The sequence below is a fragment of the Lolium perenne genome, chromosome 1 (genome assembly GCF_019359855.2).
Source record: "Lolium perenne isolate Kyuss_39 chromosome 1, Kyuss_2.0, whole genome shotgun sequence".
NCBI classification, from domain to species: Eukaryota; Viridiplantae; Streptophyta; class Magnoliopsida; order Poales; family Poaceae; genus Lolium; species Lolium perenne.
Genome location: NC_067244.2, coordinates 196,538,039 through 196,610,127, shown reverse-complemented (window position 1 = coordinate 196,610,127; position 72,089 = coordinate 196,538,039). Strand labels below are relative to the sequence as shown.

The window sequence follows — 72,089 nt, the reverse complement described above, 5'->3', positions numbered from 1 at the left end:
CCTATATTGCAACCTATTGCTATTTTCATCATAATAAGAGCTCTACCCATGAAAAATACGCATATACATGAAAGTTATTAGTCCAAGTTCACTTCTCAATTTGGCCAAACAATGTAAAGATTCAATGCTAGTAACCTGTTGAATGGGAGAAGCCATGAGAAAATGGAATTACACAAGCGGAGAAATCATGTGACTTATTTGTTCACACAAGATATTAGACCTGCAATCAGGCCACCACTAAGACTGTAACTTCCAATATATTTATACTGACCAAAAATAGGGTTACAGGTAAAAAACGCAAGGGGGAAGATGTGCATCTTACATTACCAGAAGAAAAAAGAATCATATATGCCTGATTTATAGCCTCCGAATAATTCACAGTACATAGTAAATCCAAAAGTTGATTTGTCTAGTGCTGCACACTGTAGAGGTTCAAAAAATTCACCTTCCAACGAAAATCTTGGTATTTTACTTGCCACGAGTGAACCTAAATCTTCTAGCAACCAAACAGACGGGAGTGGGCTTGAGAAGACGTCCCTTCACCCATCATAAATATGTAGAGAGATATGTAGGTAAAAGGCACACGCTGCGGGCTCCTGTCACAACAAATGACACTGGCAGAGGTGGAACCATAATCAAATGGAGACCCGAAAACCTGACATATCTTTGTGTGCATATGCATCAATGCACGGAGGAAACTGACTTTCTGATGTGAAACTAAATAATAACTGGAGGATGTTGCACTCGACAACTGACCATAATACTGGTCATGCTGCAAGACCTTCATTGGATGAGTAAACAAATAATGCTGCTCTCTCCAAGTGGCACTACTGCTGAAACTATGTTCAGAGGCACATTCTTCGGTAATATAATGAAATTCTGGATGAACTCTAAATCAGGTCAATTGTGGAGCCGAAAGGCAACATAAACAGAGTAAATGACTAATAATACCTACATCAGATCAGCACAAGAAGTCAATGTAAATTTCACAACCAGCTTACTTGATAATGTAGTGAATAATAACAAATAAATAAATGACTGCTCCCAAACAAACTTTTCTTAAAATTTGGAGACCATTCCCATTTGAAATTTCTGAAGGCCAAACCGTAAATATTAACCACATGGCAAGTGGTTTAGCTGGTGAAGTGTTTGTCTTTATGACACATTAATAATAGGCATGGTAATATTATCTAGCAGGTAATGCTGAATGCAAAACAATGCATGAGTGACGAAATAAAAGTGGCATCTTAATATCCAAAGCAACCATTTGTGGGAGTGAAAGTAGGCTCAAGATGCTCATGTCCATGCCAACTGAATTATTACAGATACCTTGCTTTCACCCATGCTCAGTCTGTCCCAAAGAAATCCCAGCCTTGGCATCGAAGATGCTGGACCTGTGATTGGGAGAGTGAAAATTATATCATTATTAGCCAGAGATTGGAGAATTCCTGTCTCATATGCAATAAAGAGATTAAAGTCGTCGAAAAGAAAGCCATCTCTGGTCGAGGACATCCGTAAACATGCATTGTTGGGATCTTGGTGACCACCGTGAGCACGCTCGTAGGCATGGGTCACTACCGCCGCTCTTCGCCTTTTATTATATGGCATGGGGATTAAGAAATTTTACAATGAACACTACTATCTATAACTTTACATATATTGCTCTGGGTATAAATTGCTGCTCTTCCTCTGACACGAAAAGAATTGCAGATATAAATAGAGGAGAGGATGTGGAGGGAGATTTGTGGTTGATACTTTGCAGGACCTGGGAACAACAATGATCAGACCCCAAAAAAACACTGTTTTGCTCCCCACAAAATGACAAAATAATTGATACACACGCCATATAGACCAATCAGCGCAACAAGCTGGACCAAAATAATAATATAAAATGCATAAGACCAAAGAAAGGACTAACAAGGCAAGTATTGGATCATTCATTACCTTTCAATATTTGCCCACAACTTGATTCCTTCACAATTTATAGCAACCAGTAAACTGGCAGGTGTCAAAGTATGGCAACAATTTTCAATCTTGAAGGGATCGCCACTCTCAACAGATTCGACGCGAACACGTACAACCCGAGATCGCTCTACTTGATCACTCGTTGATCAATCCTTGATTTGACTACTTATTCTACAAGAATAAAGATGATTAGTGTCGTTATGGCACTCGACATTTGCCGCCAGTTCAGATAATGTCAGTAGTTCTGATGAATTCTATGTACCTTCAAATTAAGAATGAACTGAGGGGCAATGCTCTCATCGTTCTTCTGTTGTTTCCCCATTGCTACCTACAGTACCTAAATAAAAAAAAATCATAAATTAAGCATTCAAGTCGGGTAATGGGCTTATAAATTACCACTGCATCCCAATTCTCAACGAAAAAAATAGAATTTAGAAGCATATACCTACCTGGGCGCTGGCATCTTACAACTGACTGGTGGCATGCATGCAAGCAAGAAGTGGGGCGCTGGGTGGAGCACCAACAGCCCACGGTGTTGGATACCGGCCACCTCGGCATCTTGCATCCCGATGAGCTCGACAGTCTTGTCAGTAACCAGATCATTCTCACAGAAGATGCAGTCATTGTTGGTAATAACTGCAAACGGAAGAACAAATATTAGCCCAAGTTGCACAACAAAGCTCAACCTAAAAGGCAAACTGTATCCACCTCATATCCAATTCTTTATTAGACACTCAAGTTGTTATGAACAAATATGAAACTTCCTCGGTGTTAGACTGAATAAACAAGAATATTAACACTCAGAAATCAAACTAATCCTGTTCTGGTAAAAAAAAAAGTGAAATTATTACTCACCTCACACATGAAGAAGGAAGGAGAATCAACATGAGCCATGGAGATAGAAGAGAGATCAAGAGGATTATTTTTCAATAAAAATCCTTTAAGCACTCCAGCTCCACTGTATGAAGGGGCAATATTATTATTGTCCAATGTTGGGCAATGATCGAGATAATCCATCTGCATCAGAAAAGAAACAATAGCAAGGTCAAGTTTTGAATTACTGGTCCCAATATTTTCCAAATGTTTCAGTAAGAAGATTAATATTTTAAACAGAGAACATGAGCTCTTCTTTTTAGTTAGAAAAGGCATCATCCGTCCCAAACTTTCGCATGTCCTTTTGTTCAAAGCTCTTCTTTTTAGTAAGCAATGCACCACTGATCCTGAATCTGCACCTATCCTTTTGCATCTACGCCGACCACCAAGAAACAATATGAACAATAAACATTGAGAAAACAACATAACCTAAGAATATATCACGAATTCCATTTGTCGCCCAACTAAGAAGAGACAAGAGGGAGATGGTATACCTAGTGACAAGTTCGAGATGACAAGGTGTTGCTGGCAAGGTCGCCTAACTCTGGCCGAGGAAACCGAATTGCAAGAACGCCAAAAGGCCCCACCATCTTGCCATCGTGCACCGGTGGCGCGAGACATCTCGCTGATCTCCTCGCCACCCACATAAGTGACATGAGGAGATAATGGAGCACCAAGTCCTCATAATTAACCTATAGCAATCATGTAGAGTATTTTTTATTAGCAATATAACAACTATATCCAAAACTTCCTAATCCCCAAAACTGCACTTCTCATTTAGTATTTGCATCAGGCACCAAACAAGGATCTGAAGTGTAACATCAAAACACACTGACAGACCAACCAGGTATAACCAAATCTGTGATTGCACACAAAACCAAAGAGGAGACAAGAGGGATCTGGTATACCTGTAGATGGGTTCGAAATGTCAAGGTCGCCGTCAAGGATAACTTAGCCCAGGTCGAGGTAGGAGGACGAAGGATTGTGTGCCATGTACGTCCAGCCGCCGGCATCGCTGTCGGGGTGATAAAAATAGAAATCACAAACATTTAAGAAAAACTACAAATTTGAAAATAAACGATCCTATGTTCGGCTGCCACTGGCGGGGCCTCACACTCCTCTAAGCTAATGTATTTCTCCAAAGCACTTGCATGCTCAAGAGCATATCTGAAATTTCTACACTACTGGATGCATTCCTCTTATTTAGCAGCCACTTATAGTAAATAAGATAATACTTTACCTACCACGCAGCAGGGGCGAACAACTATCCCAAGCCCAATAAAAAACAAATCAAGCAAATTTGCACAAGTTGAACCGATCACATCAAGAAAGATTTGGATCTATGGAAGAAAAAGTAAATAAGAAAACCTAAATGGCAGATAGTAAACAGGGCCTGCTCAACATGATAATAGCTCAACTAAGATTAGTGCAATAGATAAGCTCCTTGCTGGGTTATTACCATTCACACATAAATGTAAACTTTGCACTTAAAAAAACAACGCTATGATATTCGCATCATAAAATGCAATTTCACTTCAACCTAAGCGATAATTTGCCCAATTGAATATACTACATTGAGTATTTAGGAGATAATAAGAAAATAAGAAAATAAATGTATCACATTTCTTCCTAGTTGTCTTGAGAATTATAATGTAGTGCAGGTTGTTGGGAGACAATATGACTGCTAATGAAAAAATAAACAATATCATATGGCATGATTGTTTTCTCCAACAGATGACTCCATCAATGTTTGATACATCATAAAACCATCATTCAGCAGAAACTAAAACCAAATTATCCTTTGCCACTTTATTGTTTGTCTGCAAAAGAAAGGGGGCAGGACACTTGAAGTAACTATCTGCCATCATCCAACAAAAAGCTGCACTATGTAACAAAATGATAAAAGCCGGGTAACTCTACGGATAGAAATAGAGGTTAATTAAAAACCTTGATGAAAGCTTCAATATAATTTTAGCATTGCTTTCTGCCACTTTTGTAGGTACAACCGCTGCAATCCCAAGCCTACACCGATGCATTAGTCCTAGACATAAAACGGCCAACAAATATTATGACTCTGAAATTTAAGAAGGGGACAAATAAAAAAAACATAATAAAAGCTTCATATCCACTTCATAGAGCTTCAACTCCTATAGCCACACACCCACACATTTGTTCCTATACAATCTGGAATTAACGTGACCAAAAGGTTGGCATTTGTTATACTTGACAGTGTTGCAGATAGCATAAACCTAAGAAATTTGTTACTTGTATGATGGACTACTACCAACTGAGAAGAGCATAATACACCAGAAAACACACATGAACACATGCTATCCATTTTATTTAGAGAAACCTTTTCTGTTGTGCTAACTACAACAGGGTTCAACATAAATAGATTTACCAAACTTCCTGCAAGCAATTCAAACAAGCACTCCACGAGTATATACCTCAGTCACTCCATAGGAACAGGCAAACACGAAAATCCTAATCATAAAAACCCGCCACCATTGACATGCTCGCTCAGGAAACTCTACACCACATTGCTTGTCAAACTGGAGAACACAATAAAATACAGGGTCAAAAAAATATCTCAATAGTCAAAGATTATGGAGTCACGATTACACCTGTAGAAAGCAAGGTTTAACAAAAGATTTTAGACTTGCATTACGTCATATACATCTTTCAATAACTATATGTTGACCATCAATGCTCTCTCAAGGGAGGACGGAAGACACTTCTGGTTATTTTCCTCTTACGTGAGTTGTCTCAACGTGTATTGCATTTGACTGGAATAAACATTGGCAGGCATGTTTATTAGTCAAAGAATCAAAACAACAAACTTAAGTAACTGGTCATTACCGCATTTATTCGTGTAAGCTGCACTCCTACAGCTTTAGGGCTTTAGTATCTCCTGCAGAGAATTTCAAGAGGATGATTTACACCATATTGTGCAGGAACAGATGTAAAAAAGAGAATCAACTGACTATGCATTTGGATTGCAGCAGACTAAAAATAGCAGTACAACAATCATTGAAATGACAAAAGAAATTGTGTAATTGTAGTGATTTATACATGATGAACTGTATCCACGGATGAAACGATGACTTCCTGTGAGCACTGAATATTGAGCTAACAATTATATATCACTTCACAAATAGTAGAAAACATAGCCTATCAGTAAACATATATTCTATCCATCTATAAGCACTGAAACCTCTCTAACCAATTGTAATTATAAACAACTCTCTTGAGCAATAGAAAGTACACATAGGAAAATCAAAGCAAGTAGTAACCAGTGCTTTAAAATATTGTTATTATCTTCTAGCTTCACATATCAAGTTACCTGAAATCAGATTGGCCCTCCTGGTCATCATTAGGAGTCACTTCTTTTGCGCCATCAGCAACAAATACAAACTGCTCACTGGCAGACTTCTCCATAGAGCACATCACCCAAAAAAAACTATTGATGAATATACCACTGCAAGTGAAAATTTTAGCTCAGTGCGCTTTCTTTCATTAAAATAGTTTTTATACATGTACACATATGATGCTAATGGACATATACTAAGTAAGCAGGAAAATCCACCCAACTTATAGGGGCAAATTTTCAAAGAGAAGGGAATTCCTTTTTAGATATAGCATGAGAAAACTTTCCCTGGTTTTGTTTGTTCAACATATGAAGATATTATGACAAAAAGAATAAAGAAGAAGTGAGCGGATCACATCAAGCAAACCTGGATAGATAGGGGGATTGGGAAAGCCTCACATCGGCAACTTGGCATCAGCCGTCCTCGTCGTCGCTGCAAGTACTATCAACAGTCAAGTGAGAAAGAAGGCATCACGAACCTTGTATAATTTTTGAACAATGGATGTAGACAAATGTTGAGGACCTAATATGCAGGTTATTTCTTCAAGCCTCATATCCTCACAATTAATCTGGCACAATCATATAGAGCTGTTCTTTTTACTAAGCTAACAACAAGCAGAAAATTAAACAACTAATCCATGTATCATTGGCCCCCATATTTTTACATCTCCGTTTGCTTCTTAACCTGCCAAACAATGATCCAAAACCTGTATACCCAAGGTAGCACATTGCACACCAAACCTAGCTAGCAATGTCACATAAAAATCAAAAAGGCAAGAAAGAGCTTGTATACCTAGGTAGTGCTGCAGATTGTGAGGTCATCCACAAGGAAGCTGGGACACAAGTCCACAAGCATTGTTGGGGATCTGGGTAACCACCACAAGCATGTTCGTCAGTGTGGCATCCTGCCCACCGATTACAACTCTTTGCTGCCCCAAGCCCTCGTCGTACTGTAAACAAATAGTGTGCGGTCGAGGTGAAGAGTTGCTGCAGCAACCATCTTGGAAGAGGAGGGAGGAGGAGGATGACTTCTCCTGGCGTGGAAGATGATCCATCCCTTTCTAGTCCCAACTGTGTGGGCACGAATCCACAGTTCATCTCTGCTCGCAGCAACGAGGATGGATGAAGAAGCAAACCTCAGGTTGGAGGAGGAGAAGGAGCAATCGCGCAGGAGAACTTATGATGGGGGGCTGAGGCGTTGAGGGTGCTGGAGGCCGTACCTTCCCCCGTCGTGGCCTTGTCTTCGGTCTTCCTCGGCTGGGAACACTCCCGGCTAGGGTTTCGTCGGAGGCCGCCGCCGAGCATACGTCGGCCATGGTGTGGAGGAGCCGCGACGGCGGCGTCGACCCGAGGCGGCGCCCGCCCACCTCCTCATCGCACGACGACGGACGCGACCGGCTGTCACCTGGAGGAGCCGCGGCGGCGACGACTGACGCGGCATCCACGCGGCGACACCCACGACCGGCCGTGACCGTCGCCTGCCGGTGCTCCAGCGTCCCGCGGCTGCTCCCGGGCCTGCGCTGCCGGCCGCCTCCGCGACGTGCTCTTGCAGAAGACTGGAGGAACGGGCGCGCCGCCACGGTTGGGGAGGAGAGACGAGGATTGGGGAGGAGAGGATGGACGGGGATTGGGGAGTGAATCGGGACTCGCGATCTAGGTTTTCACCATCCCGCGCGGCTCGAGACGGAAGGCGACGCCAACGAGCACCTGTGGATGTCTCTGACCGTCGGTCCTCGCAAGTAGCTGGCCCCATGCGTCATGGACTCTATGGAAAGCTGAATGAGTGAGAAAAAAATTTACCGATCGAACGGCTGTAGTGAAAAGTGGGATGTGGCTGGGTAAAACCAACGACCTAGATCAATGTGCCCCTCTCAGATGGCCTGGTTGGCCGAGTAGTCTTTGAACATTTATAGGAGAAACTAGATGACCGGTTGCGCTATCGCGCAAATGGCGGAGGCTAACCATAAGGTTTGGCTTATTTTAGTACCGGAGGTTCTAGCGGAGCTCTTCCGCCGAGTAAAGGGGGTATTAGGGTTAAATGGGCATCCAGTTTGAGCTATAGTAGTATCCGACGGGGTGTGTTGGAGCTCTTCTCTGGTTACTGCGTTTACTCACCATAAGTCTTGGTTTATTTCAATACCGGAGGCTCGGGAGCGCGAAGTGTAGCTCTTTCGACCGCCATCATCATCGCAGTAGCAAAGGGGGAGTATTAGGTGAAATGGCCATCCATGGTGAGCTATAGTAATATTCGGCGTGTTTCGTTGGAGGAAATGCCCTCAACGGCCCTTTTACTCTTGTTTGGCTACTCCGTTTGCTTCGGTTGAGTTATAATCGATGGGGTAGGCTGGAGAAAATGCCCTCGATCTCCCTTCCACTCTCCTTTGGATACTCCACTTGCTACCACTCGAGCGGTAACTGGGGAATATTATGGTTAATTGGCTGTGATTTCTTCTTCGGTCACTTGTACATTTGCCTCTTCCTCTTTCAACATGTTAGACACACTCGGGAAGCAGAGCATTGGAGCTACTCGTAGTTGAATTTGGTGTATTGCATAACAACTTCATTTTTTGGTCAATTGATTGCATAACAACTGAAGACTTTTATCAACTGATGGCAATGGAATATTAGAATCTCGTAGCTCTGTCTAAGTTTACCTATACAGGGCGTTTTAATAACTTTCAAATAAATTTTTGTTGGGAGTGGGCTTACCAGGACTAATACACGAAGGGTCGCGCAAATAAACGAGAATTAAATCGGAAATTAAAGCATAAGTTGTAGCTTATTATAGTATTAAAAATTAGCACGTAATTTAACTGCTTAAGTATCGGACGCTTGGAGCGGAGCTCTAACCCTCCCTCCGCCTAGTTGTGGATCCAGAACAAAAACATACCGGTGTCACTCCCTCAATCACTCATATTTTTTTGGAAAAATTTGCCACATGACACCATTATTTTTGGCGTTTTCTAAAACACACCGCTCGATTGTGTATTTGTCAGGTACCATTACAATTCGGTGGCATATTTGCTAAAAGGGAAAGCTTTGCACTTTGTCTTTAAAACCAGTCATCACAAGCTAAAGTGCAAAACTTTCCGTTTTCAGGCTGGTGGTGTGTTCTGGCAAATGTGACACAAAATTGTAATGATACCTGACAAAAACATAATCGGACGGTGTGTTTTAGCAAATGCCAGAAAATAACGTTGTTCTGTACCTATATTTAAAGGTGTCACACACTATAAATGGTTAAAATTTACCAAGGAATGGAAGTTCTACCCGGTGTCCTGTGGTAGCATAACGTAGGTCAAAGGGAGGGCAGCCGAGTTGGCTAGCTATCCAGGCTAAGCTCCATCGGCATCCAACAACGTGCATTGGAGAAAATGTCGGACAGCTCCTCCGCCCTCCTTTGGCTACTCCCTCTGCCTCCCATTCGACGTCTCCTTCCACCTCTTCTACGTCCTCCTCTTCTTCTTCCGACCCCTTAGACTCGCTTAGCATCATTGCCGCTGCTACAGGATCCTCAATCATATTTTGGTTAGTAGTTCAATTCGGATAACAATTGCGGTTAACCCGAGCAGGACAACAAACAAATGCAGAACAAATTGAAGCCCCCATGTTTCGGTAGGTCCCGTTGTGCCCCAAAGACAAGGATAAAAGTGAGACAGTATATGATTGAGATTTATTGGCTTTAAACTGTGAGGCTCATCAAGGTCTCCCTGAGGTACGCATAGCATAGATTCCAATATCTATAGATAGAAACACGTATTTTTTCATCTAAGTCTAATATTATCACAAGTATAGTAGGAAACATAGCTGGCAGAATTCATGCGTACATTACACATAATATATATTCCAACATCGATAGATAGAAACAAGTATTGTTTCATCTAAGTCTAATATTGAAATAGTTATATTACAGAACATAGCCGGTGGAATTCATGTGTACATTCTACAAAAATTTAACTATGTCCAATAACACCTGAAGCCAACAACACTGCATAAGACAGCATGGAATGGTTGAAGATCTCAGATAATTTCACAAATTTGCTAATCATGTGCTTCCAGATCACCACCTGTGCTATAGCATTTCATCAATGTAATAGCACAATTTCTCCTTGCTCTGGATCCATTTTGGTTTCACAAAACAATGGTGCTGCATACACGATAATAATCGCTACATCGCCGGTGTGTTCCCGAACAGCGATATATGTGAGCTGACTCCTAATATGTCCGTTCTCTTCTTGTATTTGCATTAACCAGCGGTAGTTCAAATCCTTGACCACCAAATTAGCTGCATTCTCCATGTATCTGCTATAGCAACGGTGTGTCCCGCAACGGTGATATCCATAGACTTGACTCCAGAAATAGTCATAGGAACAAGGGAACCTTGGCCGGTTGTTTCACGCAGCAGTATAGTACACACTTACAATGCAAACGGATGTAAAATTAGTAGCCTGTATAAGACACACTGCAAGCTCTGTTTGAATAAAATGTAACCACTATATAGTATTGATGGAAATGGTACACTTAGAAGTATGGTCTACCGATTCGAAACTTTTGCAATAATGAGTCGTATTTTATTCATCGGTTTCAGCAGCGTACCCAGGTAGGCAGCTAAAGTATCTGAACTGAACAGTTACTTTCATGCGGGAACACATGCACGCGATAACACAATCTTGAAATACTATTTTTTAAACAATTTGTGAAAGCCTCCACTTCTCATAATCACTGTATTTTATTTTGGAAACGAAAGCAACAAACATTTTAGCTTCAAAATGAACTCGTAAAAACCAAAGAAGGAACTGAAAACATAATAAGGTATCCACACTTTTGAAGGCAAAGCACATAAAAGAGAAACAATTACGAATCTCAAACCAAAGAAATTTAATCGATAATAGCGAGTTCACAAGCCCTGCTATTTTTCCAAACCTGTAGATGCTTTCAAAATACCTACATTTGAAATGGGGTAAGCCATGCTCTGCTACATGGCCCATGAACTAACAGTAACACTGTTGTTTTGTAAAGCTTACTCCCTTCATGAATGCTTTTTATTTGTATTCCGGAAAAAAGAGGAGTAATATTTGTCTGACCAAGATAAGCATAACCAAACTATCTGAATTTTTGAAGGAAAAATCCAAAGATGGGAAACAATTATGAATTTATTCACTAAAGTAAAATATAATAATGAGTTCACCATCTTCGCAATTTGTTGGAAACAGAGTAACGTAGCGCAATAAGTGACTTAAAATATTTATCTTCGAGAGCAGAATTAGGTATACTACATTTCAGGTCCCACCAACTACGTTAATAATGTATTGGTTTACAAATCCTGGTCAATTTTATAAAGAACAAAGTTTTTAACTTGTTGTTGCAAAAGAAACGATTAAAATAGCTTCCTGCCAAAACAGAAGAAACAGAAAGCATAAACAAACATCTGAACTTTTGAAGATAGAGCATAGTTTTGAAATAATAGCTTTCGAGCATCAAGAGTGTGAGCCGATATGGCGAAGCAAAGCAATATTGAGGACATCTGAGAACTAAAATAGAAACCAAGGAAGAAAGTATGCCACTTAATAACTGGTCTACCACAGTCTATGAAAACATGTCACGGACTTCCAGGCTGACCATTAGCATATTAAAAAAAAATCCCAGGCCCCGACATCAAAGATGCGACTTCTAACAAGAGAATACTAACCATCAACCAGATCAAGAAAAGTGATACAACCTGCCTTATGCATTGATTCACGATGTCCGTGCTTCTGTCATAATTGCCCATTCTCTTTTCTCTTTCATTTTTTCCTGTTTAACATAACCAGAGACATATCATGTGAAACATGTTACTATACCTTGATTGGCTTTTCAAGATACTGCAGCATAAGAAGATCAGAAATTATAGTAATATTCAGTTTCCCTTGGCAATTGTACGAGGTTATTTTATACACACGCAAAGCTGGCCATGTGTGACAAACATCTATATCCCGCAAACCAAAAATGAACTGGACCTTGGCTCCGACAGAACCAGTTTCATGATAAAACAATTAGTAAATGCTATCATTCAAATGGAGGAGATTGTAATTAACCACATGTACCATCCTCATTTTCAATCAATAAGTGAAGAAATTTTTTAGAGGTCAAATGCATCGCCACGCAAAGCTGGACATGTGTAAACAATTGAGTTTTTCATTTCTACCAGAATTAATTGTAGAGTGTTTGTGGTAAAAAAAAAAGCTGAGTGTTCCAGAAACTAACCACTCGTCTTCTTCCAGTGTCTACATAAACCTTGTTCCCGGCTAAAATGAAGGGGAGTTGCTTGGGATCTGATGAGCCAGCCTGAAAACAAAAATTAAAATTAGAACCAACCCGACTTTCTTGCCTCTAAATATGAAATATTGTATATCAGTGAGCACCAAACATGCGAAATATCAAATGCATAATATTTAATAACTAAGAGGGTTTGTCGCCCACTATAGAACTAAATTAGTCCTGTGACCAATCAGGTATTGTAAAATTGGCTGAGTTGCTGTTAGAACAATGTTAAGCACTTCTTTTTCCTGGATTATTTTTCTCGCGCATGTTCTGCAGCTGGAAAACCAAATGTACCATCAGTCTAGTCACAAAGCTATATCTATGGTACTAATTTGTTCAGCCTTGCAATGCGTACATTGAACCTGGAAGGGTCAAACACGGTTGGATGTTGTAGATGGTCAGATCATAGTGTATTGAGCTCGCGTCGACATTCACGTTCCAATCCTTATTCACATGTGGAATCCTGTTGTTACTTGTGTCCCTGTTAAATAGTAGCTTCCTACAAGGAGGAAGAATGAATCAGTAAAGTTTAGCTACCTGCAACCTGGCAGTCCATGAGCGCCACTCCTGGAAACAAATAATAATTTCTGGGGTGTTACGCTTCCTCCATGTGTGATAAAATAAAAACAGAGCGACAATGCTCGGAATTGATTCATATAATTAAAGCTGGCTGATCTTATCATATTTATTTTCTTTCTAAATAAAAACAGCAACTCAAGCTCTATAGTCCCCTTTTGTTCGCAGAAAAGCTAGTCAGGCAAAAGAAAAGTTAGTGATATATTCCCAAAACAGTAACCCAAGTAGTGCACAAAGTATATAATTGGGTATATAAATTGGTATGGTTAAATCTGGAAATGAACAAAGAATATAGTTGAGTTTCAGAGGGGTGCACGTGCTCTCACTTCACATGCCACAATAGATAAACATTTTTTTCTAGAAGGTATTAGAAGCCAAATATTCTATGAATAAAAAAATAAAGGTTAATCCAAATTTATGAGTATCCCGAAGGAGACAAGATGAACATTGTTAATATTTGGCTTAATTACTTGCAAATGCTTCCAAAATGAAAGTTGGAGAAGGGACCATAGCACATGCACCAGCAACGAATGCATTCCCTGGCCGAGTCCTCCTCAACCCAGGGGTCCTTGAATTCTCAAGATAGAGCTCTTCTATTCAGCAGCCGAAACGACACAGGGGTCAAGGCAATCTCAAGATCAATCACAGTCTGCCTTCTGTCACCGCCGTTGCAGGCCTACACCGACGCCTTGCTGCTAGACATAACATGAGCAATGGATATTATAACTATGAAATTTAAGAAGGGGGAGAAGAAAGATGCAAAACCACAAGAAAATGGCACTGGCCTAAATGATTAAGCACAAAGCTACAGATGTAGTAACCACCTTTTCTATAACAGGAGGATCACATGTAGGCCTTCTACTTAACAGTAGTTATTAAGAGTAGCCGTATAGTCTAAGCATACTAAGTACTTAAGGTGATCTGGGATCTGTTAATATTTTCTTTTATGCATTTGTAAGCAATTCATCAAGCACATGACGAGAAAAAAATTCAAATTTCTCACTCTGTCAAGAAAGTGAACAAATAGGTTACTCTTAACCATAAAAAGGACAAAAATTGTTGTCACTGCGAAATTTTAAAATAACCATACCTATTCAATGGAGCTGAAGAAATACTGCCAAAATATCCTTTTTTTTCTGTAACAATTGGATCTACCAAAATACCTATTCAAAGTGAGAGAGTTCATAACTCAGAATTGGAAATCATAAGCTTCCTGATGTTCTGAATAGCAGCTCTGTACTGTGTGAAAAAACTTACTACGCATGTCTCATATAGATAATCACAAGAGGTGAACCCACAAAAAGAATTGCCTCCAAAGTAGCAAAGACATCCATGGTATTCTGTTCGTCCACTAACATAATATACTTCACCAAGCTTAATGGAAAATCCAAGCTGCAAAATGACAAGATAAAGTTCAGTCATTAGTTGAGACAATCTTGACATGGCCAAAATTACATATTGCAGGGTCACTTACAACTCCTTTAGTTTAGACATACCCAACCGAACAAGCCACTTCCTATCCTCACTTCTTGTACCTACAGAAACAAGAATACACAGTGAAAAATACACAAAAAATGATCTAATGTAAAGAAAGAAAATCCAAAAGTAAATAATTGATATATTCTATCGTGTTCAGAGTCAACCAGCTGGACTAAGCACTGAATATAAGTAACGTCCAATAATCCTGATGGCGAAAAGAGACTGAAAAAAAGCTTCTACCATGTACTATTTAAAAGCTTCTACCATGTACTATTTTAGCTCATGGCTGGAAGTTTGTACACAAAATAATCTACAAGATTGACAAGCACCCAATCGCTAACAATATCAACATCTCCCTAATGAGTCCAACATCATAATGCATTTACAGCTCGGACACTTGCACAAATCGACAGCCGAACCTACTGCTCCCTGATACGTCTCCAACGTATCTATAATTTCCGATGTTCCATGCTTGTTTTATGACAATACCAACATATTTTGTTCACACTTTATATCATTTTTATGCGTTTTCCGGAACTAACCTATTAACGAGATGCCACAGTGCCAGTTGCTGTTTTCTGCTGTTTTTGGTTCCAGAAAGGCTGTTCGGGCAATATTCTCGGAATTGGACCAAATCAACGCCAAACCTCCTATTTTTCCCGGAAGGCTCCAGAACACCGAAGAAGAGTCGGAGAGGGGCCAGGGGGCCACCACACCACATGGCGGCGCGGGCCAGGCCTTGGCCGCGCCGGCCTAGGGTGTGGCGCCCCCAGGTGCCCCCCTGCGCCGCCTCTTCGCCTATAAAAGCCCTTTCGACCTAAAAACGCAGTACCAATTGACGAAACTCCAGAAAGACTCCAGGGGCGCCGCCGCCATCGCGAAACTCCAATTCGGGGGACAGAACTCTCTGTTCCGGCACCCTGCCGGACGGGGAATTGCCCCCGGAGCCATCTCCACCGCCGTCTTCACCGCCATCTTCACCGCCATCGCTGCCTCCATGATGAGGAGGGAGTAATTCACCCCCGAGGCTGAGGGCTCCGCTGTAGCTATGTGGTTCATCTCTCTCCCATGTACCTCAATACAATAATCTCATGAGCTGCTTTACATGATTGAGATTCATATGAGTTTGTATCACAATTTATCTATGTGCTACTCTAGCAAAGTTATTAAAGTAGTTCTATTCCTCCTGCACGTGTGTAAAGGTGACAGTGTGTGCACCGTGTTAGTACTTGGTTTATGCTATGATCATGATCTCTTGTAGATTGCGAAGTTAACTATTGCTATGATAATATTGATGTGATCTATTCCTCCTACATATGCATGAAGGTGACAGTGTGCATGCTATGCTAGTACTTGGTTTAGTCTATTGATCTATCTTACACTATAAGGTTACTTAAATATGAGCATTATTGTGGAGCTTGTTAACTCCGGCATTGAGGGTTCGTGTAATCCTACGCAATGTGTTCATCATCCAACAAAAGTGTAGAGTATGCATTTATCTATTCTGTTATGTGATCAATGTTGAGAGTGTCCACTAGTGAAAGTGTAATCCCTAGGCCTTGTTCCTAAATACTGCTGCGTTACTACTGCTTGTTTCTTGTTTCTTTGCGTTACTACTGCTGCAATACTACCACCATCAACTACACGCCAGCAAGCTATTTTCTGGCACCGTTGCTACTGCTCATATATATTCATACCACCTGTATTTCACTATCTCTTCGCCGAACTAGTGCACCTATTAGGTGTGTTGGGGACACAAGAGACTTCTTGCTTTGTGGTTGCAGGGTTGCATGAGAGGGATTTCTTTGACCTCTTCCTCCCTGAGTTCGATAAACCTTGGGTGATCCACTTAAGGGAAAACTTGCTGCTGTTCTACAAACCTCTGCTCTTGGAGGCCCAACACTGTCTACAGGAAAGGAGGGGGAACGTAGACATCAAGCACTTTTCTGGCGCCGTTGCCGGGGAGGAAAGGTAAAAGGTACTCACACTCCGGACCTCGGCTACTAAGCTATTTTCCGCCGTCGTAAGTACTCGAAGCTATTTCCTTTAGATCCTGCAATTGCATCTTTTTGTTTCTTGTTTACACTAGTTAGGCATAATGGAAAACAACAAAAAAATTGGTGAGCTTTTTAGTCTTTTTCCTGATTTAGAATTGTTTGATGCGAAAATTAAAAAACCTATGGAACCTTATTTGCATGCTAGTAGCGATGTTATTAGTATGAATGCAATTACTGCTAATGCTATGGAGAAGTCTAAGCTTGGGGAAGCTAGTTTATATAAAAATAATATTTTTTGCTCCTCGGCTTTGGAAGAAATATTTTGCTCTGATAATGCTTTATCTCCCATATGCGATAACTCTAATAATGCTTCTGATATTTTAAATCCACCTACTGAAAGTATTCCGTATAAAATACCCATGAAAATTATTGAACGTGTTATGGACAACCACTATAAAGGGGATGGAACTGTCCATCCTAGAGATCATTTACTGTTTTTGCACGAATTATGCGGGTTATTCAAGTGTGCAGGTATCTCTATGGATGAAGTGAGGAAGAAGCTATTCTCTGTTTCGCTGTCTGGTAAAGCGGCGCATTGGTATAAATTGTTGGAGAATAGACATTCTCTTGGTTGGGAGGAAATTGCATCTCTCTTTTATTCTAAATTTTATCCTCCTCATGAAGTGCATATTGATAGGAATTATATTTATAACTTTTATCCTCGTGATGGAGAGAGTATTTCTCAAGCGTGGGGGAGATTGAAATCACTAATGCTCAAATGTCCCATTCATGAGCTCCCCCGTAATGTTATTGTTAATAATTTTTATGCGAGGCTTTCAGGACAACACAAGGACTATCTGGACGCGTGTTCGGAGGGATCTTTCACAAGCAAGGAGGTTGAAGCTAGGTGGGACCTTCTTGATCGGATTGAGGACAACGCTGAAGGATGGGAGAACGACAAAGGTAAAGAGTCAGGTATAAATTATGATTATGAATGCATTGAAGCTTTTATGGATACCGATAAATTTCGAAATATGAGTGCTACTTATGGTCTTGACTCTCAAGTTGCTGCAAATCTTTATAAAGCCTTTGCTTCTCATTTTGAATTGCCTAAAAAGAATTTTGATAAGTATCATGAACCTTTTAAAGAGGCTTGCATGAAGAATCAAATTGTTGTTAATTATTGCAATAAGCATGCTCAAACTCCTAAGAATGCTATTTCTTATAAGCATGTTAATTTTTGTGGAATGCATAGACCTTGTGGAATTAATCAAGTCAAAGATGAATATTGCATCCATCATATTAATGAAAAAACTAGAAAGTGGTTTAGGGCTCTAGATGATCTTGGTAAAAAAGTTTGTGCCCTCTATCCTTTTATTTGTGAAGTTTGCCATGAAGTGGGTCATTTTAATTTTCAATGCTCCTCCAATGATAATTTGAACCCAATGAGTGCTGCAAATTTGTATTGTGATGATGAAATTACTCCTAATCAGCATGATGAACTTACTTTATTTTTGGGGTGTGAAGAACTGTCGAGAAAAATCTCTTTGTTACATATGAGTGATCTTGATATTGATGATGTCCTGCATGGGTGTTTTTCTTATTGCATTGATAATAGCCATACAAATACTTACATACAAAATATTTTAGAAGATGACACCTTTCCAAAATATGATAGGACCGCTGTGTCTTTTCAACTAATTAATGAAGAGGAGGGGTCCTCCCAAGTTTCTTCTATTGTTTCTGAAAATAAATCAGGTTATGCGGACAATCTACCCTTCAAGCCTCTTCCTCCTAAAGAAGGGAACGAGGAGAAGGAAGAGAAGAAGAAGAAGAAGGGAACGAAGAAGAAGAAGAAGAAGAAGGAGAATAAAAAGAAAGAGGTAACGGCGTATCCCCGCGTGAATGAGATAACGCTAAGTAACCGTAAGTATGTTGCTCCTAATGATTATTGTGATAATGAATCTGAATACGATGATCTTCCTATGCCCTTTACATATATTAGCAATCATGATTTGAATGAGCGCACTACTTTTGATATTGCAAATCTCTGGGAAACTAATTCTGAAAATGATGATGATAATAATTGCCATAGTGTCAGTGCTATCCATGCTTCCTCCCATAATAATATAGAAAGCTGTAAGCTTGGGGAAGAGGTGTTTGAAAATCCTTTTGCTACTGATCATTATGTGTTTGATACATCTCCTTCTAATAACAATGATGGCATGGTTATAGATAAACCGACTGTGAAAGATAACTATTCTATTTCTTATGATGACACTGTGCCTCCGATCTTTGATGATTATTATAAAGAATGCTATGATATAGGTTATAATTATCCTTATGAAACTTGTCATAGTCATGATTGGATTACCAAAAACAATTCTTTTAATATGCAACTTGTTTACCATGTTCAAATTCTTGATAATAATCTTGCTCCAATTACTAATAATGAGAATAACTCTTCTTATGCCAAAATTAATGATACTTCTATGCATATGAACCGTGATAAGAATGTTTTAAGTGATGGGTATATTGTGGATTTCATCAATGATGCTACTGAAAGTTATTATGAGAGAGGGAAATATGGTTATATGCATCTTAATAATATTAAGTTTCCCCTCTTTATGTTGAGAATCTTGAAGTTACTCGTGTTTTATCCTCTTATGCTTGTCACTTTGTTCTTCATGAATTCATTTGTGTACAAGATTCCTCTTCATAGGAAGCATGTTAGACTTAAATTTGTTTTGAATTTGCCTCTTGAAGCTCTCTTTTGCTTCAAATACTATTTCCCGCGAATGGATTATTAAAACTACTGAGCCCACATCTTAATGGCTATAAAGAAAGAACTTCTTGGGAGATAACCCATGTGTTATTTTGCTACAGTACTTTGTTTTATATTTGTGTCTTGGAAGTTGTTTACTACTGTAGCAACCTCTCCTTATCTTAGTTTTGTGTTTTGTTGTGCCAAGTAAAGCCGTTGATAGAAAAGTAAGTACTAGATTTGGATTACTGCGCAGTTCCAGATTTCTTTGCTGTCACGAATCTGGGTCCACCTCCCTGTAGGTAGCTCAGAAAATTAAGCCAATTTACGTGCATGATCCTCAGATATATATGCAACTTTCATTCAATTTGAGCATTTTCATTTGAGCAAGTCTGGTGCCATTTTAAAATTCGTCAATACGAACTGTTCTGTTTTGACAGATTCTGCCTTTTATTTCGCATTGCCTCTTTTGCTATGTTGGATGAATTTCTTTGATCCACTAATGTCCAGTAGCATTATGCAATGTCCAGAAGTGTTAAGAATGATTGTGTCACCTCTGAATATGTTAATTTTTATTGTGCACTAACCCTCTAATGAGTTGTTTCGAGTTTGGTGTGGAGGAAGTTTTCAAGGGTCAAGAAAGGAGGATGATATACTATGATCAAGAAGAGTGAAAGCTCTAAGCTTGGGGATGCCCCGGTGGTTCATCCCTGCATATTTCAAGAAGACTCAAGCGTCTAAGCTTGGGGATGCCCAAGGCATCCCCTTCTTCATCGACAAATTATCAGGTTTCTTCTCTTGAAACTATATTTTTATTCGGTCACATCTTATGTGCTTTACTTGGAGCGTCTGTGTGCTTTTGTTTTTGTTTGTGTTTGAATAAATTGGATTACATCATGCTTGTGTGGGAGAGAGACACGCTCCGCTGTTGCATATGAACACATGTGTTCTTAGCTTTTAATATTCATGGCGAAGTTTCTTCTTCGTTAAATTGTTATATGGTTGGAATTGGAAAATGATACATGTAGTAATTGCTATAAATGTCTTGGGTAATGTGATACTTGGCAATTGTTGTGCTCATGATTAAGCTCTTGCATCATATACTTTGCACCCATTAATGAAGAAATACATAGAGCATGCTAAAATTTGGTTTGCATATTTGGTTTCTCTAAGGTCTAGATAATTTCTAGTATTGAGTTTGAACAACAAGGAAGACGGTGTAGAGTCTTATAATGTTTTCAATATGTCTTTTATGTGAGTTTTGCTGCACTGGTTCATCCTTGTGTTTGTTTCAAATAAGCCTTGCTAGCCTAAACCTTGTATCGAGAGGGAATACTTCTCATGCATCCAAATCCTTGAGCCAAACAACACTATGCCATTTGTGTCCACCATACCTACCTACTACATGGTATTTTCCGCCATTCCAAAGTAAATTGCTTGAGTGCTACCTTTAAAATTCCATCATTCACCTTTGCAATATATAGCTCATGGGACAAATAGCTTAAAAACTATTGTGGTATTGAATATGTAATTATGCACTTTATCTCTTATTAAGTTGCATGTTGTGCGATAACCATGTTCACTGGGGACGCCATCAACTATTCATTGTTGAATTTCATGTGAGTTGCTATGCATGTCCATCTTGTCTGAAGTAAGAGAGATCTACCACCTTATGGTTAAGCATGCATATGTTAGAGAAGAACATTGGGCCGCTAACTAAAGCCATGATCCATGGTGGAAGTTTCAGTTTTGGACAACAATCCTCAAATCTCAAATGAGAAAATTATTAATTGTTGTTATATGCTTATGCATAAAAGAGGAGTCCATTATCTGTTGTCTATGTTGTCCCGGTATGGATGTCTAAGTTGAGAATAATCAATAGCGAGAAATCCAATGCGAGCTTTCTCCTTAGACCTTTGTACAGGCGGCATAGAGGTACCCCTTTGTGACACTTGGTTAAAACATGTGCATTGTGATGATCCGGTAGTCCAAGCTAATTAGGACAAGGTGCGGGCACTATTAGTACACTATGCATGAGGCTTGCAACTTATAAGATATAATTTACATGATGCATATGCTTTATTACTACCGTTGACAAAATTGTTTCATGTTTTCAAAATCAAAGCTCTAGCACAAATATAGCAATCGATGCTTTCCTCTTTGAAGGACCATTCTTTTACTTTTATTGTTGAGTCAGTTCACCTATCTCTCTCTACCTCAAGAAGCAAACGCTTGTGTTAACTGTGCATTGATTCTTACATACTTGCTTATTGCATTTGTTATATTGCTTTGCATTGACAACTATCCATGAGATATACATGTTACAAGTTGAAAGCAACCGCTGAAACTTAATCTTCCATAGTGTTGCTTCAATGTCTCTACTATGAATTTATTGCTTTATGAGTAACTCTTATGCAAGACTTATTGATGCTTGTCTCGAAAGTACTATTCATGCAAAGTCTTTGCTATATGATTCAATTGTTTACTCATTGCATTTACATTGTTTCGAATCGCTGCATTCATCTCATATGCTTTACAATGGTATGATTAAGATTATGTTGGTAGCATGTCACCTCAGAAATTATCTTTTATCGTTTACCTACTCGAGGACGAGTAGGAACTAAGCTTGGGGATGCTGATACGTCTCCAACGTATCTATAATTTCCGATGTTCCATGCTTGTTTTATGACAATACCAACATGTTTTGTTCACACTTTATATCATTTTTATGCGTTTTCCGGAACTAACCTATTAACGAGATGCCACAGTGCCGATTCTTTGTTTTCTGCTGTTTTTGGATCTAGAAAGGCTGATCGGGCAAGATTCTCTGAATTGCACCAAATCAACGCCAAACCACCTAATTATCCCGGAACGATCAAGAAAACCGAAGACGAGTCGGAGAGGGGCCAGGGGGCCACCCCACCACATGCCGGCGCGGGCCAGGCCTTGGCCGCGCCGGCCTAGGGTGTGGCGCCCCCAGTGCCCCCTGCGCCGCCTCTTCACCTATAAAAGCCCTTTTCGACCTAAAAACGCAGTACCAATTGACGAAACTCCGTAAAGACTCCGGGCGCCGCCGCCATCGCGAAACTCCAATTCGGGGGACAGAACTCTCTGTTCCGGCACCCTGCCGGACGGGAAATTGCCCCCGGAGCCATCTCCACCGCCGTCTTCACCGCCATCTTCACCGCCATCGCTGCCTCCATGATGAGGAGGGAGTAATTCACCCCCGAGGCTGAGGGCTCCGCTGTAGCTATGTGGTTCATCTCTCTCCCATGTACCTCAATACAATAATCTCATGAGCTGCTTTACATGATTGAGATTCATATGAGTTTGTATCACAATTTATCTATGTGCTACTCTAGCAAAGTTATTAAAGTAGTTCTATTCCTCCTGCACGTGTGTAAAGGTGACAGTGTGTGCACCGTGTTAGTACTTGGTTTATGCTATGATCATGATCTCTTGTAGATTGCGAAGTTAACTATTGCTATGATAATATTGATGTGATCTATTCCTCCTACATATGCATGAAGGTGACAGTGTGCATGCTATGCTAGTACTTGGTTTAGTCTATTGATCTATCTTACACTATAAGGTTACTTAAATATGAGCATTATTGTGGAGCTTGTTAACTCCGGCATTGAGGGTTCGTGTAATCCTACGCAATGTGTTCATCATCCAACAAAAGTGTAGAGTATGCATTTATCTATTCTGTTATGTGATCAATGTTGAGAGTGTCCACTAGTGAAAGTGTAATCCCTAGGCCTTGTTCCTAAATACTGCTGCGTTACTCTTTGCTTGTTTCTTGTTTCTTGCGTTACTCTTGCTGCAATACTACCACCATCAACTACACGCCAGCAAGCTATTTTCTCGGCACCGTTGCTCTTGCTCATATATATTCATACCACCTGTATTTCACTATCTCTTCGCCGAACTAGTGCACCTATTAGGTGTGTTGGGGACACAAGAGACTTCTTGCTTTGTGGTTGCAGGGTTGCATGAGAGGGATATCTTTGACCTCTTCCTCCCTGAGTTCGATAAACCTTGGGTGATCCACTTAAGGGAAAACTTGCTGCTGTTCTACAAACCTCTGCTCTTGGAGGCCCAACACTGTCTACAGGAAAGGAGGGGGAACGTAGACATCACTCCCTTCCCACCCTTCAGTAGGATCTTACCGTTAGATGTGAGAACTTGGATTAGAAAAGAAATACCATTTGTATGGCTAACTAATAATACATAGAAGACCATTGGATTTGTTTCCATGTGAAGAGCATGGTAATCCATACCTGAGGTCACCCTCCCCCTCACGCTGCTAGTTTTGAGTCAGAATGTTGTACGTATTCTTTGGAAAATTAAAAACCGAGAATTCAAAGGGAGATGTGATAAAACACATGCATACATAGCGGGTGCACAACAAAACACTAAAAACCCTACACCGTAGCCAATTAGATAACTGAAGCATCATGCAACTTTCATACATTAGAAAAAAAGGCTTTCAATTAGAAACATACATGAAAGCAGACAATCCTAATCAAGAAAGTGATTCCACCTATACCTACAATGTGAACTCAGCGACCAAACCAATTTGCGCTAATTCACCATCTGGTGATCCAAACCACCGGTACCAAAATTTTAATCCCCTTAATAATGCAGGCCCAGAAAACTTTGTCCGTTGAAAGAAAAATTGATTCAACTATGCCACTTGTATTAATGAAGCACCATTATTATGACTAAAATGAGGAGGCAATTAGGAGACCTCTAGTCCAATTACACCAAAAGAACAAGGGCTACTGAGAACATATAATTTTCTGCGGTCCTACTTTAATGCAATTTCAAAATCAACAGGAACAAAAATAAGGTACACAAAGGCATATCAGCCATGGTACTACGGTAAAAGAAATGAGGGAATGAACCCAAAACAAAGATATGGTAGCTTGTATGCGCACGGGAACCTTTAGTGGCACGCATCGTCGATAAAGTACCTGTGCAAGAAGATCATGCAGGCCAAAAGTCCTACATGAGTCAGCACAGCGGAAGGAGGTTATCGGGGAATTTTTCCAGCCTAGTTGGACACCAAACATAATAAAAATGAAGACCAAATGAGTGTAAAAAAGGGATATGAGATTGTACCAATTACAAAAATTACAACGCGAAGGGATATCTACAAAGTTATAATTTTTCCTAGAATAAATGGAGCTAGTTTCCTAGGACATTTCTGCAGAGCATTCAACATAACTGTAATCATAAACTCATTCATGAAGGACCCAACTCGAGAAAATGAATCTCAATTTATTAATGAGATGGTAACACTAAAAATCCACGAGGTGGCTAACTACCTTAATTTCATCAGCAAGCTCCTTTGGAGCAACCTATTTGTTAAAGTAATCGGTGCATTTGTAGGGTCTTCTTTTGGTCCTGTGAGTGGCACATATAGGTAGTTCGTCGGAAAAACATCTTGATAAGGAGGAAAAGGTTGCCATTCATATCTCTAAAGCCCACTGAGAAGAGAAGAAGGAAATAAGCACCTCGGCATAAAAGAGCTTGTTTACCACCAGCTGGACAATGGCGAAGTATCCTAATTTTTGGCTTAACCAAATCTTAGTTTCAGGTGTAAATCTCAGAGATGCATAATTTAGCCGGTACCACAGTTTCTAAATCTTCTTAGGTAAACTATTGTTTGCTAGCCTACCATCAATGCATCAATTCAATAGATAACTGAACCAAAATACTTTAACCCCGACAAAATACACTGGTAGAAGATAATCATGGTAGTCTGCTCAACGGAATGGAATATAAGTTGTCAACCTTTTTTTCAGCATGAGCAAAGCTGTCAATGTAGCAATAAGATGTATACAGTTATTTCAAAATGTACAGATGCGAAAAAAGCAAAACTGAGTAAAGTTTATACGGAGTACATTGCAATAACAAAATATTATTGTAAAAGCAATTGGAATGATGCATGAGTGCGGTCACATAAGGTATCTAAAAATAGCTTTCCTATATATGGATAGGAAGAAAGCCATAATATACTCTACATATTGGGATTGGGATTTGGGAGCAGCTCACCTCTACATGAGGAAGTGCCAAAAAAATCTACAGATCGAACGGTCAGGGTGAAAAGCGGGAGACAGATTTTACTGTACGTGGTGAAATGGACGAATCAGATTAAAGTGCCCCTTCAGACCATCTGGTTGGCCGGGTTGGCTTGCAGCCTTTATAAGAAGAAATATTTGGCTATAGACCAATTGGGTATTACATATCACCGGTAATCAAACTTGATAGCTAGAACAGATTGGACAACACACAAAGCAAACCGATCACCGCACATGTCAAGGAACAGAAGAAGAAATGAAGCAGCCACTATGTGGTCAACAGAGCACACACAATAAGCAGAAAACAGAGGCCGATGCGGTTCCCACGGCAACCCCTCGGCGTAAAAGAGCAAAAGTTTAACATGGGCAATGCACAACAATGATAACAGTAACACATGAAGTATCTCACCAAACCTGTGAAGCAACACCAACACCGCAATTTGGCCCTGGAAATAGCGCCCCGTGATGAACTGTTCCCCTCAAGAATCCTACATGGACAAGACGATTAGAATCCAAAGGAAACAGGGGGAATGAAGAGGCCAGTGATTGATGCACCTAGTACTATCAAATGAGATAAAATTCATCACCAAACTTGTAGAATTTTTAAACAGATGACACTAAGTTGGGGATGTAGACAAAAGTTTCAGACTTAATTTGACGGTTATTTCTTGAAGCCTCATATCCTCACAATTATCCTGTCATAATCATATAGAGCTTTTCTTTTTAGTAGGGAACAACACCAAGCAGAAAAATTAACAGCTACTATATATCATTGTCGAATCCGCACCTTTCCACATCTTCATTTGTTTCTATATCCAACCAAGCAACAATCCTAAAAAGATAAAAATCACAATGCACACCGAATCAAGCATAAACCAAAGCGATGTCACTGAAAATCAAAGAGACAAGAAAGAGTTTGTATACCTGCACAGATGCTGTAGATCGCAAGTCATCGACAAGGAAGCCTAGCTCTGGCTGAGGACATCCGTAACCATGCATTGCTGGGATCTAGGTACCACCATGAGCATGCTCGTAGGCGTGGTTCCCTACCGCCGCTCTTCACCTTTTATTATATGGCCGGGGATAAGAAATTTTACAATCAACACTATTATCTATGACTTTAAATATATTGCTACGGCTAAAATTGCTGCAAAAATCTGTAGATATAAATAGAGGAGATGATGTGGAGGAGGCATAGATGTGGTCGATACTTTGCAGGAGGGAGCAACCCTATTGTTGTGGTAATCAAGCAGAACAACAACGATCAGACCCTCCAAAAAAATCACCCTTTTGCTCCATTCCTGTTCCACCAAACAGAGAGATGCATTATTAGATCGATCTAAGATGGGAAAGCATTAAGGCAGTATAAAAATTGTAACAAACACCTCCACCGGAGAAAAAGTGACAAGCAACAAAGCGAGAAAGATTGAATGATGCCGTGGAAGAGAGAGAGAGAGAAATATATCTTAGTAGGATAAGCATACCTACAATAGCCATGGAGTCCATAAAAAACAATGATGGCTGGTGCTGCTGTCGGTGAATCTCCTGGACACCCAAACCCTAGATACAAAATAAAAATTAAATTAGAGGAATCAGATGAGGAAGCTCGCGTGGGGAGGGCCAGAAATATGATAAAGGGAGAAGAATGCAGAAATGCTCAGGTGGAGCACGAACAACAACCATACCAATCTGAACAAATTCTACAACTGCACACTCTCGAAACAGACTATTTTCTGAATCAAATCTTGGCATGGAATTAGGAACGGAGGCACGGACTTAAGGAATGGAGGCTAAACTAATACACATGGATAAGGAAGGAGATGACATTGTGCTTACCTAATCTTTCTTGGCCTGGTGAAGACGGACGTGCCAGCCGGTTCCCGTGCGAGCGCCAGGGGGCGCTGCTGGTGGAGACCAGGCTTGGGGAAGATGTCCTTGATGGCACTGCCCACAGCAACGAGGAGGCGCTGGCGGCGGCTACACAGAGCCTGTGCAAGCTTCGATAGGGATCTCCGATGGAGGTGTCGCCCAACCCTAGCTGCGAAATCCAAATTAAATTAGAGGCGGAAATCCAGAGAGGGGTGGAAGAAGGGAGAAGAGGAGGTGTTGGTCACCGGCGTCGCTGTAGATGTTGGCCGTCGGCGTTGCTGGGCGGCGGGGTCGAGCGCCCTCACCCCTTCTCGTCCTCCTCCCGCGTCCTCTCCTCCCAACCCAGGGCCTCTCGCTGGAACGCCGCCACCCTCCTCCAGGACGCGCTCCTCCAGCGAAAGCCCGCCGCCAATGTTGCGTCCCCCACAGTTTCGACCCCTCTACACGTCGAGGCGGGCGATTGGGGAGGAACGGCAGGACCCAAGACGAAGGCTGATGCGGCCCCACCTGCTCTTCGCACGGCGACGCCCGCGACCGGCGGTGACCATCGCCTCCCGCCCGATGCGGTTGCATCCTGCTTGGCATGGAGGAGAGGCGGCGGCACGGGTTGGGGGACGGGAGAGGAGGTGAGGATTGGGGGAGGAGAGACTGGCCCCGTCTAGGTTTTCACTGCCCCAGACGAGAAGGGTGACATGAACGAGCCTGTGTGGCTGCCTATGACCGATGGCCCCCGCACGTATAAGGTCCCGTCTGTCATGGACTCGATAGGACAAGCAAAAGGTGATAAAAAACTTACCACATCCGACGGCTGAGGTGAAAAGCGGGATTGGAATTTACTGTAGCTAGCGAAACGGACGGTTCAGATTGTTTTGCCCCTCTTAGGTGGTCTGGATGGCTGGGTAGTCTAGCATCATTTATAGGAGAAATTCTAGCCGTTTCATGGGCTTATTGACGTAAGTCAGCCCACATCAAGCTTTTCTTAGCGTAGCTTTTGGAATCTTCTCTTTTGATGCCTTGTTCTTTAATGCCTAAGCTAAGCCAGCCCACCGTCTGACTCCTTCCTGATTCCGGCCCAAAGCCAAACACGTCCACCTAGACCTTAGTCGTCTACTGGTCCTCCTTGCCTTAGTCGCTACCTGCTAAAATAAGTGTTAATTAACATATACTCTCTAGTTTTCTACCAGAGCTTGCAGTATGCATTCAACGTTGTATGATTGCTAGCAAAGATTAGATCTTAGAGATTATGGAAACTTGAGATACCGTTCAAGATGAAAGTAATTATGTGATTTTACGTTATTGATTTATTCGTTACAAATATAATTTAACTAAGTTTTCTTTTGTGAAGAAAGTATGGCTGCCGAAAGCTCTAGGGGAGGTTCGTTCCTCCTACATCGAACACTTCTTTTCTTTTTATATGCGCAATGTAGCTTATGCTTTCAATTGGGAGACCATGCAATTTTTATCCTACTACTTATCATGCTTTGTTTGTCAACTCTCTCGTGCTGGTATTTTCACATATATTTGGGTCATGGTTATCAGGTGTTGATGGGTCCATTTGTTCTATAATTTGTTTGGGGAATAACAATGGTGCTTTGGTATATTTGTCGGTGTGTAAATGATCAGGAGGTTTCTGACAAAAAAAAAGGTAATATATATTGTTTTACACAAGTGTTGTTCTCATGTACCAATTGGCTGTGGCCGTGGGCAGTCCTACAGACATTCACAATGACAAAAGCAGATGAAGCTTGGCACCAAGAAATTGGACCCAGGAAATTGATGTCCTAGCTGGTTTGGGTCGTATGCGTCTCATACACTTAGTGCTTGATGTTGAATTTTTAGGTATCCCATGTCGCACTTTTTTATTAGGCCATGTCCTTTGTTGGACACACACTTTGTGAAAAGATTTAGGCTCCATGTAACTACGATGCAGAGTTGGGATAACGAAACTCACATTTTCTGAAATCAATGAATAGCACCAAAGAAAAGGAAAAACTTCTAGCCGTGAACAATTACCTCCAAGCGTCTCCTAACTGACACGTGTATTGCTGAAGTGTTACTATAAAAAAGAAAAGAGAAAAACGAAAGCTGAGCAGGAAATGATGGACATGGTGCCTGCTGGTCTAACGAAACGATCAGAACACCATTCTGACATGACCGAGAGGTACATCTGATGGTTAATTGTAATGGAATCATGCACTGGCCCCAGTTCTTTCCAGCTCTCTTGGCTTAGAATCCAAGGAAAAAATTAGTTTATTAACATTACACTCTTTGAATCACCAGCTAGACTTGTTATGGAAGCCTTAGAGCATCTCCAGTCGCGTCCCCCAAATGAGGTTTGGGGGACCGCGGACAAGAAATGGGGAAAAAAGCTGTCCAGTCGCGTCCCCCAAAGCTAATTAGCGTTCCATTTTGTATCCGGCGTCCCCGGTAGAGACTCTATACAAAGAGCCTCTACCGGGGACGTCGGACACAAAAATAGCGTCCGGACGCATGCATGCAGCCCCTAGTCCCCACATGCTAGTCTCTTTCCCCACACTTTCTCTCACCTACTTTTCCCACATGGGGTGGTACCTTCTATTAAAATGCATGCATCCGGACGCTGTTTGAGGGACGCGGCTGGGAAGGGCCTCTTTTTTGTACAGATTGTTGGTCTCTTTTTGTCCGGCGCGGTCCCAAACGTGCCCTAAATCATTTGCGTCGGACGCTTTTTGAGGGACGCGACTGGAGATGCTCTTACTATCGAGTAGTTTCACACATTGGTGCAGACATATTGCATTTCAGCATGCTTTAAATTTTCAGGCCACTATATTTACTGTTTCTCAGAGGTAGTACAACAAAAAGATTGTCCGCTGTTTTCTTCAATGTGAAGTATCAGATACAAAAAGAGAGAAAAATATTTTGCACAACAATAAGATTTTATTGCAGATAACTAAATAACAACTTTCCCGACATCTGCACCTGAGCGTACATAGCATCGATACGCAAGGCTTTTGAATTTTCGCGATAAAATAGCATCTGCAAATCACAAGCTAGACTTGCTGTGGCCTTACTATTGAGTAGTTTCACGTGTAGGTGTAACCCCGTACATTGGTGCGGACAAAATGCATTTGAGCATGCTTTAATTTTTCAGGCCACAATATTTTTTTTCCAGAGGTAGTAAAACAGAAAGGTTGTCTGATGTTTTCGTCAATGTAGTATCAGGTATAAAAAAGAGAAAATTATTTTTCACAGCAGTAAAGATTTTCTTGCAGATAACTGAAGAACAACTTTCCCGGCATCTGCACCTGATCGGAAATACTGCCAAACTATCATAAATTTCATTCTAAGAATAAGTGTTACAATGAAAGCATTGCACTTGGAAAAATCCAATTCCTCTCACGGGTGCATATGAATTCATTGTATGAAACACATTTCATTTTTTTTAAACAAAATAACACTTTTTGCACTTGTTGCTTAGTGATATGGGGTGGCCCGATCTTCTCAGTAAGCAACAGCGGTGATGATGATCACGGGGTGATAGCAGCGGAGGAATACGATGATGAAGTGGATGATAACTTGTATGACGCAACGAGATCTCTCGATTGGTCCTTGTCGCCAATGCAATAGCTCTCAACCCTGCAAGATATTCGCAACTCCACACACTTGCGCACGTAGCCGCCAACCACGAAGCGGTAAGTTGCAACCGTCTAATTCCCAATGGAACAGCAGATCACACAAGACTTTTTCAGGATCTACACAGTATCAAGCAATATGGTGTAGGGATTCAATAGTTTTGCTAGAGCAAACAACTAAGAACTAGGGTTTATTTTAAACGTGGTCTAAAGCAGCTAGGGGGCGTCCTGGGCACTTATATAGGCGTCCGGGACGACTTCTGGTCGAAAAGATACAAGAATAACCGACCCAGAATAGATCTGGTCCAGACAGACTCGGACGAATCCGGTCTGGAATCCGGTCAACCGGGCCAGGGACCGGATCGGCCGGTCTGGCGTCCGGTCAACCGGGCGGCAATCGGAAACTTCGCAACTTTCCGGTTTTTGCCCGGTACGATGCATCCCATCCGGTTGGCGACCGGTCAACCGGGCCAGGGACCGGGCGGGCCGGTCTGGAGGCCGGTCTAACCGGGTGCTGGACCGGCCTGGACGTCATCTTCTCCTCTCGCGCATGCCTCCCGCTCCTCCCTCGCGCGACCATGAGATATCTTCATGTCCAGCTCCATGTCCAGCTTCACGTCGATCTTGACGTCCGTCTTCATGTCCAGCTGTTCTTCTACTCCTCGTGCGACGCTCGTCTCCTCTTGATACCTGATGATACATAAGTAATAGGACTTAGGCAGTATAAAGTTCTCATCAATCAAAATATCGTTTAGAAACAAGTTCACCTGTTGTTTAAGTAGCTTCACACGAGCTCTTGTAATTGGTCCAATCCGAACTTCATTGGACTTGAGCTTCACAGCAGGTTCATCTTCATTTATCAATGACGGAGGTAGTGGTGTAGTAGGGATGTCCTCATCATCTCCCCCTTCAAAAGGCGTCGACCTCGACGCTCCAAGGTCTTCTCCGTCATATGGTGTCAAATCAGCAACATTGAAAGAATTACTGACACCAAACTCATCAACTGGAAGATCTATCGAGTATGCATTATCATTGATCTTGGCAAGCACTTTGTAAGGACCAGCACCACGAGGCTTCAACTTAGACTTCCGCAGCTTCGGGAACCTATCCTTGCGAAAATGTACCCAGACCATATCACCAGGCTTGAACAACATCTCTTTGCGCTTCTTGTTCATCCTTGCAGCATTGCTCTTGCCTTTCTTCTCTATCAACTCTTTAGTCTTCACATGGATTTTTCGCACAAAATCTGCCCTCTTGGATGCCTCCATATTAACTCTCTCATGTATGGGCAAAGGCAACAAGTCAAGTGGAGTAATGGGTTTGAAACCATACACCACCTCAAAAGGACACAGCTCGGTGGTAGAGTGTACCGCCCTGTTGTAAGCAAACTCCACATGCGGCAAACACTCTTCCCACTCCTTCAGGTTCTTCTTGATCATGGATCTCAACAGTTGTGAGAAGGTTCGATTCACCACCTAAGTTTGACCATCAATTTGGGGATGACAAGTAGTACTGAATAGTAGCTTTGTCCCCAGCTTTCCCCAAAGTGTCTTCCAGAAGTAGCTCATGAACTTCACATCACGATCAGAAACAATAGTCTTCGGGACTCCATGTAGTCGAACAATCTCCCTGAAAAACAGGTTAGCAATATGCAACGCATCGTCGCTTTTGTGGCAGGCAATAAAGTGTGACATTTTAGAAAATCTGTCTACTACCACAAATATAGAATCATGGCCTCTTTTAGTACGCGGCAAACCCAACACAAAATCCATACTAATATCTTCCCAAGGTGTAGTAGGTGCCGGTAACGGAGTATACAAACCGTGAGGCTTCAGCTTGGACTTGGACTTGTTGCAAGTAATGCACCTCTTCACATACATGTCCACATCTCGCCTCATCTTTGGCCAATAAAAGTGATCAGCGAGCATGAGTAGCGTCTTCTCACGCCCAAAATGACCCATCAAACCTCCAGCATGTGATTCCTGCAATAAGAGCAAACGCACAGCTGGAACACATAGTTTGTTAGCTCGAAACAAGAACCCATCATGTATGTGATATTTATCCCATGCTTTACCAAGAGCACATAAGCGATAGGGTTCAGCAAAATCATGATCCGTAGCATACAAATCACATAGCACCTCTAATCCAGAAATTTTAACATCAAGTTGAGTTAATAGCATATTCTTCCTAGATAGAGCATCAGCAACAATATTATCTTTTCCTTTCTTATGCTTAATAATGTATGGAAAAGACTCAATGAACTCAACCCACTTAGCAAGACGCCTATGCAAAGTAGATTGGGCTTTCAGATATTTCAAAGCTTCATGATCAGAATGTATGATAAATTCTTTTGGCCACAAATAATGTTGCCAAACCTCAAGAACTCTAATTAAAGCATACAATTCTTTATCATAGATTGGATAGTTCAACTTAGCACCAGAAAGTTTCTCAGAAAAATATGCAATTGGGCGACCCTCTTGCATCAACACACCACCAATTTCAATACCACTAGCATCACATTCAATCTCAAATTGCTTATTGAAATCAGGAAGTGCAAGCAACGGTGCAGAAGTTAACAATCGTTTCAGTTCATCAAAAGCATGATCTTGGGCAACGCCCCACTCAAATGCAACACCCTTTTTAGTCAATTCATTCAAAGGTGCAGCAATAGTAGAAAAATTGGGCACAAAACGGCGATAAAACCCAGCTAGATCATGAAAACTTCTTACTTGACTCACATTCATGGGAGTAGGCCAATTTTGAATAGCTTCAATTTTAGACACATCTACTTCTACTCCATGCTTAGAGACAACATAACCCAGAAAGATGACCTTATCTTTGCAAAATGTGCACTTCTCAAGATTACCATAGAGTTTACTATCACGCAACACTTGCAAAACATGTCGAATATGTATAATATGATCAGATTCATTGCGGCTGTAGATTAATATGTCATCAAAATACACAACCACAAACTTGCCAATAAAATCACGCAAAACATGGTTCATCAGTCTCATGAAAGTGCTAGGTGCATTAGTTAAATCAAAAGACATTACTAACCACTCATATAAACCAAATTTTGTTTTAAAGGCGGTTTTCCACTCATCCCCTTCTTTCATCCTAATTTGATGATAACCACTACGCAAATCAATTTTAGTGAAAACAGCAGCACCACTCAATTCATCTAGCATATCCTCTAAACGGGGAATAGGGTGACGCTATCGAATAGTAATGTTATTTATCGCTCTACAATCTACGCACATACGCCATGTACCATCTTTCTTAGGAACAAGAATAATAGGAACAGCACAAGGACTAAGGCTTATGCAGATATAACCTTTGTCGAGTAGCGCTTGTACTTGCTTCTGTATCTCTTTCGTCTCTTCGGGGTTCGTTCTATATGGTGCCCGATTGGATAGCGAAGCTCCGGGAATCAAGTCGATTTGATGCTCAATACCTCGCAATGGTGGAAGTCCTGCGGGTACCTCGTCCGGAAACACGTCGCCAAATTCATGCAAAACATTAGAAACACCAAGAGGAAGAGGGGTCATGTCGTTAGAAACCAAAACCGTACCCCTGTACAAGAGCACAAGAGGCATGGCTGTAGGATCCTCACTAAATTCTCTCATGTCTTCTTTGGTGGCTAATGAGACTAAGGAATTCACTCTCTCACTTTTCGTTATATCACTCACAACATTACAATTCTCTCGCCTATCTAAAGAAGCATCCTCCAAGTTGACTTCAACTTTCTGTCGAGACTCATTGACAATTTGTTGTGGTGTCATAGGCTGTAAATTGATTTTCTTGCCCTTGAACTCCAAGTGATATGTATTAGCACGACCATTGTGTTGCACAGAACGGTCATAGAGCCAAGGCCATCCCAATAGTAGGTGACACACAGTCATAGGAACGTCATCAAAATCAATGCAATCCTTATACGGTCCAATAGCAAACTCAACACGCACCATGTGGTTTACCTTCATCTCACCATTGTCGCTCAACCACTGAATATAGTATGGATGCGGGTGCGGTAGATACTTCAACTTCAGCTTGGTACATAACTCCTTGCTTGCTAAATTGCGGCAACTCCCGCCATCAATAATGACCTTGCAAGCCTTGTCAGGACCAACTAAAGCCTTTGTTTGGAACAAATTGCAGCGCTGAGTAGATGCACTAGGCAACACATTAAGAGCACGATGCGACACAACAATGGTGCGAGCATCAGACGGATATGCATCTTCACCATCCGTGTCATAGTCATCATCTTCTGGAGCATTAGGATCAACATCATCTCCAGTCTCGTATTCATTGTCCTCATTGATAATCATGACTTTGCGGTTAGGACAATCTCTCTTGAAGTGACCCTTGCCACCACATGTATGACAAATCATATCACGGTTACGCGCAGTAGACATATTAGAGCCACTCGTACTTGCAGCAGATTCGGACTTCTTTGTGTTAGACACATTGGAGACCGACTTACTAGGCGGAGTAGAGAAAGGTGCGGAGCGCGTCGAAGGCGCCGGCGCCGAAGATGGTGTCACGCGGGGTGTGAAGCGCCCAGCTCCTGTAGTTCGACCTTTGATCTTTGCTTCGTCAGCCAATTGTGATTCAGCTTCTCTTGCATGATGTAACAATTGATTCATATTGGTGTAGCTGTAGTGACGAACAATGCCTTTGATATCATACTTCAAACCGTTGAGAAAACACTGCATTGTCATCTCGATAGACTCACGGACACGGCCACGCTGCATAAGCATCTCCATCTCCATGTAGTATTCATCCACAGTCTTCACACCTTGTCTCAATAGAGTCAGCTTATCATATATATTCCGCAAGTAATTTGTAGGCACAAAGCGAGAAGTCATCGCCTCATTCATGGCACGCCATGTGCGTATAGGTTGCTCACCATCCTCGTCTCGGTTACGAACAAAAGCATCCCACCAACGCAAAGCGTAGCCATCAAATTCGGAAGAAGCAAGTTTAATCTTCCGATCTTCTGTATAATGTGGATGTAAGCTCCACAACTTCTCAATCTTGAGCTCCCAAGTGAGGTATTCTTCAACATCAGCTCCTCCTTCAAAGTTGGGTATAGAAAACTTGGGCTTACCCAACCCATCTTCCTCATCTTGTCCACGACCATTGCGGCCAAGTGGAGCCCAACCGCGAGGACGATTACCACGTGGCGCACCACGAGCATTGTGTGCGTCATCTTGAAGCTCAGGATCTTCGTCATCTTCTTGTTGTTGTTGTGCGGTCAAATTCTCAACAGCCAAACGCAAATCAGCAAGACTGCGTTGAACATCCGTCATTTGATCTTGCATTGTAGTGACGGTCACATGAGTAGCATCCAGCTTTTGGGAGATCTCTTCAACCTTCCCATTAAGCACATCGTCCTGAGCGCGGAATTCACGTCGCATCTCATTACGAAGAGCCTCATACTCCCTCCATGTGATGATATCAGCAGCACTCTTGTTTTCCTGGTTAACAAGTTTATGATCACTAGCAGACATCGTTAGTAGATTAGTGCACTAAATCAAAAATATATGGTGGTACTCTCACAACTCACTCAAAACTGATAAGAAAAGGAAATCTTACCGTTCCAAAGTAAATTAGTGTTGCTTACCACTTGTAGTAACAACTAGTGCACGGATGTAGCGAAGCGAATATCAAGGGTATAAGAACAAATCACACGACAAAGCAGGGTATATGTGGGGCTGTAGGTAGGCTACCTATTTGCACCAATAACAAGCTCTAGCGCTGACCGTAGACAACCAATGATACTCACACAAGGCGATATAATGGGGCAATGCAACTATATGTAGGAAAAATTGCAATGCACTAGAGAGACGCTAGCAAAGCTCAACGAAACAGGCACAAGATTGCTCAACTACGGGTGCAGTAAAGTAAACTTAGGACTTCACTTGATTCAACTAGCACTTCACTTTTCTTTTTGGATTTTTCTTTTGTATAACACACGCAGCTATGTAGCTCTTTTTGCTTCTTTTCAATTTTCTTTTTTTTTGATATATGACACAACTCCTTGATAACACGGCCAACAGAAATATGCAAAGCACCGATAACCAGCCTGTCGAGCGGTAAAACTAGTCTCTTCTGGGGAAGTTCCTAGTCACTTTATATCGATAGGCTGTGTCTATGGTTGGGAACAAGCACACTGTAAGCTATGTGGACTCGGAGTAACAAAAACTGACACACTATGATAAACTAGATGATAGAGAAAACACAAACCCTAACAATTCTACTAGATGAAAGATAAAGATACGCAAAAACAACTACGAAAAGCAACTAAAACTCGAAATGAGTGCAATCTAAGGCTATGGCAAACCCTAACCCTAACTTTTTATGGCTTTTTCTGGATAGAAAACACTCACAACTCAACTATGGGGTGGATTGTGGATGGCTTACCGAGGAAAACTGGAAATCTGATACCAAGATGATATGGGGTGGCCCGATCTTCTCAGTAAGCAACAGCGGTGATGATGATCACGGGGTGATAGCAGCGGAGGAATACGATGATGAAGTGGATGATAACTTGTATGACGCAACGAGATCTCTCGATTGGTCCCTGTCGCCAATGCAACAACTCTCAACCCTGCAAGATATTCGCAACTCCACACACTTGCGCACGTAGCCGCCGACCACGAAGCGGTAAGTTGCAACCGTCTAATTCCCAATGGAACAGCAGATCACACAAGACTTTTTCAGGATCTGCACAATATCAAGCAATATGGTGTAGGGATTCAATAGTTTTGCTAGAGCAAACAACTAAGAACTAGGGTTTATTTTAAACGTGGTCTAAAGCAGCTAGGGGGGCGTCCTGGGCACTTATATAGGCGTCCGGGACGACTTCTGGTCGAAAAGATACAAGAATAACCGACCCAGAATAGATCTGGTCGAGACAGACTCGGACGAATCCGGTCTGGAATCCGGTCAACCGGGCCAGGGACCGGATCGGCCGGTCTGGCGTTCGGTCAACCGAGCGGCAACCGGAAACTTCGCAACTTTCCGGTTTTTGCCCGGTACGATGCATCCCATCCGGTTGGCGACCGGTTAACCGGGCCAGGGATCGGGCGGGCCGGTCTGGAGGCCGGTCTAACCGGGTGCTGGACCGGCCTGGACGTCATCTTCTCCTCTCGCGCATGCCTCCCGCTCCTCCCTCGCGCGACCATGAGATATCTTCATGTCCAGCTCCATGTCCAGCTTCACGTCGATCTTGACGTCCGTCTTCATGTCCAGCTGCTCCTCTACTCCTCGTGCGACGCTCGTCTCCTCTTGATACCTGATGATACATAAGTAATAGGACTTAGGCAGTATAAAGTTCTCATCAATCAAAATATCGTTTAGAAACAAGTTCACCTGTTATTTAAGTAGCTTCGCACGAGCTCTTGTAATTGGTCCAATCCGAACTTCATTGGACTTGAGCTTCACAGCAGGTTCATCTTCATTTATCAATGACGGAGGTAGTGGTGTAGTAGGGATGTCCTCATCACTTAGTTTGCTTTTTAACCGACAAACTATCTTATAGTTGGTATATGTAGAATGTAGACACAGGGTACATGTATGAAGGAAGGTAGAGTACATAGATAGGTGCAGCTCAGCAGGATCATCGATGAAACAGGCCAACACGCCTGATTTGGTGCGGTATGGTTGGTGCATACTCCCTCCGTTCTAAAATATAAGACGTTTTGGGAGTTTTCCGACCAGGTGAAAACGCTGTGAAAAGACATTCCTACCCCCGCCTAATTTTGGATCTTATCGTTCTCGATCCATCGTCGTCTTCCTCGATCCGGATCTCGGCGGCGGCAGCCTCCGCCCCCAACGCCCTAGCCAGCACCTCCTCCCCCTGCTGGATCCAGCCACGAACCGAATCCATCCAGCGTGCGCCTCAAGCCTACAGAACCGAATCCATACCCGCGCGCGTCAAGCCAATCCATCTGCGCCCGCCGCCGAAATCCATCCGGCTGCGTGCGCGTTGCCGGCAGCTGCACATCGCGAAGCTGCACCTCTCGGAGGCTGGCCATGGGCCCCAAGCAGCAGCACCAGGATGGACCCCGGCCAGTAACTCGTCGGCGTCCATGCACACCGAGCACCCACCTAGCAGAGTGCCATACCGCCGGCAACGCTCAGCACCATAGCCAGCACCTCCATGCTCGGGGAACCTCCAGGCTTCTGCCCGGCAGCATCGTTTCATCTCCTTGGAGATGTCGGCGGCTCCGTCTCAGCTCGCTGCCAGCTCCGCCCGCTCCCAAGGTCGTCAAGGCACCGAAACCTGTCTTTCCTTCCTCAAGAACAATAGTGTTAGCAAAACCAGCATGTCAAGTGCTTTGGCCTTCTTGAAGTCATATCCAAGGAGGGCATGATTACCAACTTGCTCCAGCCCAAGCAAAACTAGTGTCATTTGTTCTGTGACATATTCTCATCAGTGCCAGTATTTTGTGCAATCAATACAAGTGCTGGAGTATTTTTGTGCAAACAATACAAGTGCTACTGGAGCAATCAACATATTAATTGACCTTTTTGACAATAACAAGACCACAATTTCGCTATACATCACAGGAATCTACAGACCCACAAGTCCAAGAACCAGAAACATACTATAAATTTCCTAAGATGTGAGATGTATTTTGGACAGACAATGAGTAAACCGGGCAGGGTACGATCATTGGAATACCGCTAAATGAACATCATACTAAAGAGAACATAAAGTAATCTTCACCCTCACATTCTGGTTATTACCTGGCCCACATTTTTCCAGAGTATCTGTCTCGACAACAGCCACCTCTTCATCAATTACTTCAGCTCGAGAACTCCCTGCAAATTCTTTAACAATCACCAAGTTGATGACGGAGAGGTCCTGGCTGACAATGCAACCATGGAGAGATTTCCTTCTGCGCTCACCATCACACCTTCCGTATTCAGGAAAGCAGGGAGTGCCTGCAATCGATATTAATATGGAATATAAGAAATTGTCTACTTATCATTTACATGCAGTCAAACTCTACTTATCATTTCTAAATTTACTACTGCTACAGCGTTATTCAGAAACAAAAAAACGAATGGGCACCATACCTTATAAGCTGTTCCATGTGCCATTGTCGTTTGTCCAGATGACGATGCTGACCATCTTGTCATTGCCGTTTGCTTCACCATTTCCTTCAACAATAACTGCATGGTAGTGAAAATTACTCCCAAGGAAAATTTAAGAAACTTGCAGCCTAAAACATCGGCTAAAGCTAACTGAACTAACTGAAGAAAATATAGTTGACACCTAACTGAATATAACAAGAGAGTAGGAGAACAAAAGTAGTTGCAGTACTTAGAGATACTTCATGGTAGTATTTTAGAGGAGACGGAGCAAAATCAAGTAAACTTGGTGGACATTCATGGTTGCATTTCCAGGAACTCTGTACATGAGTATACCATCACGCTACCAACATCTTCACAACCCATAAATCCTAAACAACTTGTGTGTAATTACACAGATACTCCAAGTTAGCAATTGACAGTACCTCTCATCCTCCCCAAAGGCCAATTATCCACATTACCGTCCACATTACTAAGCCATAATAGCAAAGGAAGAAAATACTCTGATGTTGTATGTACTAAATTCTCTGATGATCGAGATTCGGACATCTAAAATAATTGTAGCAAAAAGGAGTACTAAGTGAACTCACATATGTGATGATCAAACAATCAGACATCTCCCGCTAGGTGCTATATCAAAGATAACAAATATTCTAGTACATGTGAGCATAAGTTAAGCTAGGCTACAATTTCTGATGAATTTTTCCCTAACCTATTCCTACTGAAGAGTCCATGTTGCACACACAGATATGGGCATATACAGCAATACAAAAGAACAGGGGCTGAAGGAGCGAGGTTACCTCCACGCTGAAGGGGGCTGCACCACCACCACAAACGAGTTGAGCCCTCCTTCCTCCCCACCACCACCATCAAAGAAAGATTGGAGCAACTCGCCAGCATCTTTGTCACAACACCTAGCCAGCCCAGCACCAGCAAATGTGCAACATCATGTCAATTGGACCAGCAGCAGCCAATATGCAACATCGGCAAGAATGTCACCAGCAAATCTAGACCTCAATTGCACCCCTTCTGACAAAGAAGAAAATGACGTGAGCATGAAATTTGTAATACAAATCCATACCGAAATTGAAACTTGGAGTTACTTGATCCATACAGAAACTGAAATTTCGGATTACTTGATCCATACAGAAACTAAGAACATGCCAGACATACTATCTCAATTTTATTTACACAAGGTTCCCCTAAAATATTCTAGACCTCTTGTTTCCAGTAGCAGCGGCAGGTGCAGCAGCCCTCCTCTGATCACTGCTTCCCAATCCTTCTGAAAAAGAATTAACACAGCCAGTCGTTAATCCTTCAAACACAACTAATCGTTGATGGAACTTGCAGTAAGGACCATTGAACAATAAATCTTGCAAAGAAACAGACAAGCATATGCACCTTGAGAAGCAGCCAAGCAGGCGCACCTCGCTGAGAAACTCCCGCACCACTGCCGCGCCTCCAGGACAGTAGCTTCACCGTGATCTCCTGCCGGCCCTCCAGCACAGTCTGAAGCAAAGCGAGAAGGGCAAAGGAGGTGCGGTAGGCTGCGAGGTGCTTGCTTGCCCTGTAGACAGGGCGGAAGCCACCACGGCCAAGCAGATTGTGGTCCGAGAAGCTAGCCTGCAGTGGCGGCCTCCAGCATGGATAGGTCTACGGCTTCACTGGCCCGCCCGCCGCGACTCGCCTGTGCATCGTTGGCGTTCCCCGCAGATCGAGCGCATAAAAGTTTCACCTTTGACATTGAAAGGAAGATGGGGATTCCTGGAGGAGAAAGGGGGCGGTGGGAAGGGAGAGGAAGATGCCGGCCGAGATCGGGAAAATAGGGGCGGTGGCGAGGCGGGCCATGGAGGGCGGCGCGGGCGACGGAGAGGAAGCGGGCGATGGGGGAGAAGGGAGCGGGGGCGAAGCGAAGGAGTGAGCGGTGCCACGCGACCATGGAGCGAATCCTGCGGGCTGCGGGAGGGTAGAATGGGAAACGCGGAAAAAATTTGTTCGTGACAAAATTTCAACGTGAATTCGCCAACGTCTTACATTTCAGAACGGAGGGAGTATATGTCAGTACACATGTCTTCTTGATAACCAGTTACTAGAGATTGGTGCCGAACCTGCCAATAGCCAAAGACTATTGAGAATATAGACATTCAGTTTCCCTTTGTACTCATGCCGACAGCGATTGTCTGATTGTTTAATCAGTCGAACATGTGCTAAAGAATTCAGAAATCAACACAACAACTCCTGATCCGCCCCCGGCTCCTGCAACTACCCTCGCAAACAGTTTCTTGATAGCGTCTTTCTTCTCACCAGCCCCCGAGGCACTTTGGGACAGCGACCGCACAACCTAACGCCCATGGTGGCAACTGACGCTGCAGCCTGTATAATATCACCCACTAGAAACTTTTGGTTTGCTGCCAACCATCATCACACTCAAACCTGCAACTTTGCTAGCAAAGAGAGATAGCATTGATCAGGGTATCATCATACCTGGGATCGATGACGAAGGCAGCTGTTCAGTCCTCATCGGCGCCCGCCATCGCCGCCTTCTTGTTGGTCGCCAAGAAGGCGCGCTTCTCCCCGTTCGTCTTGCTGTCGCTGCTCTTCATGCTCCTCTTCTCCTTCCTGTACGGAGAAGAGCTCGCGGCACTCATCGGCCAGCGGGACCGACCACATTCTTCAGACCTCGACGTCAACCTCAGCGCCGGTGGGCATCAGCAACCGGCCGGTAAGTATCAAGATCGCAGAATTCATTCGGTTGCCAGCTGCGTGGAGTGTGGATTGATCGTTCAGTGTGTTGTGTGACATATCGATTATCAGAGACGGAGGCGGGGTGGACGACGAAGAAGAAGCGATGGCAGGGGAGGTTGCCGTTCGCGGTGAACGAGGAGGACGAAGACGAGGAGTGCGACGTGTTCTCGGGCAGTTGGGTAAAGGACGAGGCGGCGCACCCGCTGTACCGGGAGGAGGAGTGCCCCTACATCCCGCCGCAGCTCACCTGCCAGGCGCAGGGACGGCCCGACAGGGGGTATCAGTCGTGGCGATGGCAGCCGCACGACTGCACCCTCCCCGCGTACGTCTCCCTGTCATTCCAGTTACTGGCCTCTGCTAAATTAATCTCTCAAGGCGTCGTCAGAGATGGTCCAGAAATTCAGTTCGCTCGGCTAAACAATCCTAGAATTTGCTATTTTCGGCTACCAAACACCGACTAGACACGGCAGCAGCAAGCTACTCTTCAGGCTGAAGCATCCGTTGCGTTCGTTTACAACTACAAGTAATTTGCAAATCTGAAGTGTTTGGTTTGGGCGCGATCATGGTGCGCAGGTTCAACGCGACGCAGATGCTGGAGACGCTGCGTGACAAGCGGATGATGTTCGTGGGGGACTCGCTGAACCGCGGGCAGTTCACGTCGATGGTGTGCCTCCTCCAGTCCGCCATCCCGTCGCCGGAGGCCAGGTCGTTCGAGGCGTCCCCGGACCAGCAGCACACCGTGTTCACCGCCAGGGACTACAACGCCACGGTGGAGTTCTACTGGGCGCCCTTCCTACTGCAGTCCAACGCCGATGACGCCGTGCTGCACAAGATCTCCGACCGCACCGTGCGCAACGGCTCCATCGCCCACCACGGCCGCCACTGGGAGGGCGCCGACGTCCTCGTCTTCAACACCTACCTCTGGTGGTGCAGCGGCCTACGCTTCAGGATCATGTATGTACATATGCTATACATTGACTGTTCCCTGCTAATTAATCCGAGTGCAACCTCATTGACACCTGGTAACATAGGAACGGGCCGATCGAGGAGGCGAAGGAGGAGGAGATGGTGTGGGTGTCGACGGAGGAGGCGTACGGCATGGCGTTCCGGGACATGCTGCAGTGGGTCAGGGACAACATGGACTTCAACAGCACCAGGGTCTTCTTCACCAGCATGTCGCCCACCCACGGCAAGTAAGGAACCGACATCACACATGTACATCAAAGTCCTGGATCGCCGTAGTCCGGCACTTGTTTTCCAAGCATAAACTTGTGCGCGGTGCAGGAGCCAGGACTGGGGGGACGCGCCGGGGGGCAACTGCTACAACGAGACGGCGATGATCGAGGACGCCGAGTACTGGGGCACGGACAGCCGGCGGAGCGTCATGCGGGTGATCAGAGAGATCCTCGACGGCGATGGCGCTGACGTGCCCGTGACGTTCCTCAACATCACGCAGCTGTCCATGTACCGCAAGGACGCGCACACCTCCATCTACAAGAAGCAATGGAACCCGCTGACGCCGGAGCAGATCGCCGACCCCAGGACCTACGCCGACTGCGTGCACTGGTGCCTCCCAGGCCTCCAGGACACATGGAACGAGCTCCTCTACACCAAGCTCTTCTATCCTTAACTGCAGTGGCGGGGCCAAGATTTGGAGAGTGTGTATTCAAAATATGAAATGGTACTCTATTCTTTTTTTAGTTTGGTTTTTTTTGGCATGTATAATTGAGTATAGCATAATATATAGTTCTAAGTAGATGTAAAAATATAGAAGATCTGACACAATCTGAGCATAATATCAGAGATTCACAGAGCATATCACAACTTGAAATTGTTCGACATAGATAAGTACCAATCGTTCATCCGGTCAAATAAGCAGCATCTGAAATACCGTATAGGAAACGAAGCAAAATGATACTAGTAAATCTTACAAATTTAAGGATAACTTTCTGATGCTTGAAGACTTGAAACTAGTGATGACCTCTGGCGGTCCGGGGCTTGCGCAGTGCAGAGGAAGAGGGAGGAGGCACAGCGGAGCCTCCGACCAAGCCCTTTGGCGATGAGACGAGGGAGGAGTGGCGGACTAGAGCATCTCTAGCCTAAACATCCCAAACCGCAAACCCTAAACATGTTTTGCAGGCGCAGCCCGGGAACTGGGCTTGCGACGGTTTTCCAGCCCGCAAACAAAAACCGGAAACACAATGTTTATAAAAATCATTCCATAATTTTCAAATGTAGGAACATAATCATGCAAATAGATTGTTTAAAGTACTTAATCACACATGAAACACGGCACAAAAAGAGGATCAAACATCACATCATCAAGGAGGAGACTGATCAAGCATCACCGTTAGTTGCCGGCGCATCGACATGGCCGCCACGACTCGCCGTAGCATCATCACCTCGGGCATTCATGGCAGCAATGGCAGCGCGTGCAGCTTCCCTCATTCGCGCCAAGATCTCTGTCTTTGTAAGATTCCACCACTCAATACGGGCCTCATCCATCTTAGTCGGGTTCATCATCACAGGCGCATTCTCTGCCGTGATGAGCTCGTCCATGGCCCAGTTCTCCTCGGCGTGTGCTCTCCTCTCATCGATGTCTTCTTCTTCCCCAAACTCATCGCCCTCGAGTCGCTCCTCCAAGTCGTGGTTGTAGTCGCCGTAATCCACGAGTGGCGGCGAATCGATTTCGACGGACGCCTCGTTGAGCATGTCAATGTACGACTACGCCGCAACATCAACGACAGGACTTTCGTCGACCACCTTGTGCGCAGCAGCCGATACCAACGGCGCCTTCGCCATCGCCGCCGTCAAAGCTGTCAACGATGCCATCTTGGTTGCGGCTAGCTTCATTGCAGCGGGTTGTTGGCCGGCCGCTTCACCCGCTTGGTCGGAGCGGGAGGGGCAGCGGGTGCGGGAGGGACAACAATAGCGGGAGGGGCGGTGACGACGTGCTGCCCCAGCTGCTTCCGCTTGATGTTGGGGATAACATCTTGATTCGGGGCGTCGACCACGAGCCCCTCGGTGCGCTAGATCCGGCTACGGTGGGTTGAATTGATCTGCGTGGTGCGTTCTGGCCCACGAGCATCGGCGGGTTGACGGCTTCCATCTCGGTGTGAGCGCGCCGCTACGGAGGCCGGAGAGGGGCGGAGGCGACGGAATCGGGGGGCGATTGGTGAGGCGGAAGAGGGAAAGGGAGGAGCTGAATGTTCCTTCGCTCCAATGCGGGGGAGAATATGGGGTTCACGCTTGCACAACCTCGCTAGCCCGGGAACTTGGGGTTTCCGCGGCGCAAAACTGGATGGCACGAATTTTTCTTTTTTGGTATGGAGTCTGATGCGGTGTCTGGACTGGCCTTTTTTCCGCCCAAAGTCGGAAAACGGCGGTTATTATGCGGTTGTAGTCTGTTAGAGATGTATTTAGCATACCAGCCTGCACCGCTGAGAGAAAGTGCGAAAGGATCGAACTCCATCGTCGTCCGTTGACCGGAGTTAGGTTTCAGTCTCGCGGGCGCGTCAGCAACGAAATTGGGGACTGGGCGGAAGGTCGGCGGAACAGAGCACTCCATCCCTTTTTTTCGAAATCATAAATATATATATATATATAAGCAAGCAAGCCGCCTCATTAAAAACCTTCCAGTCCCCTTCGGTACCCTGGTAAGGAAAAGAGTGTGTAAAAAACTTGCTGCTCCAGATCAGAGTATGGCTACATCATTAGCTATTACAGAAACCATAAAACCAGGGGGATCCTCATGCCAAACTACTGACATAGGCCCCTCAGCATGTCTAGCTAAAGATCAGCCGCAACATTGGCTTCTCTAGGACAATGAGCAAATTTGGCAACAGCAAAATTCCTACCAAGGAAGTTGCATTCCTCATATATGGCCGCAGCAGGTCCTAGAGAATTTCCTCCGTCATTCATTGTTTCAATCACCTCAATACAATCAGAATTAATCTCGATTCTATTACATCCAACTTGTCCAGCAAGAAGAAGACCATCATGAAGTCCCATAGCCTCTGCCGACGGCGCATCAGACACAAAAGGGATAGTGCGGTTGCATGCTCCAATAAACATACCCCTATGATCCCTAATGATCGCGCCACAACTCCCTGTACCAGAATTCACGTCATAGCACGCATCAACATTCAGCTTCACATAATCTTCCATAGGTTTGGTCCATCCTTTCCTGACTAGCGAAGACTTTCAAATCTTTGATCGAGAGTAATTCAAAGCCAACGTAGAAATCGCCTGAGCAGTACGGGCAGGCGTTTGGATCATCTCCCCATGGGTAGCTTGGCGGCGTTCCCACCAGATATACCACACAACTATTGCAGCCAAATCATTTCGATCCACATCTGGTAATAGAGGGGCCTTGGCTTGTCTATCACGGAAAAAACCCTCAAGGACTGATGATCCTTGGTCTTCCCTTTCACAAATATGCATCACTACAGACTCCAAACCAAGAAAACCCCAAACCTCTCGGACTCTAGGGCACAAGAAGAAAGCGTGGCGGATACTTTCGCAGTCACCACGACAGAGGGGACATTGGGAGCTATGCTGCATAAAGACCTCCATAAATGAATTTTAATCTTGGCCGGAACATTGAGCGCCCAGTTTGTTTTCCAAAGCGGCAAGGTATAAGAGGAACCATAGTTACTAGTGCGCCGTAGTTTAGCACCATGTTGGAATTCCCACTCTCTGTGGTATGCCGATTTAACTGAAAAAATACCGTTCCTTGAGAGATGCCATGAAACAAAATCCTGCATCATATTAGTTGCCAGCGGAATCTGCAATATCCTTTGGACATCAACGGGCCAGAAAATGTCCCTCAAAATTTCTTCATCCCATGAGCCAGTATCATGATTGATCAATTCGGACACCTTCGTGTAAACCACGTTACCTCTTCGTGTTGAAATTTTCCTCGATGGGCTGCTAGGAACCCAGGGTTCATTCCAAATATTTATCTGTTCACCATCTCCCACTCGCCAAATATATCCTCGCTTAAAAGATTGAAGACCCGCCCAAATACTCTGCCACGTATAAGAACTGGCCTTCTTCAGCTCACAATTTAGCAAATTACATGCGGGATAATACTTAGCCTTTAGAATTCTTGAACACAAGGAATCAGGGTCCGAGATCAACCTCCAACTTTGTTTTGCAAGCAGGGCCAGATTGAAACAATGGAGATCCCTAAAACCCATACCCCCTTCATTCTTAGGAACACACATTTTCCACCACGCAAACCAGTGCATATTCCTTTGTTGGTCATCATCTCCCCACCAGAACTGAGATATTGCTTTGATTATCTCTTTGATGATCTGTTTGGGTAGGTTGAAAACTGACATAGCAAATGCAGGAATGGCCTGAATGACAGCTTTGATCAACACTTCCTTACCTCCAAAAGATAAGTTCTTCATCTTCCAACCACTAAGCAGCTTGTAAACACGATCAATGAGATGTTGGAAACAATCCGATCTATCTACACCAATAAGAGGCGGCAGTCCCAGATACTTATCAGTTATAGCCTCGGTCATAATATTTAGGACAACACAAATATCTGCCTTCACTTCTACTATAGTACACGACTAAAAAATATGCTTGACTTGGCAGCGCTCACCAACTGCCCTGACGTCGAGCAATAATCATCCAGAATCTGCTTTAGTTTTGTAGCATTATCAATATCCGCTCTCAACAAAATAAGGGAATCGTCTGCAAATAACAAATGGGATACCGCCGGCGCAGCTCTGCATACTTTGACGCCTAGGATATTCCCCCTTCCTCTTCATGCAATAACAAGCTCGATAAACCCTCTGTGCATAGCAAGAACAAGTATGGAGAGAGGGGATCCCCTTGCCGGAGCCCCCTCGTGGGATAAATATACTCAGATAAAGAATTATTCAGCCTTACTTGATACCTTACCGAGGAGACACAGGCCATTATAAGATCGACCCGGGCATGATCAAAACCAAGGCATTGCAGAATTTTCTCGAGGAAACGCCATTCGACCCTATCATAGGCTTTTTGCATATCTAGTTTGACTGCACATTGCTGGCGTGCAGTTGGCTTGGGAGTTAGAGATCTCTGTGGTGTAACTTTTCTTCAGGTCCCCGGCAACGGCGCCAGAAAACAGTCGTGATGACGCGTCAAGCACACGCCCGTTGGGAACCCCAAGAGGAAGGTGTGATGCGTACAGCAGCAAGTTTTCCCTCAGTAAGAAACCAAGGTTATCGAACCAGTAGGAGTCAAGGAGCACGTGAAGGTTGTTGGTGGCGGAGTGTAGTGCGGCGCAACACCAGGGATTCCGGCGCCAACGTGGAACCTGCACAACACAATCCAAATACTTTGCCCCAACTTAACTGTGAGGTTGTCAATCTCACCGGCTTGCTGTAAACAAAGGATTAAATGTATAGTGTGGAAGATGATGTTTGTATGCGAAGAACAATAAAGAACAATGTTTGCAGTAGATTGTATTCAATGTAAAAGAATGGACCGGGGTCCACAGTTCACTAGTGGTGTCTCTCCAATAAGAAATAGCATGTTGGGTGAACAAATTACAGTTGGGCAATTGACAAATAAAGAGGGCATAACAATGCACATACATATCATGATGAGTAGTGTGAAATTTAATTGGGCATTACGACAAACTACATAGACCGCTATCCAGCATGCATCTATGCCTAAAAAGTCCACCTTCAGGTTAGCATCCGCACCCCTTCCAGTATTAAGTTGCAAACAACAGACAATTGCATTAAGTATGGTGTGTAATGTAATCAACACAAATATCCTTAGACAAAGCATTGATGTTTTATCCCTAGTGGCCACAGCACATCCACAACCTTAGAACTTTCTGTCACTGTCCCAGATTAAATGGAGGCATGAACCCACTATCGAGCATAAATACTCCCTCTTGGAGTTACAAGTATCAACTTGGCCAGAGCCTCTACTAGCAACGGAGAGCATGCAAGATCTTAAACAACACATATATGATAGATTGATAATCAACATAACATAGTATTCCATATTCATCGGATCCCAACAAACACAACATGTAGCATTACAAATAGATGATCTTGATCATGTTAGGCAACTCACAAGATCGAACAATGATAGCACAATGAGGAGAAGATGACCATCTAGCTACTGCTATGGACCCATAGTCCAGGGGTGAACTACTCACACATCAATCCGGATGCGATCATGGTGATGAAGAGTCCTCCGGGAGATGATTCCCCTCTCCGGCAGGGTGCCGGAGGCAATCTCCTGAATGCCCCGAGATGGGATTGGCGGCGGCGGCGTCTCTGGAAGGTTTTCCGTATCGTGGCTCTCGGTACTGGGGTATTCACGACAAAGGCTTTAAGTAGGCGGAAGGGTAGGTTTAGAGGCGACGCGAGGGTCCCACACGCCAGGGCAGCGCGGGCCCACCCTTGGTCGCGCGGCCCTGTTGTGGCGGCGCCTCGTCGCCCCACTTCATAATCCTTTCGGTCTTCTGGAAGTTTCGTGGAAAAATAAGACCCTGGGCGTTGATTTCGTCCAATTCTGAGAATATTTCCTTTGTAGGATTTCTGAAACCAAAAACAGCAGAAAACATCAACTGGCTCTTCGGCATCTTGTCAATAGGTTAGTGCCGGAAAATGCATAAATATGACATAAAGTGTGTATAAAACATGTGAGTATCATCATAAAAGTAGCATGGAACATAAGAAATTGTAGATACGTTTGAGACGTATCACACATGTACCAAATTTCCCCACCTTCTTATTCTTTATAGCATGGTAGTACTCATACGCCACCAAGATATTGTCCATAATTAGGCGCCCAGGTACAAAAGCACTTTGTGTTGGTGCAATAATATCTGGCAATAGATTTTTCAGCCTCTGAGCAAGCAATTTAGAGATCACCTTATACACCACATTACACAAAGAGATCGGTCTAAACTGAGTGATAAACTTTGGGTTCTCAATTTTTGGGATCAAAACCAGAGTGGTATCATTCCAGCCCTCTGGTATTTTATGTGAATTCACATCCGATAAAACCTCATCCGTAAGATCTTCCCCCATAATATGCCAAAAACTCTTATAGAAAACTGCATGAAGGCCATATGGACCCGGTGCCTTCAGATCTCCTATATTAAACATAGCTTCTTTTGACTTCCTCTCTAGTATAAGGTGCCATAAGAATGTCGTTCATTACTTGAGAGACACATGGTTTCACAGTATCCAAAACATGTTGTAACGGAAACTGTACCTCCGACGTGAAAAGATTATCAAAATATTCGGACGCCATCAGAAGTAGTTGATCCTGGTCATCAATAGTATCTCCGTTTGCATTTTTAAATTCTTTGATAAAATTCCGCTTCCTCCTGGCCGTAGCTGATCTATGAAAGAAAGCAGTGTTTTGATCGCCGTGGCACAACCAATTTACTCTGCCTCTCTGTACACAATAAAGCTCTTCTTGTTCCAGGAGGTTCTCCATCTTAAGCTGAATCTCCTTCTGTTTAGCTATTGATTCGTCCATAAGCGCTCCAGTCATAACAACATTCAGTTCCTTTTGCAATTCACGTAATCTCATCCTAGGTCCCTTCAAATTTTCCTTGTCTCACAAGTGGAGGGCCTCATGGACCTCTTGTGTATGAGCACTCAGCGATGCCTCAGCGTGCATGACCTTTGCCTTCTCCCATGCAGTTTCGATAATACTCTCCACAGATTCTTCACACAACCATCTCGCCTCAAATTTCATCGGGGCCTTCTAGTAATAAGAATTTAAACCCGAGTTGAATTTTGTATTGATCAACACCGGTCTGTGATCGGACTTACCGAAATCCTCATTAACCACCCCCGCCAGAGGAAACATTAGAGACCAGCTTGAGTTACACACAGCCCGATCCAATCTTTCCCTAATCTTTCCTCGTCTCCACGTGAATATGTCTCCGTTAAACCCATATCTTCCAGATTACAGTCCTCCAACGTAGATCGGAAAGCTTGCATGCACCTTTGGGGGTGGGCGTTTCCCCCCTCTTTCTCTGCTCCATATAAAATTTCGTTGAAATCGCCTAGCATAACCCAAGGCAGATCAACAGCAGTGATACGTCTCCAATGTATCTATAATTTCTGATGTTCCATGCTTGTTTTATGACAATACCTACATGTTTTGTTCACACTTTATATCGTTTTTATGCGTTTTCCGGAACTAACCTATTGACGAGATGCCGAAGTGCCAGTTCCTGTTTTCTGCTGTTTTTGGTTTCAGAAATCCTAGTAAGGAAATATTATCGGAATTGGACGAAATCAACGCCCAGTATCTTATATTTCAAGGAAGCTTCCAGAGCACCGAAGAGGGGCCAGAGGATAGGCCCAGGGCCAACACACGTGGTGGCGGCGCGGCCAAGGGGGGGGGGGCGCCCCCCTGGTGTGTGGCTGCCCCGTGGCCCTTCCGACTCCGACTCTTCGCCTATTTAAGCCTCCCTGACCTAAATCTTCGAGACGAATAAGCCACGGTACGAGAAACCTTCCAGAGCCGCCGCCATCGCGAAGCCAAGATCTGGGGGACAAGAGTCTCTGTTCCGGCACGCCGCCGGGATGGGGAAGTGCCCCCGGAAGGCATCTCCATCGACACCACCGCCATCTTCATCACCGCTGCTGTCTCCCATGAGGAGGAAGTAGTTCTCCATCGAGGCTAAGGGTTGTACCGGTAGCTATGTGGTTAATCTCTCTCTCCCATGTACTTCAATACAATGATCTCATGAGCTGCCTTAGATGATTGAGATTCATATGATGAGCTTTGTATCACTATTAATCTATGTGCTACTCTAGTGATGTTATTAAAGTACTCTATTCCTCCTCCATGATGTAATGGTGACAGTGTATGCATCATGTAGTACTTGGCGTAGTTTATGATTGTAATCTCTTGTAGATTATGAAGTTAACTATTACTATGATAGTATTGATGTGATCTATTCCTCCTTTCATAGTCTGACGGTGACAGTGTGCATGCTATGTTAGTACTCGGTATAATTGCGTTGGTCTATCATGCACTCTAAGGTTACTTAAATATGAACATCGAATGTTGTGGAGCTTGTTAACTCCGGCATTGAGGTTCTCCTGTAGCCCTACACAATTAATGGTGTTTGTCATCCAACAAGAGAGTGTAGAGTGGTTTTATTATGTGATCAATGTTGAGAGTGTCCACTAGTGAAAGTATGATCCCTAGGCCTTGTTTCCAAATACTGCAATCATCGCTTATTTATTGTTCTACTGCATCTTTACTTCCTGCAATATTACCGCCATCAACTGCACGCCAGCAAGCTATTTTCTGGTGCCGTTACTACTGCTCATATTCATTCATATTACTTGTATTTCACTATCTCTTCGCCGAACTAGTGCACCTATACATCTGACAAGTGTATTAGGTGTGTTGGGGACACAAGAGACTTCTTGTATCGTGATTGCAGGGTTGCTTGAGAGGGATATCTTTGACCTGTTCCTCCCTGAGTTCGATAAACCTTGGGTGATCCACTTAAGGGAAAACTTGCTGCTGTTCTACAAACCTCTGCTCTTGGAGGCCCAACACTGTCTACAGGAAAAGAAGTGTGAGTAGACATCAAGCTATTTTCTGGCGCCGTTGCCGGGGAGGAAAGGTAAAAGGCACTCACACTCCGGTCCCAGGTAACTAAGTTATTTTCTGGCGCCGTTGTAAGTGCTCGAAGCTATTTCCTTTAGATCCTGCAATTGCATCTTTTTGTTTCTTGTTTTTCACTAGTTAGGCATAATGGAAAGCAACTATGAGCTTTTTAATCTATTTCTTGAGTTAAGACATGGATTGTTTGATGCGAAAATTAAAAAACCTATGGAACCTTATTTGCATGCTAGTAGCAATGATATTAGTATGAACGCTTTGAACACCATTGTTGCTAATTAATGCTATGGAAAATTCTAAGCTTGGGGAAGCTGGCTTTGATGAGTATGATATTTTTAGTCCCCCAAGCATTGAGGAGAAAATTTTCTTTGATGATACTTTGCCTCCTATTTATGATGATTATAATGATAGTGGTCTTTTAGTGCCGCCTACTATGGAGATTAAATTTTATTATGATTATACTATGCCTCCTACACTTGATGAGAATAATAATGATAGCTACTTTATTGAATTTGCTCCCACTATTACTAATAAAATTGATTATGCTTATGTGGAGAGTAGTAATAATTTTATGCATGTAACTCATGATAAAAATGCTTTATGTGATAGTTATATTGTTGAGTTTGTTCATGATGCTACTAAAAATCTTTATGAGAGAGGAAAATATGGTTGTAGAAATTTTCATGTAACTAAAACACCTCTCTATATGCTGAAATTTTTGAAGCTACACTTGTTTTATCTTCCTATGTTTGTCACTTTGTTTTTCATGAATTCATATGTGTACAAGATTCCTTTTCATAGAAAGTGGGTTAGGCTTAAATTTGTTTTGAATTTGCCTTTTGATGCTCTCTTTTGCTTCAACTCTTATTTCTTGCGAGTGCATCATTAAAATTGCTGAGCCCATCTTAATGGCTATAAAGAAAGCACTTCTTGGGTGATACGCGTACAGCACGCGTCCGTTGGGAACCCCAAGAGGAAGGTGTGATGCGTACAGCGGCAAGTTTTCCCTCAGTAAGAAACCAAGGTTTATCGAACCAGTAGGAGCCAAGAAGCACGTTGAAGGTTGATGGCGGCGAGATGTAGTGTGGCGCAACACCAGGAATTCCGGCGCCAACGTGGAACCTGCACAACACAACCAAAGTACTTTGCCCCAACGAAACAGTGAGGTTGTCAATCTCACCGGCTTGCTGTAACAAAGGATTAGATGTATAGTGTGGATGATGATTGTTTGCAGAGAACAGTAGAACAATTGCAGTAGATTGTATTTTAGATGTAAAGAATGGACCGGGGTCCACAGTTCACTAGTGGTGTCTCTCCCATAAGATAAATAGCATGTTGGGTGAACAAATTACAGTTGGGCAATTGACAAATAAAGAGGGCATGACCATGCACATACATGATATGATGAGTATAGTGAGATTTAATTGGGCATTACGACAAAGTACATAGACCGCTATCCAGCATGCATCTATGCCTAAAAAGTCCACCTTCAGGTTATCATCCGAACCCCTTCCAGTATTAAGTTGAAAACAACAGACAATTGCATTAAGTATGGTGCGTAATGTAATCAATAACTACATCCTCGGACATAGCATCAATGTTTTATCCTAGTGGCAACAGTACATCCATAACCTTAGAGGTTTCTGTCACTCCCCCAGATTTACGGAGACATGTACCCACTATCGAGCATAAATACCCCCTCTTGGAGTTAAGAGTAAAAACTTGGCCAGAGCCTCTACTAATAACAGAGAGCATGCAAGATCATAAACAACACATAGATAATAGATTGATAATCAACATAACATAGTATTCTCTATTCATCGGATCCCAACAAACACAACATATAGCATTACAGATAGATGATCTTGATCATGTTCGGCAGCTCACAAGATCCGACAATGAAGCACATAAGGAGAAGACAACCATCTAGCTACTGCTATGGACCCATAGTCCAGGGGTAGACTACTCACTCATCACTCCGGAGGCGACCATGGCGGTGTAGAGTCCTCCGGGAGATGAATCCCCTCTCCGGCAGGGTGCCGGAGGCGATCTCCTGAATCCCCCGAGATGGGATTGGCGGCGGCGTCTCTGGAAGGTTTTCCGTATCGTGGCTCTCGGTACTGGGGGTTTCGCGACGAAGGCTATTTGTAGGCGGAAGGGCAGGTCAAGGGGCGTCACGAGGGGCCCACACCATAGGGTGGCGCGGCCAGGGCTTGGGCCGCGCCGCCCTATCATCTGGCCGCCTCGTGGCCCCACTTCGTTAGCTCTCCGGTCTTCTGGAAGCTTCGTGTGAAAATAGGCCCCTGGGCGTTGATTTCGTCCAATTCCGAGAATATTTCCTTACTAGGATTTCTGAAACCAAAAACAGCAGAAAACAGCAACTGGCTCTTCGGCATCTCGTTAATAGGTTAGTTCCAGAAAATGCATAAATATGACATAAAGTATGCATAAAACATGTAGATATCATCAATAATGTGGCATGGAACATAAGAAATTATCGATACGTCGGAGACGTATCAGCATCCCCAAGCTTAGTTTCTGCTCGTCCCGAGCAGGTAAACGATAACAAAGATAATTTCTGGAGTGACATGCCATCATAACCTTGATCATACTATTGTAAGCATATGTAATGAATGCAGCGATCCAAACAATGTAAATGACATGAGTAAACAAATGAATCATATAGCAAAGACTTTTCATGAATAGTACTTCAAGACAAGCATCAATAAGTCTTGCATAAGAGTTAACTCATAAAGCAATAATTCATAGTAGAGATATTGAATCAATGCACAGTTCACACAAAGTAAGATTAAGTTTCAGCGGTTGCTTTCAACTTATAACATGTATATCTCATGGATAGTTGTCAATGTAAAGTAATATAACAAGTGCAATATGCAAGTATGTAGGAATCAATGCACAGTTCACACAAGTGTTTGCTTCTTGAGGTGGAGAGAAATAGGTGAACTGACTCAACATAAAAGTAAAAGAAAGGTCCTTCAAAGATGAAAGCATCGATTGCTATATTTGTGCTAGAGCTTTAGTTTTGAAAACAAGAAACAATTTTGTCAACGGTAGTAATAAAGCATATGTGTTATGTAAATTATATCTTACAAGTTGCAAGCCTCATGCATAGTATACTAACAGTGCCCGCACCTTGTCCTAATTAGCTTGGATTACCGGGATTATCGCAATGCACATGTTTTAACCAAGTGTCACAAAGGGGTACCTCTATGCCGCCTGTACAAAGGTCTAAGGACAAAGCTCGCATCGGATTTCTCGCTATTGATTATTCTCAACTTAGACATCCATACCGGGACAACATAGACAACAGATAATGGACTCCTCTTTAATGCATAATCATTCAGCAATTATTAATTTTCTCATATGAGATTGAGGATATTTGTCCAAAACTGAAACTTCCACCATGGATCATGGCTTTAGTTAGCGGCCCAATGTTCTTCTCTAACAATATGCAATGCTCTAACCATTCTGGTGGTAAATCTCCCTTACTTCAGACAAGACGATCATGCATAGCAACTCACATGATATTCAACAAAGAGTAGTTGATGGCGTCCCCAGGAACATGGTTATCGCACAACAAGCAACTTAATAAGAGATAAAATGCATAAGTACATATTCAATACCACAATAGTTTTTAGGCTATTTGTCCCATGAGCTATGTATTGTAAAGATGAAGAATAGAAATTTAAAGGTAGCACTCAAGCAATTTACTTTGGAATGGCGGAGAAATACCATGCAGTAGGTAGGTATGGTGGACACAAATGGCATAGTGGTTGGCTCAAGGATTTTGGATGCATGAGAAGTATTCCCTCTCAATACAAGGTTTAGGCTAGCAAGGTTATTTGAAACAAACACAAGGATGAAGCGGTGCAGCAAAACTCACATAAAAGACATATTGTAAGCATTATAAGACTCTACACCGTCTTCCTTGTTGTTCAAACTCAATACTAGAAATTATCTAGACTTTTAGAGAGACCAATTATGCAAACCAAATTTTAGCATGCTCTATGTATTTCTTCATTAATAGGTGCAAAGTGTATGATGCAAGAGCTTAAACACGAGCACAACAATTGCCAAGTATCACATTATCCAAGACATTTTAGCAATTACTACATGTAACATTTTCCAATTCCAACCATATAACATTTTAACGAAGAAGAAACTTCGCCATGAATATTATGAGTAAAGCCTAAGGACATATTTGTCCATATGCAACAGCGGAGCGTGTCTCTCTCCCACACAATGAATGCTAGGATCCATTTTATTCAAACAAAACAAAAACAAAAACAAACCGACGCTCCAAGCAAAGCACATAAGATTTGATGGAATAAAAATATAGTTTCAGGGGAGGAACCTGATAATGTTGTCGATGAAGAAGGGGATGCCTTGGGCATCCCCAAGCTTAGACGCTTGAGTCTTCTTGATATATGCAGGGGTGAACCACCGGGGCATCCCCAAGCTTAGAGCTTTCAATCTCCTTGATCATGTTGTATCATCTCCCTCTCTTGATCCTTGAAAACTTCCTCCACACTAAACTCAAAACAACTCATTAGAGGGTTAGTGCACAATCAAAATATACATGTTCAGAGTTGACATAATCATTCTTAACACTTCTGGACATTGCACAAAGCTACTGAAAGTCAATGGAATTGAAAAATCCATCAAGCACAGCAAAACAGGCAATGCGAAATAAAAGGCAGAATCTGTCAAAACAGAACAGTTCGTAAAGACGAATTTTATTGAGGCACCAGACTTGCTCAAATGAAAATTCTCAAATTGAATGAAAGTTGCGTACATATCTGAGGATCACTCACGTAAATTGGCATAATTTTCTGAGTTACCTACAGAGAATTTGGCCCAGATTCGTGACAGCAAAGAAATATGATTCTGCGCAGTAATCCAAATCTAGTATGAACCTTACTATCAACGACTTTACTTGGCACTGAAACAGATTGAATAGCGGGAGGCTTGATGGCTCTCCTCGTCTCAACATACACGTATATATATCGATGGATCAACTTGAGTTACAAGTTAACTTGAGAGATAAGACTAAACCCTAACCACCACAATCTGGCCTGATGGGCCTAGTATGTCGGTTGCCTAACACGCCCCCGCAGTCTGAACTAGGAGGGTAGTCGACGTGAAGACTGGATCTGAATTCCTGGAACAATGCTGTAGGTAGCCCCTTGGTGAATATATCGGCATACTGAGAGCTGGAGGGTACATGAAGAACACAGACAGCTCCAATGGCCACCTTCTCCCGTACAAAGTGTATGTCCAGCTCAATGTGCTTTGTCCTGCGATGTTGAACCGGGTTGGCGGAAAGATATACTGCGCTGACATTGTCGCAATAAACAATAGTAGCAGTGTGCACTGGACGACGAAGCTCCTGGAGAAGATGGCGCAGCCAACAGGTTTCAGCAACGACAGAGGCGACGCCACGGTATTCTGCCTCAGCACTCGAGCGTGAAACCGTGGGTTGCCGGCGAGAGGACCAAGACACCAAGTTATCACCCAGATATACACAGAACCCTGAAGTGGACCGTCTTGTATCCGGGCATCCAGCCCAATCGGCATCCGAGTAGGCAACCATTTGGTGGGAGGAAGTGGAGTGAAGGACAAGACCAAGATCGATGGTGCCCTTTAGGTATCGAAGAATGCGTTTAATTAGTTGGAAGTGAGAATCACGGGGATCATGCATATGGAGGCAAATTTTTTGGACAGCATAGGAAATTTCGGGTCGGGTGAGAGTAATATATTGAAGAGCCCCGGTAAGGCTGCGATAGAGAAAAGGATCGGAAAAGGGTTGGCCGCAAGAGGCAGCGAGTTTAGGTTTAGTGTCTATGGGAGTAGAGGAGGGTTGGCAATCACGCATTCCGGCGCGAGATAAGATGTCTAGTATGTATTGACGTTGGGAGAGATGTAGGGTGGTGGGAGTGCGAGTGACGTAAATGCCTAGGAAGTGATGTAGGGGTCCGAGGTCTTTCATGGCAAAGGCAGAGGCAAGAGTGGTGATGATATGACGAAGGAGAGGGGTGGAAGAAGCTGTGAGAATGATGTCGTCGACATATAGAAGTAGATAGGCTGTGCCGTGTGTGTGATGATAGGTAAAGAGAGAGGCATCGGATTTTGAGTCAACAAAACCGATTGTGCGCGCATGGGAGGCGAAACGCTGGAACCAGGAGCGCGGAGCCTGCTTTAGGCCATATAGTGATTTTTGAAGACGACAGACATGGTTTGGAAAATTTGGATTGAGAAACCCAGAGGGTTGTTGGCTGTAGACTTCTTCGGTAAGATCGCCATGAAGAAAGGCATTTTTGACATCGAGTTGATGTACTAGCCATTGTTGGGAGATAGCTAGAGAAAGAACGACACGAATGGTGGCGGGTTTCACTACGGGGCTAAAAGTCTCGTCAAAATCGACGCCGGGCTGTTGGGTGAAACCTCGGACTACCCAGCGAGCTTTATGGCGAGCAAGAGAGCCATCCGCATTATGCTTGTGGTGAAAGATCCATTTGCCGGAGACGATGTTGGCGCCTGGAGGAGGGGGTACTAGGGACCATGTGTTGTTGTGCATGAGGGCATCATATTCTTCCTGCATAGCCTGACGCCAGGCAGGATCACGTAGTGCAATGAGATAGTTATGCGGAATGGGAGAGGAGTGAATGGCAGAGAGGTTTAGTTTGTCTATGGGTGGAGGAAGGCTGCCGGTGGAGCTGCGTGTGCGGTGATAGACTGGAGGGTTGGTAGGCGGAGCAGTGGGTCGGGGCTGGCTGGGACGTCGGGTGTAAACGAGGAGGGGTTTTGGATGGGTGTCCGCAACACGGTATGTGTTGTCCCGGGCAGGAGAAGGAGCGGTCGGAGAAGGAGCAGCCGGAGACGAGTCGGCGGCGTCAACAGAAGGGCTTGGCGAAACATTGGTGGCTGCGGTTATTGGTGGAGATGTTGTATCAATGGTGGGCTGACGATATGCTAGGTGATGGTGAAGAAAGTCGGTATTATTTGGAGGGGTGGAGTCGGTGGGTTCGGTAGAGTAGGGAAATGTGTGTTCATCAAAGGTGACGTGTCTAGATATGATTATTTTGCGAGTAGTGAGATCGAGACAGCGATAGCCACGATGCTGAGAGGGGTATCCAAGGAAAATACATTTGGTGGCTCTAGGAGAAAGTTTGTTTTTGGCGGTTGAGAAGGTGTTGACATAACAGAGGCAGCCGAAAACGCGGAGATCTTGGTATCGCGGTGTGCGGCCGTATAAGGAGAAATATGGTGTAGTTTGCGGTTGGGAGGAGGTGGGACGAATGTTGATGAGATAGGTGGCGGTATGGAGTGCCTCAGCCCAGAAGGATGGTGGCAGCGATGCTTGGAAGAGGAGGGTACGAATGACGTCGTTAGTGGTGCGAATGGCGCGCTCGGCCTTGCCATTTTGTTGGGATGTATACGGACATGAGAATCGATAGATGATGCCGTGGGTAGTGCAGAAGGTGTGTAGGTTGGAGTTATCAAATTCTTTTCCGTTGTCACATTGGATGGATAAAATAGACAGTTGAAATTAGGTGGTGATGAGAGCATGAAAGGCGACAAAGGTAGCATACACTTCAGATTTTTTGCGTAAGGGAAAACTCCAGAAATATTGGGTGAAATCATCGACTATAATGAGATAGTAGCAATATCCAGAAGTGCTAGGGATAGGTGAAGTCCACAAATCACAATGCAAACGTTCGAAAGGTCTAAAGGTTCTAGATGCCGAAGAATAAAAGGGTTTCCTAACATTTTTCCCTAGTTGGCAAGCATGACACAGGGTGGTGCTTGGCTTATTATGGCAAGTATGTGGAGCAAGGCGCGACATGGTGGAGCTTCCGGGATGGCCGAGGCGACGGTGCCAAAGATCGGGGTGTTGGTGTAGGACGAAGGCGACATGATGGAGAGCTTGGCACATGGAGTAGAGTGGACCGGAGCTATTGCATCGAAGCATCACGGTCCCGGTGAGAAGATCCTTCACAGAGAAACCATAAGGGTCAAATTGAATGGAACAATGGTTATCGATAGTGAATTGCCGAACAGAAATCAGATTTTTAATAATGTTAGGAACAACAAGAATATTATTTAGATAGAGAGGTTTGGAGGGTGAATGGATGGTTGTGGAGCCGGTATGTGTGGTGGGGATAGAGGAGCCATTGCCAACAGTGACAGTTTGGGAGGAGCAAGGTTTGAGGGAGGATAGGTTACCGGGGTCGGATGCCATGTGGGAGGATGCTCCAGAATCCATGTACCAGTCGCCTCCTGAGAGTTGCATATTGTTCAGGGCGTTGACGAGGGCAGGGTCCAAGGCCGGTTGGTTGTAGCTCGGTGGCGGTGTCGGCTGAGGACCGTAGCTGGTGGAGGGCTGCCCGTATGCAGCATAGGCCTGCGGCGCAGGGAAGCTGGGGCGCGGACCAAGTACTCCAGGGGCAGGAGCAGACCATGGCCGAGGGGACCAGGGTGGCTGCTGCCATGGTGCCTGGGGCTGCTGCTGAAGGTTGGCACGAGTGGGAGCGCCCGTCCACGGATTGTACTGCCAGGGGGAGTCGGTGCGACCGCGTCCACGCCCGCCGCGGCCACCTCCGCGACCGCGGCCGCCACGGTAGTTGTTGTTGGCGTAGAGTTGGCCGGTGCCACGGCCGACGCCTCCTGCGCCCCCGGGCGCTGATGGTGGTGGTGGTGGTGGAGGCCGAGGCCCGCCAGGCGGCGGCTGCACGCTCTGGCCGCAAGCCCAGAGTGCCGTGGCTGCGGCGTTTTTGACGTCGGTCTTCTTCTGCGTCTCTTCGAGGAGGAGGGCGGACCGGGTCTGCAGGAACGTGGGGAAGGGCACCTGAAACGGCAGAAACGAACGAAGATGCGCATAATTCTCGTTAAGACCTCGGAGGAGGGTGAGCACGAGATTCTCGTCGGAGATGGGCTGCCCGACGTCGCCAAGAGAGTCGGCGAGGGCCTTGAGCTTGGCGCAGTAGTCGCTGATGGAGAGGTCCCCCTGCGGTGTGTTGCGGAAGTCAGCCTCCAACTGAATGGCACGGTGCTTTTTGTTGTCGTGGAAGAGGTCCTCGATGGCGCCCCAGATGGTGCGGGCGGTGGCGCCGGGACGCATGACGATGTTGAGGAGGTCGACGGAGACGGAGCCGTAGATCCAGGAGAGGACGGTGTAGTCGTCGCGGCCCCAGGGGGAGTCGGGGCCGGTGTCGGATGGAGTGGACTTGCCCGTGACGTGGGCGGTGAGACCGTAGCGACCGAGGGCGACGAGGAAGAGCTCGCGCCAGCTCGTGTAGTTGCCGTCATCGAAGCTCAGGGTGATGGGCACATGCAGTTTGATGGTGGTGGCGTAAGTGTTGGGGTTGGAGGTCTGGGCGGTGGTAGGGTTTTGGATGGGAGAGGTGAGTGCAGCAGTGGGGTTGGGTGGGTTGGCGGTGTTGAGTTGGTTGGCAGCGGTGAGCTGCTGATTGAGGGCGGCTTCGCGGGCGTCGAGGGCAGCGGTGCGATCCGCGAGCTCGCGCTCCTTGGCGGCGATTTCATCAGGTGTCATGGTGGGGAGGCGAGAGGAGGGAGAAGAGGTGTAGGTTTAGGGTTTTGGGGAGAGCCAGCGGCGGCGGCTAGGAGAGGGGAAGGGTGACCCGCTCTGATACCATGAAACAGATTGAATAGCGGGAGGCTTGATGGCTCTCCTCGTCTCAACATACACGTATATATATCGATGGATCAACTTGAGTTACAAGTTAACTTGAGAGATAAGACTAAACCCTAACCGCCACAATCTGGCCTGATGGGCCTAGTATGTCGGTTGCCTAACAGGCACAACAATGCACAAAACTAAGATAAGGAGAGGTTGCTACAGTAGTAAACAACTTCCAAGACTCAAATATAAAATAAAAATACTGTAGTAAAAACATGGGTTGTCTCCCATAAGCGCTTTTCTTTAACGCCTTTCAGCTAGGCGCAGAAAGTGTGTATCAAGTATTATCAAAATATGGAGCATCTACAGCGGGGTGTGGAGTTTTCTCAACCATGCATAGTATATTGGATACATAAGTTTCAGCGGCTCCCTTTTCATTAGTCTTGGGCTTGCTACTCTCATCAAACAAATTTTCAGGTACAAGCCAACCATAATTATTTTCTAGAGCGTCACTCATTCCTAGGAGCTTACAAGGTATTGTTGTCTTAATCTCCCCACCATCATTAATATTATTAGTGTATCTTACTCTCTCCATGTCCATCTTTTCAAGGATACTAACAAAATTGGTATAAGAACCAAGCATCTTATATTTAATAAAGACCTTTCTAGCCTCTCTTGCTACACCACCAAATTCTTTAAGAAGGGTTTCTAAAACAAAATCTTTCTTTTCCCCTTCTTCCATATCACCGAGTGTAAGAAACATGTGTTGGATTATAGGATTGAGATTAACAAATTTAGTTTCCAACATGCGAACTAAAGAAGCAGCAGCAATTTCATAAGTAGGAGCAAGTTCTACCAAGTGTCTATCTTCAAAATCTTCAACGGTACTAACATGATTGAAAAATTCTTCTATATTATTTCTCCCGATTATAGACCCACGTCCTACCGGTATGTCTTTTAGGGTGAACTTAGGAGGAAACATGATGAAATAAACTAAAGGTAAATAAAGTAAATGCAAGTAACTAATTTTTTTTGTGTTTTTGATATAGAGTGCAAGACAGTAAATAAAGTAAAACTAGCAACTAATTTTTTTGTATTTTGATTTAGTGCAGCAAACAAAGTAGTAAATAAAATAAAGCAAGACAAAAACAAAGTAAAGAGATTGCGATGTGGAGACTCCCCTTGCAGCGTGTCTTGATCTCCCCGGCAACGGCGCCAGAAAATCTGCTTGATACGCATACAGCACGCGTCCGTTGGGAACCCCAAGAGGAAGGTGTGATGCGTACAGCGGCAAGTTTTCCCTCAGTAAGAAACCAAGGTTTATCGAACCAGTAGGAGCCAAGAAGCACGTTGAAGGTTGATGGCGGCGAGATGTAGTGCGGCGCAACACCAGGGATTCCGGCGCCAACGTGGAACCTGCACAACACAACCAAAGTACTTTGCCCCAACGAAACAGTGAGGTTGTCAATCTCACCGGCTTGCTGTAACAAAGGATTAGATGTATAGTGTGGATGATGATTGTTTGCAGAGAACAGTAGAACAATTGCAGTAGATTGTATTTCAGATGTAAAGAATGGACCGGGGTCCATAGTTCACTAGTGGTGTCTCTCCCATAAGATAAATAGCATGTTGGGTGAACAAATTACAGTTGGGCAATTGACAAATAAAGAGGGCATGACCATGCACATACATGATATGATGAGTATAGTGAGATTTAATTGGGCATTACGACAAAGTACATAGACCGCTATCCAGCATGCATCTATGCCTAAAAAGTCCACCTTCAGGTTATCATCCGAACCCCTTCCAGTATTAAGTTGAAAACAACAGACAATTGCATTAAGTATGGTGCGTAATGTAATCAATAACTACATCCTCGGACATAGCATCAATGTTTTATCCCTAGTGGCAACAGTACATCCATAACCTTAGAGGTTTCTGTCACTCCTCCAGATTCACGGAGACATGAACCCACTATCGAGCATAAATACCCCCTCTTGGAGTTAAGAGTAAAAACTTGGCCAGAGCCTCTACTAATAACGGAGAGCATGCAAGATCATAAACAACACATAGATAATAGATTGATAATCAACATAACATAGTATTCTCTATTCATCGGATCCCAACAAACACAACATATAGCATTACAGATAGATGATCTTGATCATGTTCGGCAGCTCACAAGATCCGACAATGAAGCACATAAGGAGAAGACAACCATCTAGCTACTGCTATGGACCCATAGTCCAGGGGTAGACTACTCACTCATCACTCCGGAGGCGACCATGGCGGTGTAGAGTCCTCCGGGAGATGAATCCCCTCTCCGGCAGGGTGCCGGAGGCGATCTCCTGAATTCCCCGAGATGGGATTGGCGGCGGCGGCGTCTCTGGAAGGTTTTCCGTATCGTGGCTCTCGGTACTGGGGGTTTCGCGACGAAGGCTATTTGTAGGCGGAAGGGCAGGTCAAGGGGCGTCATGAGGGGCCCACACCATAGGGTGGCGCGGCCAGGGCTTGGGCCGCGCCGCCCTATCATCTGGCCGCCTCGTGGCCCCACTTCGTTAGCTCTCCAGTCTTCTGGAAGCTTCGTGTGAAAATAGGCCCCTGGGCGTTGATTTCGTCCAATTCCGAGAATATTTCCTTACTAGGATTTCTGAAACCAAAAACAGCAGAAAACAGCAACTGGCTCTTCGGCATCTCGTTAATAGGTTAGTTCCAGAAAATGCATAAATATGACATAAAGTATGCATAAAACATGTAGATATCATCAATAATGTGGCATGGAACATAAGAAATTATCGATACGTCGGAGACGTATCATTGGGAGATAACCCATGTGTTTATTTTGCTACTGTTTTGTTGTGTCTTGGAAGTTGTTACTACTATAGCAACCTCTCCTTATCTTTATTTTATTGCATTGTTGTGCCAAGTGAAGTCTCTAATAGAAGGTTGATACTAGATTTGGATTTCTGCGCAGAAACAGATTTCTTGCTGTCATGAATTTGGGAAGGGTTCTCTGTAGGTAACTCAGAAACATCTGCCAATTTACGTGAGTGATCCTCAGATATGTACGCAACTTTCATTAGTTTTGAGTTTTCTCATCTGAGCAAGTTTAGTGCCCCAGAAAAATTCGTCTTTACGGACTGTTCTGTTTTGATAGATTCTGCCTTTTATTTCGCATTGCCTCTTTTGCTGTGTTGGATGGATTTCTTTGTTTCATTAACTTTCAGTAGCCTTGGGCAATGTCCAGAAGTGTTAAGAATGATTGTGTCACCTCTGAACATGTGAATTTTTGATTATGCACTAACCCTCTAATGAGTTTGTTTTGAGTTTGGTGTGGAGGAAGTTTTCAAGGGTCAAGAGAAGAGGATGCTATATGATTAAGAAGAGTGGAAGGTCTAAGCTTGGGGATGCCCCCGTGGTTCATCCCTGCATATTTCAAGAAGACTCAAGCGTCTAAGCTTGGGGATGCCCAAGGCATCCCCTTCTTCATCAACAATTTATCAGGTTTCTTCTATTGAAACTATATTTTTATTCCGTCACATCTTATGTACTTTACTTGGAGCGTCTGTGTGCTTTTATTTTCGTTTTTGTTATTTTCATTCTCTGAATAAATTCATGCTTGTGTGGGAGAGAGACATGCTCCGCTTGTTCATATGAACACTGGTGTTCTTAGCTTTTAATGTTCATGGCGAAGGTTGAAACTGCTTCGTTCATTGTTATATGGTTGGAACAGAGAATGCTGCATGTGGTAATTGGTATAATGTCTTGAATAATTTAATACTTGGCAATTGTTGTGCTCATGTTTAAGCTCTTGCATCATATACTTTGCACCTATTAATGAAGAACTACATAGAGCTTGCTAAAATTTGGTTTGCATGATTAGTCTCTCTAGAGTCTAGATATTTTCTGGTGAGGTGTTTGAACAACAAGGAAACAATGTAGAGTCTTATAATGCTTGCAATATGTTCTTATGTAAGCTTTGCTGTACCAGTTCATACTTGTGTTTGCTTCAAACAACCTTGCTAGCATAAGCCTTGTATTGAGAGGGATTACTTCTCATGCATCCAAAATCCTTGAGCCAAAAACTATGCCATTTGTGTCCACCATACCTACCTACTACATGGTATTTCTTTGCCATTCCAAAGTAAATTGCTTGAGTGCTACCTTTAAAATTCCATTCTTTGTCTTTGCAATATATAGCTCATGGGAAAAATAGCTTAAAAACTATTGTGGTATTGAATATGTACTTATGTATCTTATGTCTTAATAAGTTGCTTGTTGAGCGATAACCATGTTCCTGGGGACGCCATCAACTATTACACTTTGTTGAATATCATGTGAGTTGCTATGCATGTTCGTCTTGTCTGAATTAAGGGTGATTTATCATGAGTTGAATGGTTTGAGTATGCATATTGTTAGAGAAGAACATTGGGCCGCTAACTAAAGCCATGATCCATGGTGGAAGTTTCAGTTTTGGACAACAATCCTCAATCTCCTATGAGAATATTATCTGTTGTTGAATGCTTATGCATTAAAGAGGAGTCCATTATCTGTTGTCTATGTTGTCCCGGTATGGATGTCTAAGTTGAGAATAATCAAAAGCGAGAAATCCAATGCGAGCTTTATCCTTAGACCTTTGTACAGGCGGCATTGAGGTACCCCTTTGTGATACTTGGTTAAAACATATGTATTGCGATGATAATCCATGTAAATCCAAGCTAATTAGGACAAGGTGCGGGCACTATTGGTAATCTATGCATGAGGCTTGCAACTTGTAGGATATCTTATACATAACACATATGCTTTATTACTACCGTTGACAAAATTGTTTCTTGTTTTCAAAATAAAAGCTCTAGCACAAATATAGCAATCCATGCTTCCCTCTTCGAAGGGCCATTCTTCTACTTTTATGTTGAGTCAGTTTACCCACTTCTTTCTATCTTAGAAGCAAACACTTGTGTTAACTGTGCATTGATTCTTACATGCTTGCATATTTGCATTCATCATATTACTTTGCATTGACAACTATCCATGAGATATGCATGTTGAAGTTGAAAGCAACCGCTGAAACTTATATCTTCCTTTGTGTTGCTCCAATGCCTGTACTTTGAATCTATTGCTTTATGAGTTAACTCTTATGCAAGACTTATTGATGCTTGTCTTGAAAGTACTATTCATGAAAAGTCTTTGCTATATGATTCAGTTGTTTACTCATTGTCTTTACCATTGCTTTGAATCACTTCATTCATCTCATATGCTTTGCAATAGTATGATCAAGATTATGTTGGTAGCATGTCACTTCAGAAATTATCTTTGTTATCGTTTACCTACTCGAGGACGAGTTGGAACTAAGCTTGGGGATGCTGATACGTCTCCAACGTATCTATAATTTCTGATGTTCCATGCTTGTTTTATGACAATACCTACATGTTTTGTTCACACTTTATATCGTTTTTATGCGTTTTCCGGAACTAACCTATTGACGAGATGCCGAAGTGCCAGTTCCTGTTTTCTGTTGTTTTTGGTTTCAGAAATCCTAGTAAGGAAATATTCTCAGAATTGGACGAAATCAACGCCCAGTGTCTTATATTTCAAGGAAGCTTCCAGAGCACCGAAGAGGGGCCAGAGGAGAGGCCCAGGGCCACCACACGTGGTGGCGGCGCGGCCAAGGGGGGAGGCGCGCCCCCCTGGTGTGTGGCTGCCCCGTGGCCCTTCCGACTCCGACTCTTCGCCTATTTAAGCCTCCTGACCTAAATCTTCGAGACGAATAAGCCACGGTACGAGAAACCTTCCAGAGCCGCCGCCATCGTGAAGCCAAGATCTGGGGGACAGGAGTCTCTGTTCCGGCACACCGCCGGGACGGGGAAGTGCCCCCGGAAGGCATCTCCATCGACACCACCGCCATCTTCATCACCGCTGCTGTCTCCCATGAGGAGGAAGTAGTTCTCCATCGAGGCTAAGGGCTGTACCGGTAGCTATGTGGTTAATCTCTCTCTCCCATGTACTTCAATACAATGATCTCATGAGCTGCCTTACATGATTGAGATTCATATGATGAGCTTTGTATCACTATTAATCTATGTGCTACTCTAGTGATGTTATTAAAGTACTCTATTCCTCCTCCATAATGTAATGGTGACAGTGTGTGCATCATGTAGTACTTGGCGTAGTTTATGATTGTAATCTCTTGTAGATTATGAAGTTAACTATTACTATGATAGTATTGATGTGATCTATTCCTCCTTTCATAGTCTGACGGTGACAGTGTGCATGCTATGTTAGTACTCGGTATAATTGCGTTGGTCTATCATGCACTCTAAGGTTACTTAAATATGAACATCGAATGTTGTGGAGCTTGTTAACTCCGGCATTGAGGTGCTCTTGTAGCCCTGCACAATTAATGGTGTTTGTCATCCAACAAGAGAGTGTAGAGTGGTTTTATTATGTGATCAATGTTGAGAGTGTCCACTAGTGAAAGTATGATCCTGATACGTCTCCGACTTATCGATAATTTCTTACGTTCCATGCCACATTATTGATGATATCTACATGTTTTTTGCATACTTTATGTCATATTTATGCGTTTTCCGGAACTAACCTATTGACGAGATGCCGAAGGGCCAGTTGCTGTTTTCTGCTGTTTTTGGTTTCAGAAATCCTAGTAAGGAAATATTCTCGGAATCGGACGAAATCAACGCCCAGCATCTTAGAAATACACGAAGCTTCCAGAACACCCGGGAAGGACCAGAGGTGGGCCACAGGGGCCCTAGGAGGGTGGCTGGCGCGGCCCAAGCCCTGGCCGCGCCGCCATACCCCCTCACCGCCTCGTCGCCCCTCTGACGCCGCCTCTTCGCCTATATAAAGGTCCTCGACCTAAAACCTCGATACGAAAAAAGCCACGGTACGAGAAACCATCCAGAGCCGGCGCCATCGCGAAGCCAAGATCTGGGGGACAGGAGTCTCTGTTCCGGCACGCCGCCGGGATGGGGAAGTGCCCCCGGAAGGCTTCTCCATCGACACCACCGCCATCTTCATCACCGCTGCTGTCTCCCATGAGGAGGGAGTAGTTCTCCATCGAGGCTCGGGGCTGTACCGGTAGCTATGTGGTTAATCTCTCTCCTATGTGCTTCAATACAATGATCTCATGAGCTGCCTACATGATTGAGATTCATATGAGTTTGGTATCACTACTATTCTATGTGCTACTCTAGTGATGTTATTAAAGTATTCTATTCCTCCTGCATGGTGTAAAGGGGCAGTGTGTGCATCATGTAGTACTTGGCGTAGTTTATGATCGTGATCTCTTGTAGATTGTGAAGTTAACTATTACTATGATGGTATTGATGTGATCTATTTGGTTATGTTGATCTATCTTGCACTCTAAGGTTATTTAAATATGAACATTGAATATTGTGGAGCTTGTTAACTCCGGCATTGAGGGTTCGTGTAATCCTACGCAATGGTGTTCATCATCCAACAAGAGAGTGTAGAGTCTAGCATTTATCTATTCTGTTATGTGATCAATGTTGAGAGTGTCCACTAGTGAAAGTATAATCCATAGGCCTTGTTCCTAAATACTGCTATCGCTGCTTGTTTACTGTTTTACTGCGTTTCTACTGCCTGCAATATTACCACCATCAACTACACGCCAGCAAGCACTTTTCTGGTGCCGTTGCTACTACTCATATTTATTCATACCACCTGTATTTCACTATCTCTTCGCCGAACTAGTGTACCTATTAGGTGTGTTGGGGACACAAGAGACTTCTTGCTTTGTGGTTGCAGGGTTGCATGAGAGAGATATCTTTGACCTCTTCCTCCCTGAGATCGATAAACCTTGGGTGATCCACTTAAGGGAAACTTGCTGCTGTTCTACAAACCTCTGCTCTTGGAGGCCCAACACTGTCTACAAGAATAGAAGCTCCCGTAGACATCAAGCACTTTTCTGGCGCCGTTGCCGGGGACGAAAGGTAAAAGGCACTCATACTCCGGTTCCAGTGTGAGTACTTTTCTGGCGCCATTGTGTTTGTGCTCGAAGCTATTTCCTTTAGATCCTGCAATTGCATCTTTTTGTTTCTTGTTTACACTAGTTAGGCATAATGGAAAACAACAAAAATATGAGAGATCTTTATGAACTTTATCTTGAATTAGGACATGATGTGTTTGAAGAGAGAATTAAAAAACCCATGGAACTTTATATGCATGTTAATGGGAATGTTATTAATATGAATGCTTTGAACACTATTGTTGCTAATGCTATGGAAAATTCTAAGCTTGGGGAAGCTGGTTTTGATGAGCATGATCTTTTTAGTCCCCCAAGCATTGAGGAGGAAATTTACTTTGATGATACTTTGCCTCCTATTTATGATGATTATAATGATAGTAGTCTTTTGGTACCACCTACTATGGAGAGTAAATTTGATTATGAATACAATATGCCTCCTATATTTGATGATGAGAATAATAATGATAGCTACTTTGTTGAATTTGCTCCCACTACAACTAATAAAATTGACTATGCTTATGTTGGGAGTAGTAATAATTTTATGCATGAGACTCATGATAAGAATGCTTTATGTGATGGTTATATTGTTGAGTTTGCTCATGACACTACTGAAAGTTATTATGAGAGAGGAAAATATGGGTGTAGAAATTTTCATGTTGCTAAAACACCTCTCTATGTGCTGAAATTTTTGAAGCTACACTTGTTCCATCTTCCTATGCTTGTTACTTTGCTCTTCATGAACTTGTTTATTTACAAGATTCCTTTTCATAGGAAGCATGTTAGACTTAAGTGTGTTTTCAATTTGCCTCTTGATGCTCTCTTTTGCTTCAAATACTATTTCTTGCGAGTGCATCATTAAAACTGCTGAGCCCATCTTAATGGCTATAAAGAAAGAACTTCTTGGGAGATAACCCATGCGTTTATTTTGCTACAGTAATTTTGTTTTATATTTGTGTCTTGGAAGTTGTTACTACTGAAGCAACCTCTCCTTATCTTATTTTATTGCATTGTTGTGCCAAGTAAAGTCTTTGATAGTAAGGTTCATACTAGA

At 43.6% G+C, this 72,089-nt stretch overlaps 3 protein-coding genes and 1 long non-coding RNA gene across 4 annotated transcripts; 1 reads left to right on the top strand and 3 right to left on the bottom strand.

Annotated features, from left to right (window-relative positions):
• Positions 1 to 12,694: 12,694 nt before the first annotated feature.
• On the bottom strand, positions 12,695 to 14,244 carry LOC127317764 (uncharacterized). Its single transcript, XR_007861457.2, has 4 exons — positions 14,172 to 14,244; positions 13,603 to 13,773; positions 12,861 to 13,004; positions 12,695 to 12,781 (listed from the first exon to the last, which is right to left on the bottom strand). It is a non-coding gene; the product is annotated as an uncharacterized lncRNA (long non-coding RNA).
• Positions 14,245 to 42,360: 28,116 nt separating this feature from the next.
• Positions 42,361 to 44,556, top strand: LOC127317755 (probable xylan O-acetyltransferase 9). Its single transcript, XM_051348356.2, has 5 exons — positions 42,361 to 42,717; positions 42,810 to 43,062; positions 43,314 to 43,694; positions 43,772 to 43,933; positions 44,025 to 44,556. The coding sequence occupies exons 1-5, from the start codon at positions 42,489 to 42,491 to the stop codon at positions 44,368 to 44,370; spliced, it is 1,371 nt and encodes a 456-aa protein (XP_051204316.1). The 5' UTR covers positions 42,361 to 42,488; the 3' UTR covers positions 44,371 to 44,556.
• Positions 44,557 to 46,529: 1,973 nt separating this feature from the next.
• LOC139833701 (uncharacterized) lies at positions 46,530 to 46,907 on the bottom strand. The gene has a single exon (XM_071824043.1). The coding sequence runs from the start codon at positions 46,905 to 46,907 to the stop codon at positions 46,530 to 46,532; it is 378 nt and encodes a 125-aa protein (XP_071680144.1).
• Positions 46,908 to 58,449: 11,542 nt separating this feature from the next.
• On the bottom strand, positions 58,450 to 62,950 carry LOC127336067 (uncharacterized). The gene is made up of 2 exons (XM_051362836.2): positions 61,620 to 62,950; positions 58,450 to 58,724 (listed from the first exon to the last, which is right to left on the bottom strand). The coding sequence occupies exons 1-2, from the start codon at positions 62,944 to 62,946 to the stop codon at positions 58,450 to 58,452; spliced, it is 1,602 nt and encodes a 533-aa protein (XP_051218796.1). The 5' UTR covers positions 62,947 to 62,950.
• Between the last annotated feature and the right edge of the window lie 9,139 nt (positions 62,951 to 72,089).

What these genes read in the sequence shown, in the direction of transcription:
- LOC127317755 (XM_051348356.2), top strand. Translation starts at nt 42,489, where the DNA reads ATGACGAAGGCAGCTGTTCAGTCCTCATCGGCGCCCGCCATCGCCGCC. An exon ending in TGGGCATCAGCAACCGGCCG is followed by an intron (nt 42,718 to 42,809) that starts GTAAGTATCAAG and finishes ATCGATTATCAG; the next exon opens with AGACGGAGGCGGGGTGGACG. An exon ending in CACGACTGCACCCTCCCCGC is followed by an intron (nt 43,063 to 43,313) that starts GTACGTCTCCCT and finishes CATGGTGCGCAG; the next exon opens with GTTCAACGCGACGCAGATGC.
- LOC139833701 (XM_071824043.1), bottom strand. Translation starts at nt 46,907, where the DNA reads ATGGAAGATTATGTGAAGCTGAATGTTGATGCGTGCTATGACGTGAAT.
- LOC127336067 (XM_051362836.2), bottom strand. Translation starts at nt 62,946, where the DNA reads ATGACACCTGATGAAATCGCCGCCAAGGAGCGCGAGCTCGCGGATCGC. An exon ending in CCACATGGCATCCGACCCCG is followed by an intron (nt 58,725 to 61,619) that starts GTAACCTATCCT and finishes ATGTCAGCGCAG; the next exon opens with TATATCTTTCCGCCAACCCG.